Source organism: Sphaeramia orbicularis, chromosome 3 (genome assembly GCF_902148855.1).
Source record: "Sphaeramia orbicularis chromosome 3, fSphaOr1.1, whole genome shotgun sequence".
Taxonomy (NCBI): Eukaryota; Metazoa; Chordata; class Actinopteri; order Kurtiformes; family Apogonidae; genus Sphaeramia; species Sphaeramia orbicularis.
In genome coordinates, this window is record NC_043959.1 from 60,233,078 (window position 1) to 60,305,166 (window position 72,089).

The 72,089-nt window shown below is 35.2% G+C and overlaps 1 protein-coding gene and 1 long non-coding RNA gene across 2 annotated transcripts in view; both read left to right on the forward strand.

Moving 5' to 3' along the window:
• Nucleotides 1-10,539: 10,539 nt before the first annotated feature.
• On the forward strand, nt 10,540-43,505 carry LOC115417161 (excitatory amino acid transporter 2). Its single transcript, XM_075353462.1, is given in 12 exon segments — nt 10,540-10,679; nt 18,742-18,894; nt 23,666-23,728; nt 23,731-23,915; nt 24,008-24,116; nt 26,014-26,140; nt 27,323-27,556; nt 28,184-28,378; nt 30,961-31,095; nt 37,668-37,884; nt 40,682-41,969; nt 42,963-43,505. Coding segments are annotated over 11 exon segments (1,620 nt in total). The 5' UTR covers nt 10,540-10,549; the 3' UTR covers nt 40,754-41,969; nt 42,963-43,505.
• A 26,386-nt stretch (nt 43,506-69,891) lies between these two features.
• LOC115417163 (uncharacterized) overlaps nt 69,892-72,089 on the forward strand; it is a 17,840-nt gene continuing 15,642 nt past the window's right edge. Inside the window, exon 1 of the long non-coding RNA XR_003935092.1 lies at nt 69,892-69,903. This is a non-coding gene — a long non-coding RNA (uncharacterized LOC115417163). The remainder of the gene's footprint in view (nt 69,904-72,089) is intronic.

Sequence of the window (72,089 nt, forward strand, 5' to 3'; positions counted from 1 at the left end):
CCTGGTGTGGTCTGTTTAGACCTGGTGTGTTCTGTTTGGACCTGGTGTGGTCTGTTTGGACCTGGTGTGGTCTGTTTGGACCTGGTGTGGTCTGTTTAGACCTGGTGTGGTCTGTTTAGACCTGGTGTGGTCTGTTTAGAACGTTTCTGCCTCAACTCCATGTTGTCTTCGTTCTGACCAAAACAATGCAGCGTATGTGTGACGTCATCGTGCATCTGCATCGAAGGTGGAATCGTTAAGCAGAATTGTTGAGCAGGCAGGCAAACGATTCCAAGGAATCGAGCTACTGGGATCCGGTTCTCAAAAAGAACCGGTTCTTGATTCCCATCCCTATTCATCACTGTCGTGTTTTGTGCAGTTTTTTCCGTATGTTTCCACACATTTCTTGTTCTTGTTTTGAGGAGAATCAAATGTTATTTCATAAGAAAATGTTTTATTTTCTTCTTCATTTTTCTTCTACAGACTAGTCCACATAATGTACTGGGATGTTTTTGCTCCAGTTCCATCATTTGTCTAATGTCACCTCTCATGTCATGGATTTAACCCACACATTTGAACTAACCATTCTTTTTTACGGTAAGATAATATTTACTGCCGCACCAATTCAACACCTTTAAAATGGAATGTCAATCATCACATGTAGCCTATTTAGTCATTCAAACACTGGTGTTTGAAAAGAATGCAAAAACAGAACAGAGCCAGTCTGTTGAACGACTCCTGATTGAACGACTCCCTTCAAAGACACAACAGTCCCATCACTACTAAATGGAGCGAAGGCAGAAACAGCGACACGGGTTTTTCCTCCTCTGCTAATCTGAGCTGCTGTGACTCCACCCTTCAGGTGTGGGAGGCTCCTGTCAGACCTCCAAGTCCAGTCAGTGTACTTTTATGCACCTCCCTTCAGATGAATGAGCAGCCGTCTGGGATTGTGGATATACTCTGAATACTGAGGAACAAGTCATCTGTTGTTTTTTTCTTGTTTTTTTTTTTTTCTTTAGGATTGATTGAGGAGCGCTTTCCAAAAAAAGAGATTTCCCAAGGTTCAGAATTGGATTTAGTAATGCATGAGCCATGACTTTGTTACATTTTTCACTGATGCCGATGGCTGTGTAGTCGCTCTCTGCTCATATAGTTTCAGTTCCAAGCAACGTTAAAAAAAACAGCTGGTAAGCATTAGAAGTAGAACTACTCAGTAGTCTGTAGCAGTGTGGTATTTAATGGCATAATGTCGAACTAATTCTCTGCAGCTTGTGTTTTGGATGCTGATGATTATGTCGTATCACTGATGCAGAAGTAGACAGAATGAAGGAAATGTTGAATAACTTCATCTGTATTTATCACATAGGAGGTGCTTTTGCAGATAAAATGTGCAGCTCTTTGTAGCTTTTATTATATTACTAATGCGTAAATACAGTCTGAACCCTTTGCATCAGTCTCTTACACATCGTGACGACGTCTTTTGATGCTTTTAACAATAATGTTTGATATTAAGTTTCAGCGCGCAGTCAAAACTATGTATCTTCCACCTTTTTTTTTATTTCTCTTGCTTGAAACTTTCTATCCTGCTAATGTTCTTACAGATTGTTTTTCATTTAACTACTTTCTAAACCTCCTCAGACCCAGCTATGAGTTTTCTGTTTCACAACTTTATACAAAAAAAAAGAAGAAAACTGTCCACCACAAAGGACATTCCATCAAAATTTTAAAAACTGCATCTGAAAAACTGTTGCATCATGATGTTTCCATGATTGAATTTAAAAAAAAAAAAAAAAAGCTGGTACTTTGCTGACATTTCCTGGGTCTGAGGAGGTCATAAAAACTAAAGATGCCTCTGTGTTTTTTTGTTTTGTTCAGTTTGTATTTTAACTTTAACACTGAAATGTTACTTTCAAATGAGTAGTCTCGTGGCTAACGGTGATCAGGCAGGTGGTGACACCTTGACTTTTCCTGGGAAGCCCCTTTTCTGTTACGTAACTCAATCAGTTGTGTTGCTGGGGGTGCTAATTTTATCCTCTTTAAAGGCTTAAGTCTCATTAATGCCACAGCACAGTCCTGCAGACAGACATGGTTGACTTGGCAGGTGTTTTCTTTCACCTTACATGTTCTCTCTTCCCTCTGTCAAGTTTAGGACCATGCAAACAGTGATGTATCAGTTATTGTCTGTTTGGTGAGGGAGGACATGTTTCATTTGTGCAGTGTAACCTCCTCTAGAGTTTCCTTCTGAGCTGGGAAGTGAAACTATTTCTAGAAAAAAATGAAAAAAACAAAACAAAAAACAAACATTCGTCTTCATCCACATCCTGTGAGATAATAGTGCAATTTACTGATCATGCATGTTTGCAAGGATGAATCCTCCAGGTGTTGAAGTCCTGAAGGTTGAGAGGAGTCAAAGGGGCATTGGCTGTTATGTAACTGTGCACGTCTGTACTCTACGGGGGATTTAAAGGCTGCAAACGGGCTGATCTTAAGTCAAAGAGGCTTTACGCCAGACTACAACAACATTACAACATCACTACCTGAAGTGAAGTACAAGGATTGACTGTGAAAGTGAAAGTGATTTTTTTTTTTTTTTTTTAAATTTGAACAATGAACATTGAACAGTATATATACGTAATAGTATACACTTAACAAGCGTAGAAAGTTTCATACTTAACAGAATATTTTACATTACAAATATATAGAAATACATGTAAGTAAAAACATTAGAAAAAAAAATAAAAAATATATAATAAAAATAAAAATTGCTCGAGGTATAACTAGAAATTATACAAATTAAATAAGATTATACACTTGACTTTTTTTTTGTTTTGTTTTATTTGCTTTAGAATTTATGCTGTTCCTCAATTTGTCCACATAATTGGAAAAAGGGCTTTGAAAACAGGCATGTTTGGACGTTGATGTGCAAATTTGGAGCAATGAATGTGAAATATGGCAAAAATAATCCAAAGGTTGATAATATATCTTTTTTCTGGAGTTATTTGATCAGTTTGTGATAGGCCAAATAAAATGTGTTGAAAGTTCAATTTACATGAAGAGTCAATTTTTGTGTTTATAAAACTATTTAAATCAATCCAAACTGTATGTGTGTAGGTGCAATCCCAAAATAAATGACAGATTGTTTCCTCTGCGTTGCTGCAAAAAGAACAAAGAGTATCAATATTCTTTTAATATTTTACCAGATAGGTCTTCACCGGATAACATCTATGGATCAATTTAAAAGTAACTTCTCATACCTTATTAGTAAAAATACGTTTCTTTGACAGGATCCAAGTGTTTTTCCAGTCTATGTCATAGTAAATATTATTCCAATAAAAAACAGCTGCAGGTTTGGAAACAATATCTCTTTGAATAATTTCTCTAATACATTGGTTAGTGACGTTATCATATCAAACCGTATTTGCGCTCTCCTTTTAAACACCTTTTTTATTCAAATTTATGACTGTTTGTTTTACGTATATATGTATGTTTGCTGCTGATAACACTGAATTTCCCCATTGTGGAATCAACAAAGGAATATCTTATCTTATCTTATCTTATCTTATCTTATCTTATCTTATCTTATCTTATCTTATCTTATCTTATCTTATCACTCAATAAAGGAGTGAAAGTGAAAAATACAGCCTCTGAAATGAACCTGTAGATGTATTTCATGTATTTTCAGACCTCATCATTAAGGTCTAAATGTCGTGTGTGGACCCTGGGAGGAATAGTCTGTGAAGGGGATTAAAAAAAAAAAAAAAGAAAGAAAGAAAAAGAAACAAATATGTAGAAATAAAATGCATCTTTTTGAAGTACATTTCTACTTTTTCTGGGTGAAGTTGATGGAATCTCCTGCCTCATTAATGTAATATGAAGGTTATTAAAGTGTATGTATGCATGCTTGTGTGTGCGTACACTGTCAGACCGGAAAAGTTGAGTTTACTTTGAAGAAATCTGAGGTAACTCGTTGCCTTAAAAAATTGAAGCAATGAGTAATGAAAACTTGAGTGTATGAAACTGAAATGCTTGATTTGAATGGAATTGCTATTTTAAGTCCAACACACTAAATGCCAAGTTCATTTAACTTCAGATTTGTTCCAATGTCAGTTGTTTTGTAGAATCATTAGACTTAACCCTTTCATGCACAGTGGTCACTCCAGAGGTCACTCCAGTGGTCACTCCAGTGGACAGTTCTTCTCCAGCTGTTCTCTTGTATATTCATGGGTTTTGTTGTTGTAGTTCCATATCAGCCGACACAGTGGACACTTATGCACCATCCCATAATAATACACTGACATTCAGACCATAAATGTGTGTGACGGACTGCAGTGGGACAAATAAGAGTGAATGGTTGGATGTGAATGAATGTTTTATAGAGATGGAATTATAGAAATGCATTTTTTTTTTTTTTTTTTTTTACTGTTTTTTAATGTTTTAGTTTTAATTAATGTCTGTTTTTTAGTGGGAACATTATGGAAGGAAATCTGTCTAATCAGATTCTGAATTATAAAAGCCATTGAATTTCTTGTGCTTAATTTTTTTGCAATGAAATTAAGCATCTGATTTTTTGTCTCTGAATTCAACTACTTTTTTTATTTTTCTATTGTTTGATTTTTTTTTTATCTGTGTATTGTTTATTATTATTATTATGATTATTTTTATTTTGGTTTCATATGTTTTTTTTATTATGTCTATGTCTGAAATAAACTAACCTAAACCTAAACTATGTTCATAAATTTAGAATAAAAATAAATTCAGATGCAAAAAAAATCAGACAAGGACAAGCAATGGATTCTATTGTAAGTCAAAACGACAGCCGGCCAATCGAGTTACGTTAGGTTGGTCATGTGACGCCAATGCAGGAAGACGGTCAGCGCGGATGTGTGACCTGAATTTTTTGCTTTTGAATATTTTGCATCTGAATTTTTTATATCTGAATTTTTTTTTATTCTAAATTTATGAACATAGTTGAATTCAAAGACAAAAAATTCAGTGCTAGAAATTCAATAGCTTTTATAATTCAAAATATGATGAGACGGTTTTACTTCCACAGAACATCAGCCTGTTCAGGGACTACAAGTGGAAATCAGCACTAGTGTTAGAACCTGGTGCACTACATCTGTCCTGTTTAAATAAATAAGTAAAATGGTAAAAAAAAAAATAGCTTTGCTGTTTGTTGATAAACCTGATCTGCAGTAATATGTTTTAGTGTAAATCAGTTGCTAATTGTTATTAAACTGTAATTAACAGTTTTCTTAATCAAAAAGTTTAATTTTTTTTTGCATATTATCACCATAAATTCAATAACAACTGGTATTAGAGTATGAGAAAATGTGATAAAACAGCATTAGTGGCTTTAAAAATGTTTTTATTTCATGATTTTCACACAGTTCATCACTTTCTGATGACGAGTTTTAAATCCATGTTTCTTTGCTTCAAAAATCAAATGCATGGTGTCCAGCTGAATGGACATTTTTGGAACTCCAAGAAAAATAGGTTCATAAAAAATTCAGTTGCGTTGTTTTTTTCATGCCAAACAAGGAATAAAAACACTCAAGAAACAAATATTGACTAAGGTTGTCATAATTCATACATGAAAGGGTTAATGTCATCAGTTCATTGGACTCATTTCCAAGTAGATCTAAATTAAATCTAATACAATATTAATTTCTTTGTAAAAATTTTTCAACTTCATACATTATGCTACAGTTGGAAGTTTAAACAAAATTAGCTCAATGTCATGGGTCCATGCAGACAGTGCACTTAATTAGATAACGCTTAAAATTTCACATTGTATTAAAGTGAATGTATCTGAACAGTAAAGCCATCGTTGTTCCTGTGGCTGTGACTCCTGGTGCAGCTGTACAAAAATACACAGACAAACACACAAAGGCCAATAAACACCGACACACACATTCAGTCCACATGAACACTAACAGCACAACCCACTGAACCCCTGCACAGAAAAACAACACATTTACAGCAACAGGAACAATACCCACAATGCACTGCACAGATACAAAGGTGTGGTCAGGACTAAAACTGAGGGATTTAAATCCATTCATATGAAACTGTTTCGTACTTTTGACTATTTCTACAAATGAGTAGCATATACTGAACATTTTATAGCAATGTCATAAAACTGAAATCATTTAAGTCCATTGTAATCAAAGCATTTTAGTAAATACAAGGTCCGGGCTTATATTGTATTAATATATATAATACATAACTAAGTATATACATATGATGCATATTTAGTTTCTTTAACTCGACCTAAGGTGGCTCTTTCTTAACCCTTTCATGCATGAATCATGAGAACCTTAATAAGACAATTTTTCCTGAATATTTTTATTCCTCTTTAGGCATGAAAAAAACAACAACGATGTGATTGAATTTTTTTTATCAACCTATTTTTCATGGAGTTACAAAAACGTCCACTCAGCTGGACACCATGTGTTTAATTTTAGAAGCAAAGAAACATGTATTTACTGATCTACTGTGTAAAAACTATTAAATAAAAACATTTTAATGCTGCTATTCTGATGTTTTCTCACAATTTAACATACTCTAATGCTAGTTATTATTTACTTCATGGAAATAATAGGCAAATAAAAAAAAACCTTTTTGTTTAAAAATGCAAAAAAAACAACAACAAATAAATAAAAAAATCCTGTTAATTACAATCTAATAACATTTTGCATTTTTTTTTGCACTCAAACATGTTAGTGCAGATCAGGTTTATCAATAACAGCAAAGTGACAGTACTGGTCTGAATGTCAGTGTATGGGATGGTGCATAAGTGCCCACTGTGTTGGCTGACATGGAACTAAAACAACCAAATCCATGAATAAACAAGAGAACAGCTTTGAACAGCTGTCCACTGGAGCGACCGCTATTTATGAATGAATGAATACATTTTATTTTGGTTTTTCATCAGTCATTGTACTCAGTGCATCAATTGTAATAAACATAAAAACCAAAAAAGGAATATTCTAGAAGCAAAAGCAGATTTTTTTGCCTCTCCTTTTCAACTAATACACCACTTACATCAACTTAAATGTGAACAGCATCGAGCATTCACAGCAGAATAACAACAAATAAAAAAAAAAAGATCAACAACAAAAACACATCTACCATCTCAATTCAATATTTCTGAATAATTTAAACTTAAAGTACTCTTTTTTTTTTTTTTTTTTTTTTTTAAACTTCACCAAAGGAGTGGATAACTTAAATGCATCATAAAGTCCATCCCATAATTTCACACCCACAGTCCCAGTTCATCCAGACTTCACATCTGCCCTCACTTTAATCCACTCACACACATGAAAATCTCTGAAATTCAAATTACTCTCTCTTAATTCCAAGAAGCCACGACTGGTCTTTGCAACAATACTATTTTTTATCCTTCATGTTCCATTTACCAGTTTAGAAACAATTCTTCAGACCTGTTTTTAAATACATTTATGTTTGTACTTTCCTTTGTCTCCTGTTCTAGATTATTCCACAGTCACTCCACAGCTTGTTCTGCGCATACTTTTCATTGTTCATTTATTTATTTATTTATTTTATTGATTTATTTCGAATATGGATATGATACAAGTTTCCTAATTACTACTATTTGACTTCTTTGCACAACACAATATAGAAATGAAAATTCAAGGAAGCATAAAATAATGATACACACAAAAAGAAAAAGAAAGAAAGTCATATTCAAAAACATATGCCACACATACATACACCACTATGCATGAAAGGGTTAGAAATATACAGCATATGCAATAATAGACACTTCATTTTTGTTGAGTTCTATCAGTTTCCAACTATGTGGTTTAAATCGTGTGTCCTTTTTTTTTGTGTCTTAATGTGATTTTTTGGGTCCATTTTTACATCTTTTAAAGTGTTTCCATCCTGATCCATTTGTAATATGTGACGCACGCTGACAGACACACTTAAGGGATGTCTTAATAGTCTTTTTAAGTGTTATTAGTCTGTCAGTTTAGGTTGACATGAGTCTTCATGTTGAAGATGTAAAACTAACCGCGGATTCTTCTCAAATACTGAACTAAATTATAAACTCTGCTGAAATGACAGATATTTGTGTTAAAATGTAGGGAGTAAAACGGTGCAAAGACAAATACAGATGTCTGATTGTGCTGCTTAGTTTGCGCCTTCCCACCTCTGATGATTGGAAAGACTCATTTTAAATAATTTTCTAACATCAAAAGGTAAAAAATAGCAGAATTAGAAATATATAAGCTGTCAGAAAACATAATCACCAACCTCACAACATGACAAACACAGCCTGCAGAAAAGCACACCTCATTTCCCCTCATTGTAAGATCGTACACGCATTACTGACTGATTCAACCCAGAAATCAAGTAGGGATATTATTATAAATTATCATTTAATCATTTAACACAGTCGTCTAACACAAGCAGCAGAAGCAGAGAGGAGGATATGAGCAACAGCTGGTGTTCTGTTTATTCAAATTCACCGAGTAAAACTGGAGTAATTTGTGTAAAATGCAGATCATAAACACGCTCGTTATTGATTCTATGCTAATTGTTTCACTAAATATGGACAGCCATCTGTGAACTTTCTGCAACTTTGCATGCAGTCGGAATGTAAATTCTTAGGATTTAATTGCATTTAATTGTGTGTGCATGTACCTCCATTAATTACCCAATGACACACTGAAAAAACGACTGTAAAGCGTGTAACTGTGAGTTCCTTTGCCTTTGTTCAGTTGGAGTCATGTTGTCAAAACAACTCCTAAAATCAGTTCATTATTTTTTACTTGTCGGATAAGACGGTGGCTTTTGCTGGGTGATAGTGCAGAACCTGTTCCACCCTCACTGCAGTGCTTGGCATCATTAACTCCACTGTTGACCAAGGTTCTAATAGTTTTGGATTTTTCATTATAGTTGAGTTTTATTTAGTTTTGACTTTTTTTTCTCTAATTCAGTTTGTTTAATTTAGTTTTTAGAGCAGGTTTGATAGTTTTTATTAGTTTTCGTTCTCAAATAAATGCTTAGTTTTAGTTTAGCAATACAAGCAAAGGGAAAAAAAGAAAACAAAAAATACAGTTTTGAAAAAAACCTCAAGATTTGAAAACATAAATGAAGGTTTCAACATTTTTAAGCTGAACAAAATCGACTGTGTTCTCGTTTTCTCTCATTTCAGATCTGAAACTTCTGCTTGTGGGCCAAAATGTTTGGTCATATTAAAAGTTTTGGTTGCCAGTCCAAAGGTTTTGCACCTCTAAATCTTTTGCAAATCAAAAAGTTTTGTTTGTAAGTTCAAGTGAACATGATGGGCGGGATCTAGACGAGCAGGGGTGGATTTCTATTGGCAGCTTGCTTTGGATTGACAGTGTAGCTGGTGCCTGTTGGTCCAGCCCACTTTAGACTGACAACCAAAACTTTGAAAATGACCAAACATTTTGTCCTGCAAACAGAAGTTTCAGATCTGAAATGAAAGAAAATGAGAAAACAGTCGATTTTGTTTGGCTTAAAAATTTTGAAACCTTCATTTTTGTTTTCAAATCTTGATTTTTTTTTTTTTTTAACTGTATTTTTTGTTTGCCTTTTTTCCTTTTGCTTGCATAATACAGACACAAAATAATCTTCATAATTTTCCTGTTGTATTTTTTAACCTAGCTTTAATATTTAGTGTTACCTGAATGTCCTGCCTAGTCTGTAGCTCTGCATAACACTGACTATTCTGAATCTGTTATTCACTGTGGACTTCACCACCTACCAAGGTTCTAATAGTTTTGGATTTTCCATTATAGTTTAGTTTTATTTAGTTTTGACTTTTTTTTTCTCTAATTCAGTTCATTTTAATTCATTTTTAGAGCAGGTTTGCTAGTTTTTATTAGTTTTAATTTTTTTCTAAATGCTTAGTTTTAGTTTAGTCGTAGTTCAGTGGTCTCTTTTCTCTTCTTCTCTGTGGTCGTATTCAAATCAATCCCAGACAGGACTCTGCTGCTTTCTCCAAACTTTAGTCTCCATGTTTCCAGGTAGAGTGGGGACCAGAAGACGACTTTAAACAAGTGACGAGAAGTGACAGACCATGAAGTACCGTACGGTGCCGCTAGCTAAAATTGCTCGAGGGAAATAAATCGATTTAGTATCAATCTGACGTTGACAAAGATGAAAACAAAGTGAATTTTATCCATAATTTTTATCCGTTTTAGTGAGTTTTGTAAACACACAATACAGTTTCAGTTAGTTATGTTTTTTTTTTCTTTTAATTATAGTTTTTATTTATTTCAGTTAACGAAAATGTTTTTTGAATTCTAGTTTTCGTCATGTCGTTAGTTTTCGTTAACGATAACACCCTTGCTGTTGACCTGTGGTTGGTGTGGGCCTTCAGCTCCACCTGCTTCATACTCCATTACAGCAGAACACCCATAGGGCACACACAGTCCTCTGCCTTTATTTGGATCACTAATGAAATCTGTGGCTTCAAAAGATTATGATACAGCAATGAATTCCTGTTTCATTTTTGTGCCAGCTGATAGCTGCCTAATAATCATCTTCTGTTTTTACTTTCAGTGCCAACAAGATGCAAAAGCAAGTGGAGGTCAGGATGGACGAGAGTCATCTGGAGCCCATCGTGGACAGCAGCGAGAGCGCATGCGGCTCTCTGTGTGATAAAATCATGAAGAACATGGTCCTCACTCTCACAATCCTCGGTAAACTCTTCCTCCACTCTCACTCCTTTGAAAACGTTCCATCTGTTTTCTGTTTTGGTTCATCTTCTATATGATTAAAAATAAAATCCCATTTAAACTCAAGTTTATTCAGTTATGTCATGGTAACCCTTAAAGACCCAAACAGGTACCGGTGACCAACATGATACTGATCCACCATGTTTATTAACTTATGAACCACTAAACCTGTTAATATGTTGAAATATTTCATGTATTTCATGCATTAACCCTTAAAGACCCAAAAGCATCGACTGTTTAATCCCCACTGACCCACTAATCCTGTCAATACATGTCAGACAATCAGTGTAAAATACAGTTCTTCATCTTTTCATGGTCATCAAATGTGACCCATTTGAACATTAAGAGGCTTCGTAGTTACCGTGGAAACACCGTCATCTTCTACAACATTGATTCACCAGTAAAACCCATGGAGTTGGATCAGTGACAGTGGATGGACACACGGTTTATGTTCAATTATTGATATATTTGTTGTCAAAGTTACTTTTTCTTCAATTTTCTCAGTTTTTGATATTATAAAAATCAACTTTAATAGGAGCTTTAATGAACATCTACCTGATCAGTGAATTAGATATAGGAAAATATCATATTTTCCCAGAAAAAGGCTGAATTACAGACGGTAATATTATAATGAACTAGTGCGCTGACCCATGGGGAACCCTGGTTATAGATGAGGTAGTTTTTATGCTGGGGAGGGCTGACTTTTGGGAAGAGATACAGATAAAAATTGTTTGGTAAATTATTCTTTAAAATGTTGGCAAGGCAAGGCAGCTTTATTTCTATAGCACATTTCATGTACAAGACAATTCAAAGTGCTTTACATTAAACATTAAAAGCATTACAGCAGAAGGCATGAGAAAAACAAACAAACAAACAAACAAACAAACAAAAATCAGATAAATAGGTAAAACAGATAAAAGAGACAAGCAGATTAAACAGATAAAAACTTTTGGCTTAAAAGGAACAGTGCAGATCTGAAGTGATGAATAAAAACTCTATTCAAAGCGACATCTAAGTGACAATTAAATAAGTAAGTAAATGATATTTATAGAGCACTTTTCACAGACAGAGTCACAAAGTGCTTTACATTGCAAAGTACAGATAAACAGTGCAAATAAAATACAATTAAAACACAATAGAATACAATTAAAATACGATTAAAACATGATGAATACATAAAGTGCAGTCAGTTTGAGGTGGCCCTCAGTCAGCTGGGAAATTCCAAAGCCTGTTAGAACAGGAGTGTTTGGAGGTGTTTTTCAAACTCTGTCCAGAGTCCATGGAGCGTAGGTGTAGAGGCAGCTCATTCCACAGACGAGGTGCTCCAGCTTTAACAGACCTGTCAGCCCGTGTGCTCAAACAGGTGTGTGGAACCATCAGCAGGTTCTGCCCTGAAGACCTCAGGCTACGAGTCCGGCTGTAGGGCTGGATCAGGGAAGTAGTGTATGCGGGGGCCTGGCCATGGAGAGCCCAGAAAGTTAGCGGCAGAATTTTAAAATGAAAACGATATAAAACAGGAGCCGGCGGAGTGGTTTAAGAATGGGAGTGATGTGGGTTCTCCTGTGTGTGCGGCTCAGAAACCTTCAGCAGAGTTCTGGACAAACTGTAGACCACTCAGCTCCTTCTGTTTAAATATGTGAACAGGCCGTTCCAGTAGTCTAAGCCAGAAGACACAAATGCGTGGAATTAATATATCAATACCGAAATCTAGGGACTGAAGTTAGTAAATGTGTCATTCCTGTTTTTAACCTCATTTCCCAGCATGCAGTGTGGTACTGCACTTCCCGTCAACAGCCATGGGCAACACAACTTGATTGTACTGCTATTGTATTCCAAAATTACTCATATCTCCCAAACTCTTGGTCCTATCAGCTTGCTGTTTCCTTTAGTCTCTTCCTTGATCATAAATGCATCAGTCTATCGAACTGCAGCAGTCAGCTCTGTACGGGTTTTGTGTGATGCCTGAGACACACACACATACACACAACTAGAGTCCACTTCCCTTTTATAATATAAAATGGTCATAAATTGCTTAAGAAAGGTTAAATACAGATAAATTCATCTGGGAGCTGCCACAGAAGTACCCCCGGGTCTTTATGGGTTAAACATATTCTGAATAAGCTGTTTTCATGGCCAGTGAAAATGAATATTCCTCTACATGTTCAAATTTTTAGTGTTTTTCAATGATTTCCGCATTAGATGTTCCGTGAACTCAGCTTTCCTTTAAGTTCCTTCAAATACCATCTTGAAAAAGTCAGATTTTTTGTATTTTCTCCATGAGTATCTATCTTGACCAGAGCAGATTCCATTTCTGAATGCTCTGTATACATGTTTGAAAAACCTTCATGAAAGTAGAATAATGTCAGTGTATCTCACATGTCTGTAAAATGCAGAATATTGTCAAATTGTGAACATTAGTGGAATCTGAGTGTGGATGTAAACATACTCACTGAGCCACTGTGCAGTCCAACATGACTTTTATAAAGTAAAAAAAATAAATTGAATCTCAGAGGAATCAATAATGTAAGTGTGTGGACCCCAGGGGGAGATCCTGGGATTGTTTCACTCATAACTCATCACATCTTGACACTCAAGATCTTATCATGGTTTAACACAGAGGAAACCCTTAGAATATAATTTGCAGATGTCACATGAAGTCCAGCGTTTTTAATTAAGCCACAGAATAATCTTGCACTGTAAAAAAAAAACAAAAAACAAAAAAACCTGTAAAAAAAAAAACAACAGTATTATTCTGGCAGCAGGGGTGCCGAAAAAATACTGTTAGATAACGGAAAATAACCATCTCATAAAAATACAGTAATTTTCCATAATTAAAATACAGTTTTTTGCCCTAACTTTACATGTGATTTTACATATTTTTTTTGACTTTTTAATGTTTAATAAAGAATATTTACATCTATTAAAACAATCCAATTATCTATCTATCTATCTATCTATCTATCTATCTATCTATCTATCTATCTATCTATCTATCTATCTATCTATCTATCTATCTATCTATCTATCTATCTATCTATCTATCTATCTATCTAATTTTCAATGAGACTCAGTTGTCCAATCCACTGATAAAAACTGTATTTGGACAGTTTATCAGTGCTTATACATGTTATACATTCACAAAAATACATTTATTCAACATTTTTGTTGTGAAACCTCCTGTAATTACACAAGATATTTGTCAATTAACAAACAAGTCTGGTTCAACTGACAGAACAAATACTTCTTTCATGGTTAATTATCAGTAATTTTATTTTATGTCATTTTATTATTATTTTTTTTACAGTATTAAACTTTAAATTAACAGTTTAATCTCATAAATAGAAAATAAATATTTGTGAAAGTATGATACATTTGCAAATGTATTTTGACTGTATTTTCCTGTGAAAAAAAAAAATCTTTTAAAAAATTGAAATTTTATGGTTATTCACAGTTACAGTTTTTTCATGTTATTTTACATTTGACGTGTAAAATCACAGTCTGTTTTTGTCATTTCATTGATATTTTCCTGTATCTTAAAAATACAGGAAAAATCTGTAAAATAAACAGTGAAAATTCTGTTAAATGACAGATTTTTTTTACAGTGTGGTTAGGGGTAGAAAAATCATTGGAGGAGGGGCTTAAATAAGAAAGATAAAGAGAAAAACATACCAGTAAACAAAGCATCAAACAGGACAGGAGCCTAGAAGACCCAGAGCTACTTTTATGTCAGTTCACAAGTATTTTTTTCTCTCTGTTTAACTGTTCTCAAGAGTTATCACAATTTATTATAATATTATCTTCTGTATCTTATATTTTTCAGTGTAAATCATATATTTTCTTAGATTTAATTCATGATTCATATAGATGGTGGTTAAACCTCAGACTAATTTCACAGGTTATTATGTCAGAAAAAGTGACCGTTTTTTAGTCAAATATGTCATTAACTGAACATAAACCTCTGTATTTAGCTTTTTTTTTTGTTGTGAAAATCTGTATTTTCCTGTTTTTAATTCACCGATCATGTGGATGTTTATAAAAACGCAGATTAAAATTGAGGGTTATTACATCAAAAACAAAGAAAAAATATCAAAAACTGAACATAAACCCAGTGTGTCCATCCACTGTCATTGATCCAACTCCATAGGTTTGACTGGAGAATCAGTGTTGGAGAAGATGACGGTGTTTCCATGGTAACTACGGAGCCTCTGAACGTCCACATGGGTCATATCTGATGACCATGAAAAGATGATAAACTGTATTTTAGCTCAATTATTTCAACATATTGACAGGTTTTAGGGTTCAGAAGGTATTAAACATTTTAGATCAGTAGATGATTTGGTTTTAAATGGCTGTTTGGGTCTTTATGGATGTTTATCTGGTCCTTTTTGTGAATGTCTAATGTCTGATAACTGATACAGACTTTAGATAGATAGATAGATAGATAGATAGATAGATAGATAGATAGATAGATAGATAGATAGATAGATAGATAGATAGATAGATAGATAGATAGATAGATAGATAGATAGATAGATAGATAGAGTGAAAGCATAAGATAAAGATAAAAGATACAATCAAATAAAAAGTCAAAGTTTGAAGCAGTATAAAAGTATAAAGATGTATAAAAATTTAAAAAAAACAACAACTATCTCGTACAAATAAATGGTTAAATTGTTCAAACAGTTTAACAATTGTAGTTATTTTCTTAAGTGAATAAATAATTAGATGTTACTATAGCGTGAAAACACACTGTGTCTTATGTGAATAAATTATCATCTTATTGGAAAGTGTCACAAACCAGATAATTATCTTGTGTTGACAAGTTGTTCGTCTAGGGCCAATTTATTTATCATGTGTTAAAATGTTCTTTACTTGCACAAACACTTCCTTAACATGTGGGCAGATTAAAATAACTTGTTAATAACAGGTCAGAATTTGTTCACACTCTGTAAGAAATATGATGTTTCGTGACTTCAGGGAATCCTTTGTGGAAATAAACAGCTAAAAATAACAAACAAAGACAAATGTTAACCCATAAAGACCCAAACAAGCACCAACAACCTAAACCATCTACTGATGAAAACTGTTTAATACCTGTTCAGCCACTAATCCCATCAATACATGTAAATAATTGGTGTAAAATACAGTTCTTCATCTTTTCATGGTCATCAGATATGACCCATTTGGACGTTCAGAGGCTCCGCAGTTACCGTGGAAACACCGTCATCTTCTCCAACACGGATTCACCAGTAAAACCCATGGAGTTGGATCAGTGACAGTAGATGGACCACGTGGGGTCACCTGGAATTCAAATGAGATCACCTGAAATTTCTAGTAATTGATAAAAAAAATTTTAAAAATTAAAATGTACTAATAAAAATTTACATTATATAACCTAAATGTTGTGTAAAATTAACGTTTATTTGCAACAAATTATAGGAAACTATTACATGATCAAAAACAAATTAATTTTAGCCAAAAAAAAAAAAAAGTCTCTGTTTTGAATGTCTGGGGTCGCCAGAAATGTGTGATGTTAAAATGGAGTCAGGAGCCAAAAAAGGCTGAAACCACTGCTGTATGTGCTTGTTGTAGATCACAGGTGTTAGACATGCGTCCCAGGGGCCAAAACTGGCCCGCTGAAGGTTCCAATCCGGCCCGCGCGATGAATTTACCAGTAAAATAATAGCAGAATAATCTAAAAATAATGACTCCAAATATTCTTTTTGGTTTCATGTGAAAAAATAATTTCATATTATGCCTATAAATAATGACATCCTTATTTTTTTCCCTTTGTTTTAGTGCAAAAATAATAAATTATGAAAATATTTCCATTTCCAAACTCTCCTGTACCAATAAAATGTGAATAACCTGAATAAATCTGAACAACCTGAAATGTCTGTATTAAATTCAGTCCAGTTTGAACTCTTTTCTTCCTGTTCCTCAGTGTTTAGTGTCTTTGTAGATCTGATCTGGGATGAACATGGACTAATGAGAAGTGGAGGAAGAAGACTGTTAAAATTGCACTGATTTTTCTGAAAAAATTTCAGTTTTTTTCAGGTTGTTCATGTCTTTTTTGTTCAGGTAGTTTTTACATGTACATATTTTCATAATTTAATGTTATTTTTTGCACTAAAACAAAGACAAAAATTTGCAGTTGTCATTATTTCTAGGTTCTTCTGTTCTTATTTTACTGGTCTGGCCCACTGCAGATCAAATCAGGCTGAATGTGGAACCTGAAAGAACAGGAGTTTGAGAACCCTGTGATAAAACAAACTATCATTTCTCAAAAAAAGAATAACCTGAACAAATAGAAACAACCTGAGATGTCTTAAAAAGTGCAATTTCAGCAATATTCTGCCTGTTATGAAATATTTTGTGTATTTGTAGATTGACTGTGATCTGTGAGTTGTAATGCACATGTGTAAATGATAAACTGACACATAATATTGTTAAAATTCCACTTTGTTCATATTATTCACATTGTTTTACAGGATAATTTGTAGATGTTAACATTTTCATAATGTAATTGTACTTTTTTCACCCTAAAACATAGAGAAAAGTTTGGAGTTGACATTATTTCTATATTCTTACATTATTATTTGACTGGTGCGGCCCACTGCAGATCTAATTTGGCTGAACGTGGCCCCTGAACCAGAATGAGTTTGACAGCCCTGTGGTATATGATACTAAAGGTCAAGAATGTGACCTCGTGAAATCAGGTGTTTTTAACCCTTTAATGCATACTGGTCACTCCGGTGGACAGTTCTTCTGCAGCTGTTCTCTTGTATATTCATGGGTTTGGTTGTTTTAGTTCCATATCAGCCGACACACTGGACACTTATGCACCATCCCATAATACACTGACATTCAGACCAGTACTAGAACTTTGCTTTTCTAGATAAAACCTGATCTGCAGTAACATGTTTTAGTGTAAATCAATTGCTAATTGTTATTAGACTATAATTAACAGTTTTCTTAATCAAAAAGGTTGTTTTTTTGTTTTTTTTTGCATATTATCTCCATGAATTGAGTAACAACTAGTATTAGAGCATGTTCAAATGTGAGAAAACAGCACTGATGGCATTAACCCTTTCATGAACGAATTATGAGAACCTTGAGCAAGACTTTTTTTCCCTGAGTAATTCTTATTCCTCTTTGTGCATTTAAAAAAAAACAAAAAAACAAAAACAATGCAACTGAATTTTTTTATGAACCTATTTTTCATGGAGTTACAAAAATGTCCACTCACCCGGACACCATGCATTTAATTTTAGAAGCAAAAAAACATGCATTTACTGATATACGGTGTGAAAACTCTGAAATAAAAACATGTTTAACCTTAGCTGAGATTTTTTTCTTCGGTGTTTTATTCCTCCTTAGGCATGAAAAAAACAATGCGATCGAATTTTTTTTTTCTAAGGAGTTCCAAAAATATCCATGCATTTAATTTTTGAAGTAAAGAAACATATGTTTAAAACCCAATATCAGAAAGTGATTTGAAAAAAATGAAATAAAAACATGTTTAATGCTGCTAATCTGATGTTTTCTCACATTTTAACGTACTCTAATACTAGTTATTACTCAATTCATGGAGATAATATACAAAAAAACAACAACTTTTGTTAAAAAAAAAAGCAACAAAAAAAAACAACCAAAAACTGTTAATTTCAGTCTAATAACAATTAGCAGTTGTTGGTTTTTGTTTTTTTTTTACACTAAAACATGTTAGTGCAGATCAGATTTATCAAGAACAGGAATGTTACAGTAATGGTCTGAATGTCAGTGTGTGGGATGATGGGTAAGTGTCCACTGTGTCAGCTGATCTGGAACTAAAACAACCAAATCCATGAATATACAAGAGAACAGCTTTGAACAGCTGTCCACTGTGGTGACCACTATGCGTGAAAGGGTTAAGGTGTCACATGATCTGGAATTCACACATTTCAGGTTCACTCAGGTTTCACAGGTGAGGTGAGGACGTTTCATTTGAATCACAGCTTTCACTGTCCTTCTGTTTCCTCCTCAGGTGTATTTCTGGGCTCCATCGCTGGAATGCTGCTCAGGCACATATCCCCCCTCCCTCCCGATGTTATTATGATCATCGCCTTCCCGGGGGAGATCCTAATGAGGATGCTGAAGATGCTTATTCTGCCTCTTGTTGTTTCCAGTCTGGTCACAGGTGGGTGAGGTGCAGGAGCTGCTTCACATGTTCTGCTCCGTTCACTGTCAACTGGCCTGAAATGAGGTTGCACGGTGTTATCGTACCTGTTGCTGCCTGGGAGATGTGGTGCAACAGGAGGAAGGAGTGAGTGGGAGGGAGGGAGGGAGGGAGGGAGGGTGCTGTGAGGGCAAACTGACAAACATCCAGCATGTGTTCGAATATAGACTGGAGGCATACGTTGTCTGCTGTTTGCTGGAGTTTGGACAGGTACACATATGTCACATTTTCCACTGAAAACATCCAAACACAAGTCTGCAACAATACAAGACTGATGTATGCATAATATAAAAAAAAAAAAGAAAAAAGACTGATGTATGCTACATTCCTGACAGAACAGTTCAGTGTTTTTCAACCTTGGGGTCGGGACCCCACATGGGGTCGCCTGGAATTCTAATGGGGTCACCTGAAATTTGTAGTAATTGATAAAAATAAAAAACTTACAAATAAAAAATATATGGTGAGTTGAGAGATACAATCATAAAACTGGTCAACAACAAATGTATTGTTTCAGTTTTTTTGAGCTGATTTAGGATCATTTTGGTGCTGAATCCAAAAATCACATTCATTTTGCTCAATCAGGTCAACTTTCTGAACTATGCTACATATTGGCTTTTGAACATTTTTGCTTACATTTATGGGCATTTTCACATCATATGATACAAAATTCTTTCATATTTCTTGCAATAAACGAGTTCTGAAGATTTTACTTTTGCCAATTTATGATTAATGGTTTTTTTAATATTACAGGTGAATGAAATGGCTTTGACTAGAAGATCTTGCAAAAATAAGCCTGACGTATTCTGCTACATCTGCGCTGAATACACCATTGTACCTAACAGGAATCAAGTGATCAAATGTTTTTTTTTTCTCTTAAAACCTATTTTGGGTGAGAACTATATAAAAAATCAACTGATAAAGTCACAAAAATGTAATCAATTTTTTGAGAAGATCAAATTTTTCAAAATCAAATTTGCAAAAAAAAACCTGACCTGATGGAGAAAAACAGATGTCATTTTTGGATTTAGCGGTGCAAAATGGTCCGAATTCAGTTGAAAAAACCAAGACAACTTGCAAAAACATTTTTTTGTAACCCAGTGTAATCCATAACAGACATGACAAACTGTGGTTGTGAAACTGCAGCACTGTGGTTCTGTTTGTGTCACATGTTCACTGTGGTCAGTTTCAGATGCTGCAGCTCTTTCATAATTCATAGTTTCAGTTCTTGTTTGTTCAGTATTAATTGTCCTCCTTGTAAATCCCAGCTGGACTGACTGGACAGATCCTGACCAGTTATACCTTTAAGACAAATCCTCTTGCTAATTGTACTTATTAATGTTAAACCCTTAGCCCAGTGTTTTTCAACCTTGGGGTCGGGACCCCACATGGGGTCGCCTGAAATTTCAAGTAACTGATAAAAATACAAAACAAAAAACAAAAACGTACTCATAAAATATATGTTGAGTTGACAGAGACAATCATAATCCATAACAGACATGACAAACTCTGAAGCTAAAGCTGAAGCTCTGTGGTTCTGTTTATCTGTCAAATGTTCATTGTGGCCGGTATATATTTATTGATTCAAAATTCCTTAATTGTTCAGTAATTCATTGCAGCCTTGTAAGTCCAAGCTGGACTGACTGGACAGATCCTGACCAAAGAAAATCTAATTCTCCCTTTTCGCAGTAATCTACACCTGGATTTACTGCCTCTGTCCACAATAATATACATTATACAGACTAAATGTCCTCTGAAATTAACATTTATTTGCAACATAAAATAGCAAACTATTACATGATCAAAAACAAATTAGTTTTAGCTAAAAAAAAATGTCTCCATTTGGAATGTCTGGGGTCGCCAGAAATTTGTGACGTTAAAATGGGGTCATGAGCCAAAAAGGTTGGAAACCACTGGAATAGTTTATTTATTTCTTTAGTAATTACTGCTTCCAAATGTTTTTCAAATGCTGAAAATGTCCATGAAAGATAAGTCATGTGACAGAGCTTTGATAGGAAGATAAGATAAGATAAGATAAGATAAGATAAGATATTCCTTTATTAATCCCACAATGGGGAAATTCACAGTGTTATCAGCAGCAAACATACACACAAAATGATGAAAACTAAAATTGTAAAAACATTTACGTTAACTGAAATAAATAAAAACTATAATTAAAAGAAAAAAATGATAACTGAAACTGTATTGTGTGTTTACAAAACTAACTAAAACGGATCAAAATTATGGATAAAATTCCCTTCGTTTTTGTCTTAGTCAATGTCGGATTGATACGAAATAAATTTATTTCTCTTGAGCAATTTTCTCTGCTGTTACCATATGATATTTAAGGGTCCGTCACTTGTGTTCACTTGTGGTTTCCAGTCGTCTTCTGGTCCCCACTCTACCTGGAAACATGGAGACTAAAGCAGCAGAGTCCTGTCTGGGATTGATTTGAATACGACGACAGAGAAGAAGAGAAAAGATATAAAAAATAAAAAAAAAACTTAAAACTAAACTAAAACTAAGTTTTTAGAAAAAAATTAAAACTAATAAAAACTATCAAATCTGCTCTAAAAAATAATTAAAGTGAACTGAATTAGAAAAAAAAAGTCGAAACTAAATAAAACTAAACTGAAAAATCAATAAACTATAAACTATAGTGAAAAATCCAAAACTATTCAAACCTTGGTACCTGTTCTGTCGCAGATGAAACATATTTCTTGTAGGTACTACAGGTAATATATTTAACAAAAGTACATATGTTAATAGTGCATATCCAGATGTATGTAGGTGACAATATATGTTTTATTTGTATTTATATCTTTATGCAATATAAGTTATAACATCACTAGGACTGTGTATGATACTTATGTTTCTATGCAGTCACCGCATTTCAAAAACAGTATGATTTGGTGATTTTTTTTTAAATGAAAAGATGTAAACACATGCTCTGTAGGTCATGAGAAAACTACAGACTAGGTGTCACTTCCTAGTGCTCTATAAATAAAGTTGAAGTTGAAGTAGTAATGAATGAATACTTACTTTTTACCTCATAAGATTAAATTAAATGAAATTACAATAAAATAAAACTAAAATAAGATAAAATTAAATTAAATAAATTAAACTAAAATAATATAAAATAAAAATAAAATAAAATAAAATAAAAAATCAATAAAAATAAAATAAAATTACAATTAAATAAATAAAATAAATACAAATAAAATAAAATAAAATAAAATAAATACAAATTAAATAAAATAAAATAAAAATGCAGTTGTGGCAAAGAGGTGCTCTTATTTTAGCCTGCAGCTGGAAATCTCTGCACTTTACACTTTGTATTTTATCTGAAAAATTCTGAAAAAACGTTCTGATTGTGATTTTAACCATAAGGTCCAGGAAAGAATGATCCATACAAATATACAAATACATCTGACAAAATAAAATAAAACCAGCAAAGAATGATCTGATTTTATCAAAGGTCTTTTGCCTCAAAATATCAGACTATGATTGATTGATTGGTCTGTTGGCTGGTCATTTTCCATCCCGTGTCATCGTGACCGTCTGATTCAGACGTTAGACTGGATGTAACTGTCGTTTCTGCGCCTCAGTCACATTGTACTGGTCAGGGAACGCCATGGAACTGGTGGTGTCACAGAATTATCCAGTGTGAATCAGAGGCTGCAGTGTGTTCTGACTGGAAGAGATCAGAACACCCTGGAGAGTCTGAATTATACAAATAAACTGTTTTAATCAGCCAAGAGCGCAGAATAGAATAGAATAGAATAGAATAGAATAGAATAGAATAGAATAGAATAGAATAGAATAGAATCATTGTGTGTACAATGAAATTAGGAGTGCTACTCCAGTCAGTGCATAATAATAAGACAATATTTCAGAAAATAAGAATAGAGTGGATATTCAATTACAAATGTGAAAAGATAAGAAAATAGAATATGATATTTTACAAAGAGCAAAATAGAATAGAACTAAAAGCAGAATAGACATATAATATGAACAGACACAATATTAACAGTATTTATATTAACAGTATATATATTTTATGAACAATATTAACAGTATTTATATTTCATGAACAATATTAACAGTATTTATATTTTTGAACAATATTAACAGTATTTATATTAACAGTATATATATTTCATGAACACTATTAACAGTATATATATATTTTACGAACAATATTAACAGTATTTATATTAACAGTATATATATTTCATGAACAATATTAACAGTATTTATATTTCATGAACAATATTAACAGTATTTATATTTTTGAACAATATTAACAGTATTTATATTAACAGTATATATATATTTCATGAACAATATTAACAGTATATATATTTTATGAACAATATGAACAGTATTTATATTAACAGTATATATATTTCATGAACAATATTAACAGTATTTATATTTTTGAACAATATTAACAGTATTTATATTAACAGTATATATATTTCATGAACAATATTAACAGTATATATATATTTTATGAAACACTATGACCAGTATTATATTAACAGTATATATATTTCATGAACAATATTAACAGTCTGGTATGAATTTTAACATAGAAATCCAACTGTATGTATGTATAATTCCATTTTGTTCAGTGGCATGAATACAACTGACTGCTACTGCTAACACTGGGTTCCTCCACTAAGGCCTTCGCTTTAATAATTCCATTTCTCTCATTTGTCCATGTGATCAGGCGGCTGGTGGTTAGATGCTAAATCCAGCGGGCGTCTGGGCACCAGAGCCATGGTGTACTACATGCGACCACGGTGATCGCAGCCGTCCTGGGGGTGGTCCTGGTGCTGCTCATCCATCCCGGAAACCCCAAACTGAGGGCCGGTCTGGGACAGGGGAAGAAAAACGATGACGTGTCCAGCGTGGACGCTTTCTTCGATCTCATCCGAAATCTGTTTCCAGAAAACTTGGTGCAGGCGTGTTTCCAGCAGGTAGGAGTCTGACAGAAGCCTTTCCAAACCCACCACAGGCTCTGATTCATGTGACGGCGCTTCCATCTTTTGGTTTGGCTCTTTTTTTGCAGATCCAGACGGTAACCACTAAAGTACCGGTGCCCACTAACAGAACCAAAGCACCTCCACAGTTCACAGTCAAGAGGTCACTTCAGTTCAAAAGTGGGATGAATGTCCTGGGTAGGTGAAATCTGAGAAAACACGCCCACTGCACAAACCAAACCAAAAGACAAAAAAGAGGTTTGAGTACAGCTGCAGTTACATAAACAGAAACAGAAGCAACAGCACTACATAATAGAAAGTACTGGGAACACTTTATGATCAGTCACACTATGAAGCATTAGTTAAGCATTAATTAACCCTTTCATGCATGGAATTATGAGAACCTTAATCATGATTTCCCCCCCCCTCTGTTTTTATTCCTCTTTAGGCATGAAAAAAAAAAATGCAACTGACAGCTTTTTATGAACCTATTTTTCATGGAGCTGCAAAAATGTTCACTCAAATGGATACGATGTGTTTAATTTTTGAAGCAAAGAAACATGTATTTACTGATACAGAGAAAACTATGAAATATAAACACTTTTAATGCTGCTAATCGGATGTTTTCTCTTATTTAAACAACTCTAATATAGTATTACTCACTTCATGGAGATAATATACAAAAACATTTTGTTAAGAAAAAATGATAATTACAGCCTGATAACAATTGATTTACACTCAAACATGTTACTGTAGATCAGGTTTATCAAGAACAGCAAAGTTACATGTGCATCAGTGTCCACGTGTTGGCTGATATGGAACCTAAAACAACAAAACCCATGATATATAAGAGAACAGCTGGAGAAGAACTGTCCACCGTAGTGACCACTGTGCATGAAAGGGTTAATACTGAATTCATCATTTATAAAGCATATTTCTGACATGAATACTCATTAATATATGGTTTATGAGCACAGTTATAAGTGTTTTACTCATCATTCCTAATCGTAATCATTCAGTCATGCAGTTTGTTTGATAATCCCATGTGCTGTGTCTTTCCTTTGTTACAATAAACAGAAACTTTTGTGAGTTTTTAGGCGTTGCCACCCTTTAAATCTCATTTGTAAATGTTTTAAATGTCACAGATAGTGCACACTTTAGATGAGCTCACACCATAGACTGAATTAATGAGTAGTTAGTGCTTTAGAACTACCTGAAAGAATGAATTCCTGTATTAAGAACTGTTTATAGGACATCTACTGGAAAATAAATGTGTGAGTTAGTGTAAAATACACACTAACATATTCACTCACCATTAGTACATGTGTGAATAGTGTATGTGTGAGCAGAAATGCACATCATGACTGGTTTGTAAGTGATGTAATACTACATTTTAAATCCATAATTTATAAAGTATGAAAATACAATCATTAAGCACATTGTAGATTATTAATGATGAGTAAAACCATTATAATTGTGCTTATACACCATATATTAATGAGTATTCATGTCAGAAATATGCTTAATAAATGATGAATTCAGTATTTATTAATGCTTATCTAAATGTTCTTATTAATGATGAGTAAAACATTTATAACTGTGCTTATAAACCATATATTAATGAGCATTCATGTCAGAAATATGCTTTATAAATGATGAATTCAGTATTTATTAGTGCTTAAATAATGCTTCATAGTGTGGACTTATTATAAAGTGTTACCAAATCTTCAATGTTGGCAAGGAGAATGCAGAGCTTCAAAAAAAAAAAAAAAGCTAAAACATACACATTGGCACAAGAAAATAATGCATGTCATGTATTAAAAAGGTTTAATCATCATAGATCCCACTTGTTTTTCACCAGATTTCATTGAAATCAATTGAACGTAGGGTCTGAAACATAATGGCCTTGGCTGACTAATGTTTTTCTCTGGCTTTTCCATATTTTCTGAAACTTATCTGTTCCCACCATGAAATAACTGCCTCCACTGTTTCAAATGAGTGATTAAAGCCCATTTTCTCCATGACAGATTGCTGTTGTATTGGCAGTTTAGTATTCCTGGTGGCTTGAAACCCACTGTACTCTGTGTTTTTACAGGTCTGATTGGATTCTTTGTTGCTTTCGGAGTCATCATGGGCAAAATGGGAGAGAAGGCCAAGCTGATGTTGGAGTTTTTCAATGTTCTGAATGAGATTGTTATGAGGCTTGTTAGTGCAATTATGTGGTAAGTACGGTCCAGTCCATGCACCGCTTCAAATTCAGCCCAAGTGCCAAAGTAGACCAGGTGTTGTTATTCTGCCGAAAAGAAAAGCTCCAGCTCAGCTGCATTGTAGGAAATACTTTTATCCAAATGATCACAAACATGTTCACATCAGACATTCCTGCACATGTAATAATAATAATATGATAATAATAATAATAATAATAATAAAATAATAATAATAATACACATCACAGACATTCCTGTACATGTAATAAAATAATAATAATAATAATAATAATAATAAAAATAATAATAATAATACACATCACAGACATTCCTGTACATGTAATAATAATAATAATAATAATAATAATAATAATAATAATAATAATAATAATAATAATACACATCACAGACATTCCTGTGCATGTAATAATAATAATAATATAATAATAATATAATAATAATAATAATAATAATAATAATACACACACAGACATTCCTGTACATGTAATAATAATAATAATAATAATAATAATAATAATAATAATACACATCACAGACATTCCTGCGCATGTAATAATAATAATAATAATAATAATAATAATAATAATAATAATAACTTCAATTCAAACCATGAAAAGTAGGTTTTAAAAGCTGATTTCAAATATAATAGTTTTCAGTTGTGATCTCCTCTGACAGGTCGTTAGAACGTCTACGCCTGTGCTCTTTAAATGATGTCAGTGAGCAGGAAATTACAGTAATTGAACTGACTGGTCATGGAGCCATCCCAAAAACGTTTCTGAGACGATGAAGGCAGGATTGTACCATTGATCTGACACGTCTGAGCTGAGGATTTAATCAAAGAGACCTTGAACTTTGGCCTACTTGGTCCAAAATGGACTGGGTTGGTCCCAGGGCCTAGGCCTATCTGTGGGGAAGATTTGGGAAAGATGGGTGGAAGAGTTTTACACTAAAGCTGATAACAAACAAACAAACAAACAAACACACAAACAAACACACAAACAAACACACAAAGCAAAGTGATCACAATACCTTCTGGTAGAGATAATAAAGTTATGTTATGTTATGTTATGTTATGTTATGTTATGTTATGTTATGTTATGTTATGTTATGTTATGTTATGTTATGTTATGTTATGTCATGGTAGCACATGTTGTATTTCCATGTGTTTATCTCCAGGTACTCTCCACTTGGTATTGCCTGCCTCATCTGTGGAAAAATCATCTCCATTGCTGACCTGGAGGTGGTTGCACGGCAACTGGGCATGTACATGATCACTGTGATCGTGGGCCTCATTATCCACGGAGGCATCTTTCTCCCGCTGATATACTTTGTAATAGTCAAACAAAACCCGTTCACGTTCTTCATGGGCATATTCCAGGCTTGGGTCACTGCACTCGGAACCGCATCAAGGTAGGACATGTTTCACCTTTTCCTCTCTGGTGTGTCACATGTTTCAGTGAAAGCGGATTCTCCTTTGATGTGGGTCGATATGTGGTGAAGATGACTAGCTTCTGCCTTCGCCTCCTTATGGGATATCTTGTCTTTACTTTAATGTTTTATTAATTAGGTGTGATCCAGTCTTTCTCCTCCTGAGATGTTCTCAGTTCTTTCCTCCATCTATGGGAAACACTGATTAAATTATGAGACAAAACAAACCAAACAACCACTGAGAAACAGCTGCACTTTTTCTCCACTCAGACTCAGTCCAACTCAGTTTTTTTTTAAATTCTCTATTAACTCATGAAAGCGTTAGCTTACATTTGCCCATTTCATGTAACAAATTAACAATGACTGAATTAACTCTGTTCTGGGTGAATTTATTTTAGTATGAAGAGAAGAATAATGTAATTAAGTTTCAAAAGTGCTGCAACATCAAGTGTGACCCAGTCAAATTAGTTCTCAACAGACTATGTCATCTATAATTTCTAAAGTCCTTTATTTCTTCAAGTTTTTAGAAAAGTTTCCAGACTGAACTTCATTGTGAGCTGTGCGTGACTGTCATAATGAAGTCCAACTCCCTGTTTTTCTTTGCCACAGTGCTGGTACTTTGCCAGTCACGTTCCGGTGCTTAGAGGAGAACCTGGGCATTGACAAGAGAGTTACGCGTTTTGTCCTCCCCGTGGGCGCCACCATCAACATGGACGGCACGGCGCTTTACGAGGCCGTGGCTGCCATCTTCATCGCTCAGATGAATGGGATTGAGCTCGACTGGGGCCAGATTGTTACTGTCAGGTGAGAGCGGGACGGCAGAAAGCATCTGTGGAGTAAACTATTGGCAATAAATCCAGAAAATAGTGATTACTACGGTTTACTGGCACTTGTTAAATTTATACGAGCCTGAAACAAGAAATGTGTTTGTTTTTGTCAAACACTGCAGTTAAAGTAAAAGTAAATGCCACCACTGACTGATCACAACAGATATTAACCAAAGCAATGAAACAAAGACAACAGAATACAGAAAAACGATATAGTGTCATAAAGTGTTATCATATTTTCTATGTACTTTTTTTTTTTATTATTAAATCCTTAGGTACAAGGGGTTTTTTTGTTTTGTTTTGTGTTTTTTTTTTCAAAAAAAAATTAAATTTTGATATCAACGTTTCAAATATCTTTGTCTTGGAAGTGGTTAGAGCAGGGATGTCAAACTCATATTAGTTCAGTTCCACATACAGCCCAAAATGACCTGCAGTGGGCCGGATCATTAAAATAATGACATAAGAAGATAAATAATGTCAATTCCAAAATGTGTATGTCTAACTTCTGTGTTTCAGAGTGGAAAAAAGTTAAATTATTTTTATCAAAATGTTTAAATCTACAAACTATCCTTTAAAAAATGTGAAAAACATGAACAACCATGAACAAAATGAAATTTATTAAGAAAAAAAAAAAAGTGCAATTTAACAATTTATGCCATTATTTGGCCTCAGCTTTTCATTTTCACATGTTCGTTACAACTTACAGATGGATCTACAAATACACAAAATGTTTAATAACAGACAGAATATTAGTGCAATTACTCTTAATTCTCTTAAGACATTTCAGGTTGTTCATATTTGTTCAGATTTTTCACATTTTTTGTAAAAGGCTAGTCTGTAAATATACAATTTTTTGTGTAATTTTCCTTTTTTTTTTGCGATAAAAAAAAACAGAAAAATTTGTGGTTTTCATTATTTATAGTTTATTATGGACGTATTGTACTGGTCTGACCCACTTTAGACTGAATTGACCTATAATTATTTTAACATCCTTGATTGTGAATTTCTTCAGTGTAAGTTTTGTATTTCACTAACTCATCCCACGGGCCAGTTTGGACCCTCTGGTGGGCCAGTTTTGGCCCCCAGGCCACATGTTTGACACCCCTGGGTTAGAGATAAAGACATACTTTAAATGACAAAAATACTGGGGGTGATGATGGGTGTAAATTTACTGGTGTAATTTGCATATTGTGACATCACAGGACAGCAGCCATATTGGACTGTGTAACATTTAGTAAAATTGAACTTTGAATATTTACATGTAACTTTTCTTTGTGTTTTTGTTTTTTGTTTGTCTATTTATCCTTAAAATGAATTAACTTAAAAATAAGTAGAAAGAAAATGCAGTAAGTTTTAGTAGAAGAGTCGCCAATTCTGTACTTATCTATCAAAACTAAAACTAAATAAACTTTACTTACGAACTAAACCAGCTCTGGATCACACCTTTCAAACTGGATTTTCTTCATCTTTCTGTCTTTCTTTCTTTCTTCTTGACAGCTCTATCTGAAGCTATGGTCTGTTTCATTTGGTCATGTTGCTTATCGCTACGACTTTGGCGCTTCACCCATAAAGACCCAAACAGCCACCAAAAGCATCTACTGATCTAAACTGTTTAATACCTGTTGATCCATTAATTCTATCAATACATGTGAATAATCGGTGTAAAACACAGTTCGTCATCTGTTCATGGTCATCAGATATGACCCATTTGGACGTTCAGAGGCTCCGTAGTTACCATGGAAACACCATCATCTTCTCCAACATTGATTCTCCAGTCAAACCCATGGAGTTGGATCATTGACAGTGGATGGACACACTGGGTTTATGTTCAGTTCATGATATCTTTGCTGAAAAAGTAACTTTTTCACCAGTTTTCTCTGTTTTTGATATAATATCCTTCAATTTTAATCTGAGTATTTATGAACATCTACATGACCAGCAAATTAAATATAGGAAAAAACTTGACTTTTACTGCAAAATACAGAGGGTAATATTAGAATAAATGGTGATGAATCACTTAAGTAAAGTTAAATATAGGAGAAAACTATTTTGGAACTGCCACGTACGTAGCACTGGGTCTTTATGGGTTAAAGGGTTAAATACACACAGTGACCTAATTTACACAAATCATATGGGTTCTTCATTGTACATTTGTACACATTCATATTTTATTTTTTTGTGCTGGTGTCCTTGAGAAACTTATACAGAAAAAATTACTGAGCACTTTTTCTAGAGTCAAAAGTATTTTCCTCAAAAACAGTAAATTTGGCTCACTTTGAGTACATTTGGCTCTATATTGAGTTTAGAGAGCTCTACCCAAAGAGTAACTTTTACTCTTTTTAGAGAGGGACTAAATGTTATTGGAGTAGAGCAAAAGTTTCTTCAATTTGAGTAAATTTTACCCGGGTAAATTTCCAGTGTACATTGTGTCAGCATCAATTATATGGCACTTAAAACATACAGAGAAATACATCGCAAATACAAGTGAATAAACATGTGTTAAACAGGAGTCTCTTCAGATTTAAGAGTGAAATATTGTGTTGTTGAATTGCGGTTTAGTATGACTGCCACCCTGGCCAGTGTGGGAGCTGCCAGTATTCCCAGTGCAGGACTGGTGACCATGCTTCTGATCCTCACAGCCGTGGGACTCCCCACTCAGGACATCAGTCTGTTGGTCGCTGTCGACTGGCTGCTGTGAGTTCCATCCAACTAACCCCCACATTTACAGGTTTCTGTTATCGGTGTGAATGCTGTGAACCCTCTGGTATCCAGGTGTGCCTTTTAGGCACACTTTGCGCTTCCTGTTAAAAAACTTCATATTATTTTTCACAATTTAAATAAGGTTAGAATTCAAAAGTTGTTCATTTGTGCATGATCTTTAAAATTCTGTCCACCAACTAAAATGTGCACATTGTAAACAAAAGAAAATGACCAGACTAAGCATCTGTCTGCCAAGTGTGCATAAAACGCACTATTTCTAACATTTGATCTGTATGATTAGGACTGAGCTGGATTTACAAAAATAAAATCAAATTAGAGCAGAAAAATAAATCAATATATAATATTTAACAGTTTGATTTATAGGTGTGCATTTTACGCACACTCAAATAATATGTGATTCACTTTTTATATAGTATATTGAAAAAAATTAATTTTGTGTTTTTTGCATCCAAAAAAATGGTTTGTTTACATTACAAACACGGCATTTAAAGGGTTAAAAAACGTGACAATTATTGAGTATTTGGTATTTTTATTTACGGCTCAAGTTGATGAAATAGAAAAAAGTGTAAAAGAATTAAAAACAAACTGTATGAATTTTTTTTTGACATTATTCCACAAGTGTGCAAAAAAGGCACACTAGGTGCTTAGTAAGGGCCTTGGAGGATACCAGAGGGTTAATGAATATGTGTTTTCATTTGGGTAAAGTCTCTGTATTTGTTGTATCGTCACATTTCACCTTTGCTGTGCGCCTTTTTCTAATTATCACAGGCTTCACAATTTTCACTCTCTTACTTTTATTACATAACTTTACAATTTAATGTGAAGTGGGCTTGTGTAAAAAACAAACAAACACACATCTGACTGCGTACATAAAAACAACTTGAACTCTGATTTCTATGCCGAGGACAGTTTTTCCACAAAAAAACCCCAAAACAAAACCTAATACTCGTGTTTTTCTTTATACTTGATTCTTTAAAGCTGTTCTTCTACACCTCTTTAGCAGTAATATTTTGTACCTATAGTTTAGAAATGCTGTTAGCTAATATCAACAAATGGGGTGTCAAACATAAGGCTTGCACACCAAATGGTCTGATAAGGCCTACAGGATGAATGTCAGAAGTGCAAAAATTGCAATGGAAATACTAACAATCAATCAATCAGTCATTCAATCAATCAATCAATCAACTACAAAATTATTACAAAAAGTTGGGATCAGCAGTTCATTTACAAGATACATTTTGTAATAGGACCCCCCAAAAACAGTCCTCAGCTTACAAATGGGAGCCCTTAAACACGTGATAAAAGACACAATTTACACTATTATCTTTAATAAATTAAAAATGTTCTAAATAACTACACAAATATTTTAAAATATTTACCTATCTACTGAACAATGACTCACTTTCTTTTCCTGAGTCCTATTGTAGTCAACATATTCCAATATTCTCAGATAATTTAACAGTCAGACATGGAGCTTTATCCACATAAATAAAGAGTTTACATGATTTATGTATCAGCCATGAAGGGTTTAGGTCAAGGGGGTTGCACTTCAGGGGCCACATACAGCTCAGTGTGACATCAAGTAAAATAACAGCATAACAACCGATAAATAATGACAACTCCAAAATAACCTGATTTAAATATTTACTTTTACAAATCCTGTTACAATAAAATGTGACTAACCTAAACAAATATGAGAAACAAGAAAATTATGTGCAACTTTAACAATATTCTGCCTATTACGAATGTTTTCTGCATTTATAGAACGACTGTGATTTTCAAATCGTATTAATAAAGCTGCGAGTAATATTGGTGAAATTGCACTGATTTATTTTTTTAAAAGATATTTCAGGGTGCACATGGTTGTTCAAGTTATTCACATTTTCATAAAGTAATTTAACTTTCACGCTAAAATAAAGAGGAAAAAATAGGATTATTATTTATAGGTTATTGTGTCGATTATTTTACTGGTCCGGACCATGTGGACCACACACTGGGCTGAATGTGGACCCTGAACTGAAATGAGCTGGACATTATCTGTGGTCCAGTACACACATATCACACTGACCATAATAAGCACAGAGAAACAGGAACCATGGGCTGTTTGTGCTTGACGAGCCACTGTAGTCTGCGTGGCATTGTGGGTAGTTAACAAAACTGGAAGTAGCCAAACTGCATGGGTAGTCAGAGCTGACAGCAGCAGCCATGAGCCGTGGACAGACGTGGAGTGAAGAGGAGATGGAATGTCTGACTGATGTGTGGTCAACAGTCACGCAGGACCTCCATGTTTATTTTCATCAACACCCACCGTCTCTGATTAACCCCGCCCCCGACTTTTCTGTCCAATGCCAGCGCAGGTCATCACATGTGTGCTTCTGTTTACAAATTTTGGTCCACTAGCAAAAAGTACAATGAGAATGTGATCCAAGTCAAATAAGCAAACCTAAGGACTTTAAATATTTGTGTTTTGATCTTATTATTTATTTATTTATTTATTTTCTAAATTTCTGTCATGTTTTAACCTCCTCAGACCCGGCTATGGGTTTTCTATCCACATTTGTGGACAAGAGTTTCACAACTTTATACAAAAATCTAGAAAAGCACTCGGAGAGCGCAGACCTCCGCCAAGGCAGATCTGTCCGTCCGTGAAATTTTCATGAAAATCCGTCCATAACTTTTTGAGTTATCTTGCTAACTAACCAACAAACAAACAAACAAACCCTGGCAAAAACATAACCTCCTTGGCAGAGGTAAAAAAAAAAAAAGAAAAGAAAAGAAAACTGTCCACCACAATGGACATTCCATAAAAAATTTAAAAACTGCATCTGAAAAAACTGTTGCATCAGGATGTTTCCACTATAGGCACTGATTTCATAAAAAAAAACCAAAAAAGCTGGTACTTTGCTGCCATTTCCTGGGTCTGAGGAGGTTAATTCCATGAGCAAACTGACCAAATGTCCCACTTTTATTGAAATATTATTTTAATTTAAATAGTTGAATTCCTACGTTTAATCCCATATTAGTCAGTATTAGTATTAGTCAGTATTAGTTAGGATTCTTTTGTGTCACTAGATGTTCTTTGTTTCGCTGTTCAGTCATAAAATTCTTAGGACAGGTCACATCTTGGTCACATTCTAAACTGACAGATTTATGATCACAGGACTTAAATACACATGCCCACAGACGATGGTAAACAACAAGACATAAGAGGTAAACACGGTCATTATGGGGTTTTACATTGAGTTAAGAAATTACATCTACTTGACTTTAGAGTCACATGACACCGGTCCATTTCTGTGACCCCCCCACCTATAGCACCAGGGGGTCAGCCCAGAGTTTGAGGGTCAGTTTACAAGGATGATAAAAGTGATGTGCATGGCAATGTGCGGGGTCCATTTTCCCCACTTGGAGTGTGGATCCTCAGCTGAGTTATATTTTAATGATCAGATCCAGTCAACAATAAATGTATAAAAATGAGACCTAAAAGAATCTGGACTTATTCTTGGAGCTTCCAAAAAAGGACAGGTTAACATTTTTAACTATGAGGTTTTCATTTGGCTTTCCTGCCTGTATTCTTTCCGTCAAATAACGCAGAAAATCACGTGTTTCTTCCATAAAATCTCAACATATGTGCAGATATAATTACAGCATGTAGTTTTTATATGTGCTCCTACAGCTGTCGCATTTTTTCTGCTCTTCAGAACACATTTAGTATAAGTGAAGAAAGCATATGGTGCTAACCCATTACAAAATCTCAGCAAGCATCAAACAGATGTTTTAGTTTGTCTCATCACATAAGGAGCAGGTGGTCCATACCTGGTGTTTTGGAGGTGTAGAAAAGTCTTTATGTAAGGATGTAATCAAACCTGTGATGATAAATAGTTTTACATTTGCATGCGCCCACTCATTGACGACTCTATTGACCGAGCAAACATGACATCCATAAGGACACGATCTCTTTGAAAACCTACACACTCTGGGAATCATAGTCGCACTGAGACAAATGAACAATCTACGCTGGTTGTTCATATACTGTATGTATACATTAAAATTCATGTCAGCAATATTTGCATGGCTGTTTTTGTGCTTTAAACTGCTGCTTTTTCCGCCACAATAGGGATTTCTGATCTTTCCATGCACATGCTTTAGACTGGTGCCCGTGTCTTTTCTATTAGTTACAGCTGGGGATGGGTGTCGAACAACTGTTGGATCTGCTTTCGGTATTGAATCCATATTTATGTTAATTCATTCTAAGATGGCATTTTAAAATACATAACCATTTGTAAATGTTTACACACAAATTCCATTCACTAATGAGGTGTCAGGCTGGGAATTTAATGTTGCTAACTGCTTGTTTACATTCTGTGCTGTCCTTTCATGACTGGCAGGATAAAATATTCCAAAATGTGGGCTCACTTTACTAAATTTAATGAACATGCGGCTAAATACATTACAAAAAAAGTTGTGTAAACACTTACAAATGCAACGTTCTACTCTTAGGTAATGCTAAATGACTTCTTTAGCATAGTGGCTGATGCTAATGGAATTCAACAAGCTGAGCTGTCAAAGCTGACTGTGTAGTCAAGCCAAAGCAATACTTGTCATCTCAAATGTATGTATAAAAATTAAATCTGGAGATGTTTTAATGGTAACTACGTCTAACTAAAGACATGCTTGATAGCTTTAGCTAGAATAATTGCCATATACACTAAGTGTAAGTAGTTTTGCAGCACTGGTCCACCCCTCACTGCACCAAAAATACATTAATCATCATCAAAATATATCTTTCATGTTTTCCTCATGAATATTTTTGCAGCAAATTATGGAATGTACTATTGGCCAGAATAGTGGTTGTTCCTTAAAATGTAAAAAACAAACAAACTAACACACTTTCCAAATTGCAAGTAACACAAAATAAAGCGGCACGAATTGTTTTGGGTCACCCATACAGAACTAATAGAACCACAATGCACAACAGTTTAACGTGGTTAACTGTAAAATCTAGATCAAAATATTCTTAATTATCATTTATCTGTAATATTATAGCAACACAAAATCCAGAAATTATTCGCAGAAAACAGTAATTATTTGCTGATCAACATAATTATTGTACAAGACAAACCAGTGAACCACAGTGTGCTCTGCCTTTAGACAGAACAAACCAGTTACAGCGCACTGCTTTTTATGGTTTATGCCATGGTTGAATGGAATGGACGCCAGGGTTTGTGTTGTTGGAAAATAATAGAAAATGTTTTCAAAAGAAATTGAAACTTTTTTTGTTTACACAGCAGGTATGAAATGGAATGAGTATTGCTAATATTGAAAGATGTCTTATGATTTGTATCAGATAGATATACAGATAGATAGATAGATAGATAGATAGATAGATAGATAGATAGATAGATAGATAGATAGATAGAGAGATAGAGATCGATAGATAGATAGATAGATAGATAGATAGATAGATAGATAGATAGATAGATAGATAGTAGATAGATAGATAGATAGATAGATAGATAGATAGATAGATAGATTACTTTATTAATCCCCTAGGGCAGGGCTGTCAGACTCATTTCAGTTCAGTTCCACATTCAGTCTAATCTGATCTAAAGTGGGCCGGAACATAAAATAATATAAATAATAGGAGAACTTTAGAGTGAAAAAAGTAAAATTCTGTGATGAAAATGTTTACATCTACGAATTGTACTCAAATGTAACATGAACAAATATGAACAACCTGAAAATTCTTAAGAAAAATAAGTGCAATGTTAACAATATTATGCCTTAGTTTATTATTTATCCATATGCATCACAACTTAGAAATCACAGTGGATCTAAAAAATACACAAAACATTAAATAACAGACAGAATATTATTAAAATTCCACGTACTTCTCTTAAGAGATTTCAGGTTATTCACTTTTTTTTTTAATAAAAGACTACTACTTCTACTACTCTGTAAATGTAAACATTTGTGCAATTTTACTTTTTTTACACTAAAACAAAGAGAAAAATTTACAGTTTCTATTATTTATAGGTTATTATGGTAGTATTTTACAGGTTTTGATCATTTTTAGATTGAACTGACCTAAAATGCTTTTAACATCCTTGATTGTTAATATCTTCAGTGTGATTTTTGCATTTTACGAATTCATTCCAGGGGCCGGATTGGACCCTTTGGTGGGCTGGATTTGGCCCGCGGGCCTCATGTTTGACACCTGTGCCCTAGGAGATTAATAATAGGAGACAGCTATTGGTTGGTTAAGGAGTACAAATGTATAGTACTTATTTTGTTTATTTATTTTAATTGCACTGGGCTGTTGTATATGCCCTGTTTGTGTGTGTGTGGGCGTGAATGGTGTAAGAGTAATGTAAAATAATTAAAATCGTAATGTAATGTAGAGGAGACCCCAGGAAGAATAGCAACGGAATCATCAGTTGCTAATGGGGATCTTAATAAATGAAATGAAATGAAACCCACTTTTCCTTGTTCCTGTGTGATTTTACCAATTCGACTTTTTCACGTTGATGTTTTTCTCCTCGCAGGGACCGATTCCGCACCTCCGTCAACGTGGTCGGAGACTCGTACGGAGCGGGCATCGTATACCACCTCACCAAGGACGAGCTGGACTCCTTCGACGCTCAACAGTCCCGCATGGACGAGTACGAGATGGGAAAGACACAGTCGTACTTTGAAAATAACAGCAACCAGAATGTATATGCTCACCACCACCACAACTCAATCTTGATAGACGACTGCAAGGTACATTTCACATTAACAGATATAGAGACTTGTATGTAGACACTCCTCCCCAGCTGTGATGTGTTTCTGTCCTTTCTTTTTCCGTCTGTTTCTTTTGTATGTGACCTCCTGCCGTATACTGGCGTCCCTGTATCGATGTGAATAGAACACGTCAGATTTTTAATGACGGAATTGTCATGTGGGGAACATGCTATATAAATATTTGAATATTTATTTATTTATTTATTTGTTCATCTGTTAATCACACGAAAAAGCAGTTTTTGTGATACCATTTTTTATGATATCATTATTATTGTTAGTGTTACAATTCAAAAAGGGTTTTTCACTTAAAGATTCAAAGTACAAAATGCTTGTGTGCTTTTGTGAAGTTTGTAGTCTGTGTTGTGCTGGGGTTGGTCATCTGTTGAGTCTACAAATCTGTATTTCTATGCTAACGACCATGCAGGTTGACTAAAAGCCCATTTATGCTCATTTTAAGTACGTAAAACGCTGTCAAGTGTTATATTTCCGATGTGTCAGTCCAGTCAGTCCACCAGAGGGCGCTGCTCTTTTTTAACTAGTATGAACGTACTGGACGAATACTACGAAGAAGAGTAAAGTTTTTGAGAGAAGAAGAAGGAAGTCTATAATAACAACCATGGTGATAACAGAGGAGGTTTTACTAATACTGATATTGAACAGGGTAGTATAAATATGTTGGTAGTTTTTTCGCTAACTCACACAGTTGCGCTTTGAAACGTTCTGCCATTTCTGTAAAGGATTCTTTTGAAGTTTCAACACCGCCTCCATGGTTCTGGGTGGGACTGCTCTGTGTTCTCCATTTGGGTTCACATCCGCAAGCTTCCAGAGGACGGACAGAAATACAAACGCAATGAACAAGGAGGACGGACAGAAGGCTCCGTCCATATGCGTCTTTAACGTAGAGCATAAATGGGCCTTAAGTCTGTGATAACAACCTGTCATTTCTATGTGGAGGATTCAGGCCAAAATACCTAACTATCACCTACGTAGTTCACTACGGCAACAACTAAGCACCAAACAAAACACAGACGTCACATGAGCACACAAGCATGTTCCCATCTTCAACACTGAACCTGGTTTACTTTACAAAAATGATAAAATTATATTATTATTACAATTATATAATAGGGTGGGCCAAAATTTTTTTTTCAGATTCTCTGGATTTGAACCCTGCATTTGGTTCCATATCTGGCCAAATTACTTTGGTCCAAATTTTATGCAAATTAATTAATATTCATAGGTTGCACAGACAGGTGCAGATGTCTCTATATACTCTGACAGAACTATCCAAATGAATAAAGCAGATTAGAATAATTTGTAATTTTATTCTCAAAATCAAACTGTAACTGGCATAAAAATGTTCCTTAGAAAGTCCAACAACCACTGTTGGTTTATTGAAATGACCAAAAATGTTCCTGTGTTCTTTGACAACTTGTTGCCAGTACTGTTTGTGATCTGCATTTGTTGTTGGCTACAGTTGAAGTCTGGAATAAGCTCCGCCCCTCTGTCAGTGACATCACTGACAACTTTAGTGGAATGCACAGTTTTCTCCTCCTTCTGAAAGTCTTGTCTTGAAAGGCTTGTGTTTGACTACAGCTGCAGGCCACAAGTATTTATCTGTTAACAGTCAAAAATAAGCATTAGTACAAATCCCAGTAAATTCACCTGGTATATGACTTACTTCATCCATATATTTACTCCAGTTCCACAGATGTGGGCGCTCTTACTTCATCCGTATATTTCTAGCTGAATCCCTCAAACCTTGGTTTTGATAGTTCTGCTCTTCTCTTACAGGTCAGTTTGTCTTTGTTGAAAATGAACAATTAGTCCATTTCCAGGAAACTTCCAGCAACTTGTGCAACCTCTAAAACATCTGCTTTTTCTTCCAAATTTTTTCCTAAATCATCTTTTGAATGAGGATAAAGCGGGTTCAGAAAATGAATGAATGAATGAATCTTGTGAATGACAAAACCTAATGCAGGGTTCTATCTGAGGTGATCTGAAACTGTATTTTTCACCAGGATTATTGGACCACCTTATTATATAATTATTGTACTTTTTTATAAATAAATATATATAATTATTAGTTTATTAAAAAAAATCAAAGTAAACATCTCCACTGTCTTGTAAAAGATTATACTGTATTTTATTGTGGTGTGTCTTCACTTTATTTGAGACGCTGTTCATTTTGTTCTTCTGTCTTCTTAATTGGACATGTATTTGTGGCAGCCCTGACCAAATTACAATTTATGCCATCGGCTAAGAATTTGAAAGCCAGTGGTACACATAAAGACTGCTGTTTCACCATGTTTCTTCTCAGATCCTTTGTTATCCACATTGTAGCTAGCTCCCAAAACAAAGAACAACTCTGTTATTTTTAGACAGTTCCTCTTAGATTTTTTTGTTGATATCACATTGCCTGCATGATGAAATTTTTTGCAACTTTTGAAATTGTTTTGGATCATTTTAATAACTGATGAGGATTGTAATTCGGTTGGGCAGAGAATCCATAAAATACATGGCCAATAGTGAAAAAAAAAAAAACTTGTTTTCTTATCATTCTGTCATTGAAAATTCCCTGTATACACTGTGTACCACTGTATCAGTGTACGAGATGACATGTGTTTCCATGTTGGGGATTCAGTCGGTAAACTTCACCCCTTCGTTAATGGCCTGAATGTACAGAAGCATTGGCTTCTCTGCTCCCAACCACTCATGGTGTATAACTGACGGTGCCTTGGCCCCATAGTTAGATGTGCTTGATAACTGCTTGCAGGTCACCATGGGCAAAAATGGCAAGACAGCAGACTTCTCTCTTGTTGAAGAGGGACCATGGAAATGCGAGTAAAGCAGATCCAGACGCTGCTGCGCCTTACCCTGAGTTCCACCAGCTTTCACTTTCTGCTCATGAAACTACAAAAACACACAAAAACATGTAAAAGAAGAGAAAAAAAAGCAGAGTTGACCAGTGTTTCTTTGTTTTGTCTCATCTTTCCTCTGTTATTTCTGCACCAAAATCTTAGTTGACTCACCTGCTCATTACGCCAGTTGCACGGAATAGAAACCAACTGTACTGAACAGGTGCATTTCATCTGATTGACAACACTCAGGGCCTTACTTGGTGCTGCTGCAAGCTTCATGTCCCGTCAACATAGAGTTCTTCTACCTGTGCAACATCGTATTCCTTTTGTGTTCAGTTATTTTCTTTGTAGTTTAAAGGGCAGAGAGATGATGTGTGGATGAAGGGATCATAGAACGTAGTTGTAAATATTAAAGCACAATACCATCTCAACACCTGAACAGATATCAGACACAGACTGCTCAGTAGTTTGTCTCTATGCATTACTGAATCATCAGCTCTGGGTTTGTGTATTTGTAGACTGACGAACCTTGAAACATCCTCCTTTTCATGGAACTCGACTCGAAGCGTATAACTGCTTAGTGTTCGGCTCATAACAGAAGAGCTCTGGAGCTAAACATGCATTAGGCTTTATTTCAAAGATCATTTCTACTTGTTTCCGTGTTTAACGTACGGCTAAAACACAACCTAAGCTACATTAGTTTAACTTAACTACATTAACTGGTCATCTGGGGATGTTCAAAGGTTAACTGTAGAGCCTGTAAATAACCAGGCTTTAAAACATCTGAAACAGTGCACCTTGTGCCAGTCTAATGTAAATGCAGGCCGCTTAAAACACTGAATCACATTCGACTGTTTGACTTTAAGGATTAAACCTTGATGTCACACACATGGTCAAGCCTAAGAAGCAAAGATTAGGACTTAGGGCCATAAGAGGAGAGGTGGTATCCTCTAAATATGGCAACACAGAGTACAAGATGTTTTGGCGACTGAGCTGTAAAAGCAAAGCCAGAGCACGTGAAGGGTGCCCTGGCGCTTCTTTATTTACTTTTGTATCAATGTTGTTTATGAGTGAAACCCTGAGTCTTTGTAGAACTAAAGTATGCCTGTGGACTGAAATGCGTGTATACGTCTATGTGCGTTCATGTTCTCATGTGTGTCTCTGAGAGCAGGAGAAGACGATTAGGAGGAAAAGAAGCTGGAGGTTAGGGCGTCTCAAAAATCACTTTTCTCTTCAGATCACAGTGTTATTTAAACTAGTTAATCCCCAACATGATAACAGCCCCTAAAAAATTTCAGCAAAATCTGTCAACATTTGACCCCCCCCCCACTGCAAAGTATGAAGGGCCCATCAAAAATCGCCAAAAACGCTCATTTTAACCCAGAAAATCACATATAATCAGGTCTGAAGTGTCCACAGATTGTTTTTTCTGGTATTTTCCAGCGTTCCTGTAATATCAACTTCATAGGTTATTGTATCAGGTGATTTATAAGTGAAAATAAGGTGATTTTAAGATAAAATAACTCACTTATAGGCTAAGAACTTGAAATAGAAAGAAGTTCAGAACAGTAAATCTAGTTGAACACAATGTCTGTCTTCTAAACCCCCTGAGTTCAAGACAAATAGAGCTGAACACTTCAATAATAAGGTAAATAATAAGGCTAAATACAAGATTTAAGGCTGCATAAAATCACAGACTTTAATGATGACAGGGTTCTGATAACCTGGACATACTTTTATACAAGTGCATTTCACACTTTATTCACATATTATTGGCTCTACAGTTTCTCTTCCATTTCATTCTTTTAAACTCGGGTAGTTAGATTCTGTGGGACCATGTTCCCTCTGTGGGCTCCATCCATGGCTGCTTTGGGTTCTGTTGGTACTTCTTTATCAAACAGACTTAGTACCATAAGAGACTCAGTCAGGTACCACATGTGATGTGGGATGGATGTCTGTACTTCAGGTGCTTTAGAATCCATTAAGCATGAGAATGCATTTAAAAACTGCATTTTTTGGCGTTTTTTGACATTTTTTTGATGGACCCTTTATACTTTTTGGTGGTGGTAGTGGGGTCAAACGTTGACGGATTTTGCTGAAATTTTTGGGGGGGGCTATTGTCATGTTGGAGATTAACTGGTTTAAATAACACTATGATCTGAAGAGAAAAGTGATTTTTGAGACGCCCTGCTGGAGGTTCAACAGACCAGCAGATAAGGGGGACGTCTCTCCAGCTCTCAGCAGGCCAGTGCTTTGTTCCGTATTTTGTTCCAAACTGTTTATTATTCTTTTGCTTTATGACAACCTTGCCTTGAAGATGTCAACTGCAGAGTGCTGTCAGTATGATGACTCACACATTGCTGGTTCAGAATGAAGTCTACTCCTTTCAGTATATTGTTGAGACTCATATATGAGCAAATGTGCATCCAGCCTCCACCTTCACTGCACTCCAAAGTGAGGACAGCTGGGCCTTCCTCACTTGGTCTCACTTAGATTAATTTATTTTTTCCACAATAGATTTAATTATAAATATCAGTAGCTTGTAATTGCGTGTAGGGTTAATTGGCTATGGTCGCATCTGATTAGCAAGTGCACAATACGTTCTGCCTCCAGCGCTCGCATAAATTCTGAAGCTGTAAAAACAAGGTCATTGAATGTTGGCTGGATCTGTATGTGATTTTCAGTTTAACTCTGCATAGCTCAAAACTAGGTTGTATATATAAATATATATAAATATATCTTTTTTAAATATAAGCGACTGCTTATATATTCACATTTAAAGTGCCTCCTTGCACTTTGTGTATATATATTTACTTTAGATAAAATATATCAATCAAATGTATAGGATCTGACATTTTTTTGTCATTTTTCAGAATTGTTTTGCTATGCTAAAAGGTTCTAAAAATCTATCTTTACAACAGTGGGGGTGTTTATATGGATTTGAGTATCCCAGTTGTGATTGGCTTTTCCTGTCTAGTCCAAGGGCTGGGGCTGTAATATGAAATATGAAATATTAAACATTAAATATCAAATATTTCATCCTGATTTCAGGAAGTTGGACAGGCCCTGTTGGTTTTGAGAAACCCAGTTGCAGTAGCTTGCAGGTGTCAAACATGCGGCCCATGGGCCAAAATCGGCCCGCTAAAGGGTCCAGTCTGGCCCCTGGGATAAATGTGTGAAATGCAAAAATGACACTGAAGATATTAACAATTTTAGTTCAGGTTCCACATTCAGCCCAGTTCAGTCTGAAGTGGCTCAGACCAGTACGATACTATCATAATAACCTAGAAATAATGACAACTCCAAATTACTCTCTTTGTTGTAGTGTTTAAAAAATAACAATACATGAAAATGCTTACACTTACAAACTATCATTTCACAAAAAAAAAAAAAAAAAAATCTGACTATCCGACTGAGGCTTTTTTTGGGGGGGGGGTAATGAAAGACTTAATTATTGCACACATTTTGTCCTATACAAGTATGTTGTAAAGAAGCTGCAAAACACATGCAGCATGTTTTTAATATTTCCTTCATTTTTTTCCCTTACATTGCTGAGACTAACGCTGGTAAATCAAATCCACCATGGAAACAAAGTCAATTAATCCTCAACAGCCCCAGTCAAACTGGTCAAAAGTTAACAAGATAAACCTTATTTGTGACTCTATTGCTCATACAAAGGTAAAAAAAAAATAAAAAATAGACTGACTTGAATGAAGTCCAATTCAAACTTGTTTTTGGAGCCGACTTCTAGTGGTCATCAGTGGTACTACACTTAATAATAATGTATGTGTAAGAATGTCACTTGAAACCATTATTACCCCTTGATTTTATTCCACTATCTGACTGAGATTTTTTATTTTTATTTTTTAAATTTGTATTTTTTTTTTTTTTTTTTGGGAAGGGGGGGGGGGTAATGAAAGACTTAATTATTGCACACATTTTGTCCTGTACAAATATGTTGTAAAGAAGCTGGAAAACACATGCAGCATGTTTTTAATATTTCCTTCATTTTTTCCCCTTACATTGCTGAGACTAATGCTGATAAATCAAATCCACCATGGAAACTAAAGTCAATTAATCCTCAACAGCCCCAAGTCAAACTGGTCAAAAGTTAACAGGATAAACCTTATAACTGGGATACTGGTAACCATGGAAACACAATCAATGTTAGAACAAAGTTGATTTACCTCTTATGGGCGACTAGTTTTCTGAATAGCTTGTGAACGTAGGTATATGTATTTGAAACATTTCTTTCACTGTATTTGTTTTTCCAAATTATTGTGAGGGAAGAGAGCCCGTTCTTTTTTGGATCGTTCAGTGCTACACAACCTGAACTGCGCACGCTCTGCTGTTTTGTGTGCATGAGAATATTGGCGTTGGCAGCTACAGTATGTCTACATGTGAGAGACGTCAGCAGGCCATCCAGTGTTCACGTCTAAGCACCGCCTTCCTCCAAAACGGAAGCGAGTCTTCCTCTGTGATATACTGATTCACGTCAGAAAACCCATTCATCCATCACATCACTTTTTCATCTATTTCATTTGTTATTGATCTTTGATTTAATTAAAATGTGTCATAGTCAACTGACCTAATGTAGCACATATTAGTTTTCTATGACCATGTGTAATTGTACAATCTGTAGATGGCTAAATGTATATTTTATATCTCTCTTTTTGATTGTATGCACATATTTGTCTAAGAATGTATTCAGTATTTTCCTTGTGTCTGACATTTATTGTGTTGCAAAATTTGACTTTGGCTAAATGCAAACGGAGTAGAATGCACTCTTTACTGAACAAACTGTAACCGAGCACAAATTATTTTCAGGCAAATGGACTGAAAGTGTGTAAATGTTTTAATACTTGTGTGTACATATTAATGGAAACAAATAAATGTTTATTGATGAGCCGCTTGTTGTGTTTATTTCTCAGATGAGCAAGGATGAAGTTCAATGAAAAGACATTAACCCTCCAGTATCCGGGTGTGCCTTTTAGGCACACTTTGCACTTTATTTTAAAAAACTTCACATTATTTTTCACAATTTAAATCAAGTTAGAATTCAAAAGTTGTTCATTTTTGCATGATCTTTAAAATTCTGTCCACCAACTCAAATGTGCACATTGTAAATAAAAGAAAATGACCAGACTAGCATCTGTCTGCCAAGTGTGCCTAAAACGCACTATTTCTTCCATTTGATCTGTATGATTGGGACTGACCTGGATTTACAAAATAAAATCAAATTACAGCAGAAAAATAAATCAAATATAATATTTAATCGTTGATTTATAGGTGTGCATTTTACGCACACTTGGTGACAGATGCTAGTATTTTTGAACATTTGACCTTGTGCCAAAAATAATAATAATGCAAATTAACCAATGTTGGAGTTAATCATGACATATGCCAGGATGAAAAATCTAATAATATGTGATCCACTTTTTATGGAGTATATTGGAAAAAAAAAAAAAGTGTTTTTTGCATCCAAAAAATGGTTTGTTTGCATTACAAACACGGCATTTGAAGGGTTAAAAAAAAATGTGAGAATTATTGATGTGGCACATCTGAAATAATGTGACCCAATTTTGTGTTTTTTAAGGTCTATATTTATTTTATTGCTTTTATTTTATTAATGTTGACATTTTACTGTGAAGTGGAATGCTTAACCTTGTCCAGTAATTGTGTTTTAAATTGTCGTGCCACTGACAGTGTTGATAAAAAGGGTTTACAGTAGGACCTATGAGGTAGGAACTGTTCTTCTAGCTTAGTTTCCTCTGGGGTACTATAAGCGGAGCACCGCCCCCCCGTCCTCAGATGCGTTCTGGATAGAAGAACAGCGAGTCACGTTTCCGCATTTCTCTGCTTGTTTTATTCCATTCAGGTTAGTAAAAGTGTTAACATCTGTAATAATCCACGTCTTAAGAGTGGGCTTCAATAATATGTTGTTTTCTGCTGTGTTTAAAGATCCTTTCTGTCATATTTAACCACTTAATGTGAATGCATGGAGTGAACGTGTGGAATTAGTGCGCGGTAGCCGCCATTTTGTGTGCCTAGCATAGCCGCTAACGTTGATTAGAACATGTGTGAAAGGGCTCCTGTACACAGAATGTGTGTGGGTGTTGTTGTGTATGTGCATGTTGTTACATGCACATACATGTTACATGTTATGTTGAAACATGCACTTTATCTGAAGTTTATGGTTAACCCTTTCATGCGTGAATTATGAGAACCTTAATCAAGATTTTTCTTTTCCTGAGTGTTTTTATTCGTCTTTAGGCATGAAAAAAAACCAATGATTGATTTTTTTTTTTTTTTTAATCAACCTGTTTTTCATGGAGTTACAAAAATGTCCACTCAGCTACAACATGAATTTTATTCTTGAAGCAAGAAACATGTATTTAAAACCCAATATCATAAAGTGATATGAAAACAGTGAAATGAAACCGTGTTTAATGCAGCTAATCTGATGTTTTCTCACATTATAAAATATTCCAATACTAGTTATTACTCACTTCATGGAGATAATATGCAAAAAATAAATATTAACAATTGATTTCCACTCAAGAACCAATCAGGAACAGCAAAGTTACAGTAATGGTATGAATTGCACTTTATGAGATGGTGCATAAGTGTCCACTGTGTTGGTTGATATGGAACTAAAACAACAAAACCCATGAATATACAAGAGTAAAGCTGTAGAGTAACTGTCCACTGTGGTGACCACTGTGCATGAAAGGGTTAAAGACACACATTTTATATATGGGTTGTGTTGTGACCAAGGTATTTTGTTTCTGATAGTTAATGTAGCACAAGCATTTCATTTCTACATTCCAGTAACCTGTGACTGAAACCGAAGGTTGAAGTAATTAATTTTAGTTCAGTAATTAAAGAGTAATTTCGTTTAAAGGGACAGTGCACCTTAAAAATAGCACATTAATATTACACTTGACATAGTGGTGCTCCAAACAGTGTTACACTGTTAAAATATGCTTTAGTGTTAAAGGTTATTTTGAATATATGTCAACTAAATGAAGAAAATGATAAGGGTAAAAGTGTATGTGGTAAATAAGATGAAGCTGTGATAAGATGTTGTTGAAAGCTACTTGACCAAAGAAAACAGCTGGGATAAAAACAAAAGAAATGTTTTATAAGTATGATTTTGATTATTCTGTGATGAATAAATCCACAGATGAAGATGCATTCTGGAAAGAAGAACAGTGAGTCACGTTTCCTCATTTCTCTGCTGTTTTATTCCATTCAGATCCGGTCCACATCAGGACCAAACAGTAACTGTTAGTGTGGCCCTCAGCCCTCTGGGACCCGTAACATTGAGTATTTGGTATTTTTATTTACGGCTCAAGTTGATGAAATAGAAAAAAGTGTAAAAGAATTAAAAACAAACTGTATGAAAATTTTTTTGACATTATTCCACAGTTGTGCCAAAAAGGCACACTTGGTGTTTAGTAAGGGCCTTATTGGACAGGATACCAGAGGGTTAAATAAGTGCATGTTCCAGCAGCTGCAGTTGGACTGTGTAGGCTGACAGCGTTATCAGGATAGTGGGCTGAACAGAGATTTAATGAACATGAAGAAATTAAATGCTTAATATAAGTTACAATAATATTAACATTAATAAAGGAATTCAAAAATAATATTAGAGCAACACTCAAACATTTGAACCCAAATGAACCTGTGTATTTGTAAAAAATACATATTTAAAATTAAAAACACCGAAAATGAAACACTGGAGAGTTCATTGAAATATACGACATTTGAGCATGTCTATGTGGAGCTAGTTTGCTGCCAAAATTTAACAAAAAAATAATACAAATGTTTTACGAATATGCTGCATTTCACTAACACATCAAATGAATATACCATGATGGAAAATTTACCGAAGAGATTTTTCATGCTTGTTCCTGAAATTTGATATTTGTTTGATAGATACATGTTGTATTTGTAAAAGAAAGTGCATTCTTTGGCCAATCATTTTATTAGTTTATTAGTGAACTGTGGAGTATTTGTAAAACATAGGTTTGGTCGTAATTAGCTCCATAAGTTCCTGACACTTATTGTTAATAATAGAAATATTTGGACAATATATACACCATTGAAACCATTGTAAGAACTTTTTTTGTTGTTTTTAAAGTCAGCAGGAAAACCAGCCCACGGGCCACTCAGCCCAGGCTCAGAGGTACCAGAGTCCCCAGAAACATTCGCTCCACAGCTCTGCAAGTGTTGCTCCTCTAACAGTCTGTTGGTTCTATGATGAGTCTCAAGGCTCCACAGGGTCTGTTTTTGTTTTTTTGGTTTTTTTTCTGTCCCTGAGCCTCAGTGTGATGAATAATTGTCTGGAAGCTCTTCCAGGGGGATCACTGTGTATTCTTCTGCCTTTCCATTCTCTTTGGGCATTTCTTTGTTGATGAACATCTCCATCTCTTGCGCCCTCTGCTGGTTTGTAGCGTTACTGTTGCTTGTTCGCTCAGTTGCATATTTTGGCGCGTTCCACCTAAACAATAAAACACAGAAGTCCATTTAAAGGTTACAGAGTTAACCCTCCGGTATCCAGGTGCGCTTTTTAGGCACACTTTGCACTTCGTGTTAAAAAACTTCATATTATTTTTCACAATTTAAATAAGGTTAGAATTCAAAAGTTGTTCATTTGTGCACGATCTTTAACATTCTGTCCACCAACTAAAGTGTGCACATTATAAACAAAAGAAAATGACCAGACTAGCATCTGTCTGCCAAGTGTGCCTAAAACGCACTATTTCTAACATTAGAACCACTGTTTTGATCCAAAGCCTTTAAGGCATAACTCCTGCTTTTACTGAGATCTGGGCTTCATTTGAGAGGGGAGGGGCTAAATTAATTTATTAACGTTGTTAATGTTGCTGTTCATCATTGACATATGCCAGGCTGCAAAAATCAGATAATATGTAATCCCATTTTTATGTAGTATTTTGAAAAAAACAAACAAACATGTTTTGTGTTTTTTGCATCAAAAAATGTAGTGACATCATAATGAAAAGAGATTATTTAAAGGGTTAAAAAAATCTAAAATGAATGATTTGATCTGTTTGATTAGGGCTGACCTGGATTTACAAAAATCAAATCAAATCAGAGCAGAAAAATAAATCAAAATATAATATTTAATAGTTTGATTTATAGGTGTGTATTTTACGCACACTTGGTGACAGATGCTAGTATTTTTGAACATTTGACCTAGCGCCAAAAATAATAATGCAAATTAACCAATGTTGGAGTTAATCATTGACATATGCCAGGATGAAAAAATCTAATATGTGATCCACTTTTTATGTAGTATATTGAAAACAAATTTTTTTTTTTTTTTTTTTTTTCATCCAAAAAAATGGTTTGTTTCCATTACAAACACGGCATTTAAAGGGTTAAAAAATGTGACAGTTATTGAGTATTTGGTATTTTTATTTACGGCTCAAGTTGATGAAATAGAAAAAAGTGTAAAAGAATTAAAAACAAACTATGAAAAATTTTTTGACATTATTCCACAAGTGTGCCAAAAAGGCACACTGGGTCCTTAGTAAGGGCCTTGGTGGACGGGGTACCAGAGGGAAAAAGATGTTTCTTTGTTACTGATGTTTCAATCTTACTTGTCTCTGGTGGCAATGGCAACGCAGAGTAACACCAGTGCTGCTACTCCAACAATGAAGCCAAGGATGATGATCCAGTCTGGTGAGGAGAGACACATGGAGTCAGTGAACGTTTCAAACCTAATGTGTCAGCGCTGACACACTCTATGCATATGCATTTCAGATGGCTGTAACTCTTCCACTGTTTGTGCAGTTGGAAAAATCCCAACGGTTTCTGAAACCTGAGACGTTGGGCTTTATAGGTTTTATTGGGTCATTAAGGTAATTTCACTCATGCCTGTACCAGAACCTGGAGAAGAAGCCATTGTAGCAGTATTATAACATGCAGGTGAATGGGAAATGACTGCTAGATTGGAAAGTTCTAAGTCAGGGGTGGCCACACCCTGGTCCTGGAGAGCCACAGTCCTGCATGTTTTAGATGTTTCCCTCTCCAGCACATCTGACAGACGTTACAGGCTTCTGCAGAGCTGGATGATAGGATTATCATTGAATCAGCTGTGTTGGAAGAGGGATCCATCTAAATCAGGGGCTCTCAGACATGCGTCCCACCAAATGGTTCCAATCAGCCCCTGGATGAATTGCAAAGTGTAAAAATTCCACAGTCCAGGCTGTGGAACTCAATTTAGTTCAGGTTCTACATCCAGACCAATCTGATCTACAGTCAAATAATAACAGCAGATAGAACCCACACAAAAGAATGACTGCAGATTTACTACTGGGTTTGATGTGAAAATAATATTACATGATGCCTATAAATAATGACCACTTCAGTTTTTTTGTCCTTTGTTTTAGTGCAAAAATAAATTATGAAAATATTGACATTTACAGACTCTCCTGTAACAATAAAATGTGAATAACCTGAACAATATGAACAACCTGAAATGTCTAAAGAAAATTAAGTCCAGTCTGAACTCTTTCTTCCTGTTCCTCAGTGTTAGTGTCTGTAGATCTGATCCAGAATGCACATGGACTAATGAGAAGCTGCGGCAGAACATTGTTAAAATTGCACTGATTTTTCAGTTTTTTCAGGTTATCCACATCTTTTTTGTTTTAAGAGTTTATAAAAGTAAGTATTTCATAATTTATTGTTGTTGTTTTTTTTTGCACTTAACAAAGACAACAATGTGAAGTTGTCATTATTTATAGATTATTATGTTATTATTGGAGATCAGATTGGGCTGAATGTGGCCCTGAAAGAACATGAGTTCACAGTCCATGATCTAAAACCTGCAGGATTGTGGCTCTCCCATGTTTTAAGTCACAGGGTCAAACATGCGGCCCAGGGCCAAAACCAGCCCTTTACAATGTGCAAGTTAGGGCATCAAACTCAAAAGTATTATCATAATAGCCTATAAATAATGACAGCATCATTTTTTTTCTCTTTGTTTTAGTGCAAAAAACATTAAATTATGAAAATGTTTACATTTACAAACTATCCTTTAACAATAAAATGTGAATAACCTGAACAAATATGAACAACCTGAAATGTCTAAAGAGAATTATATGCAATTTTTAACAATATTCTGCCTGTTACTACATGTTTTGTGCCTTTGTAGATGGGATCTGTAATGCATATGTAGAAATGATAGTCGAGGCAGAATATTGTTAAAATGTACTTATATTTCTTAACAAATTGCATTTTTTTCAGGTTATTCACATCCTTTTTGTTTGGATTGTTGGTAAATGTAAATATTGGCCTACCTGAATGTTATTTTTTGCACTAAAACTATTTGGAGTTGTCATTATTTATAGGCTATATGCTATTATTTTACTGGTCCAGCCCACTGCAGATCAAACTGAGCTGAATGTGGAACTGAACTAAAATGACTTTGACAGCCCTGATCTAAGTGGTTTAATTACTGTGTTTGTTAAAGGAGTTTCAGCTTCTGTTTTAATAATGGACATATTGTAGACTGAGGAAGACAAATACCTGTTTGTATTTTTTTTTACTGCTTCATCAGGATATAGCATGTTAATGTAAGGTGCTAATTGCTAATAAATCAACAAATCCCAAAGGAATAAGACATCACTTAATTTACGTAATCTACTGTCAAATGCTGATGTATTATTTTAAAGTCCATAGAAAATGGCTGAGTGCTATTTGCTGGTGTGTGTAAACACCTCCATAATAACAGATCTAAGGTCTCCACCCAGTCGTCTGGTTGTCGACTCATCCTGTTGGAGTCATGACTCAGAACAGCCCAGTGACAGCGTCTGTCTGCTGCAGTAATGAACTGCTGACAAAGGCTTTTATTGATCACCAAATTAATAAATGCCTTGGAGTGTAGGATTATTTATCAAATATCAATTTATCAAATTATTTGTAACACTTTGTAATAAGTCCACACTATGAGGCATTAGTTAAGCATGAACAAATACTGAATTCATCATTTATTAAGCATATTTCTGACAGGAATACTCATTAATATATGTTTTATAAGCACAGTTCTAAATGTTTTACTCATCATTCCTAATCCTTCATCATTCAGTCATGCAGTTTGTTTTAATAATACCATGTGCTGTGTCTTTCCTTTGTTAGAATAGCTCAGACTTTTGTTAGTCTTTATTCATTTCCACCCTTTAAATCTCATTTGTAAATGCTTTAAATGTCACAGATAGTGCACACTTTAGATGAGCTCACACCACAGACTGAATTCATGAGTAGTTAGTGCTTTAGAACTACCTGAAAGAATGAATTCCTGTGTTAATAACTGTTTATAGGACATCTATTGGAAAAGAAATGTGTGAGTTAGTATAAAATACACACTAACATACTCACTCACCATTAGTACATGTGTGAATAGTGTATGTGTGAGCAGAAATGCACATCACAACTGTTTTGGAAGTGATGCAATACTAAATGTTTAAATGCTGAATCCATAATTCATAAAGTATGAAAATACAATCATTAAGCACAATGTAGATGAACTTATTAATGATGAGTTAAAACCATTATAACTGTGTTTATAACATATATTAATGAGTATTCATGTCAGAAATATGCTTTATAAATGAGTATTTATTAATGCTTAACTAATGCTTCATAGTGTGGACTTATTGTAAAGTGTTACCAAATTATTTTACATTAAATAATAGATGTGAAAATACCACTGAAGTATCTACCAAGTACTGCTGTGCCATACAGTGGTGTAGAGTTGGCATGTGCTCCAGGACATGTTGGATAAAACTTTGAACACAGAGTTTAATTGAATCCATTCAACCCAAACAGGAGCAGTATTTTTCATGTTGGACTGAGGAAGACCAGATCCTACGCAGACTCACTGAACCTATGGTGGTAAAACCACATAAACTGGTCTAGGATCAGCAGTTAGCTCGCTACCAGCTGCAGATGCAAATCTTTAACAAAATGTCAAATGTTTGTCATTTCTTCAAATTGATGATTGTTTTGTTAGTTTTGAATATTGTGATGTAAATACTGGCAAATTATGCTGTTATATTATTATTATTATTTTTAATTATTATTATTACCTCCACCACGGAGGTTATGTTTTTGCCAGGGTTTGTTTGTTTGTTTGTTAGCAAGATAACTCCAACAGGTATGGACGGATTTTCATGAAATTTTCAGGAAATGTTGATACTGGCACAAGGAAGAAATGATTACATTTTGGTGGTGATCGGGGGGGGGGGATCTGCCTTGGCGGAGGTCTGCACTGTCAGAGTGCTTTTCTAGTTTTGTTTGTTTGTTTTGACTCACCTGGTGTTGTGTGCCCTGCATGTATAGGTGCTTCAGTCGGCTCAGCTATGGGAGCTGAAAGGAACAAAGAATCAATATCATCAATGTAATCCATGTAAAGACCTGACATTATGAAGTCAAACTTGAACCAGATCCCAGCTTACCCTGTACCCTGTCTACTACAAGAGTTTGTTGAGGTATGATAACCTCTTCAACTCCTGATCCGGATCCAGATCCTGAATATGATTCTTGTGTTGGTTCTGTGTTTTCCTTGAACATTCGTGGAGCAGTGTCTCTGACAAGAGGAGCCATGGAGGTGGTGGATGCAGGCCTGGTTTCTGAGGGTGTGCTGGAGGTTGTAGTAGAGAACTCGTCCAGAAACGGTCCATCTCCAGATCCTGAATCACTCAGAGTGCCTCAGGATGTTAAGGTGGTGGAAGTGGAGACAGTGCTTTGAGAGACGACGCTGTGATCAGATGCTGAGGTCGAGCTGGGAGCTGATGAAATGCTCCGAGTCGTTGTTGCCGTGGTGAACCAGTCGCTGATCTCCCCTGTGGCGCTGCCCTCAACAAAGTCCAGACCGTGTGGGGATGCTGGGGTGGTACTTCCAGGCCGCTGGGAAGGCCGGACAGACGCGTTTGTTTTCGGTGCCTCGGTGGTGACTGAAGGGAGAGTCGAGTAATTGATGAGGAAGCCGTCGGTCACAGCCTCTCGCAGAACGTCGTCCTCTGCTTTCGGGACGATCTGGGTCACAGCTTGAACAAAAGAAAGCACAAGTGTTTACCTACCGGCCAAGGGTATTATCGTTAACGAAAACTAACGAGATGATGAAAACTAGAAGTGTAAAAACACAATAATACTAGCAAATTAGGCTACTGGTATTATTATTATGCATTTTTGTAGTATTTTCCCCCTCCTCCCTCTCTCTCTCTTTCTTTCTTTCATTCACACCCCCTTCTTCCCCTTTTCCCGATCGTACCTAACCAAGCTATAGTGTTTAGTTGCTATTTACATTTATGATCTTTTTCATTGCAATATGATGTTGTTGTTTGTTCTGTCGTTGTTGTTTTTGGTTTGTTTGTTTATTTGTTTGCGTTTCTCTGTTTGTGTTGTTTTTCTGTCCACATTGTCTTGTTAACTATCACTAATATAAAATTTTTTAAAAAAGAATTGTAAAAACATTTTCGTTAACTGAAATAAATGAAAACTATAATTAAAAGAAAAAAAACATAACTAACTGAAACTGTATTGTGTGTTTATAAAACTAACTAAAACGCATAAAAATTATGGATAAAATCCCCTTCGTTTTTGTCTTTGTCAGTGTCAGATTGATATAAAATCGATTTATTTCCCTCAAGCAATTTTCTCTGCTGGCACCATATGATATTTAAGGGTCCGTCACTTGTGGTTTCCAGTCATCGTCTGGTCATCAGATTCTATAGACACCTTCAAGCGACTCTTAAAAACTCACTTTTATAAACAAGCATTTCATTAAATCTCCTCTGTTTATGCTCCAGTGAATTCATGTTACTGACTTGACTTCTTCCCTGGAGTCTCTGTGCTTTATCATCTCAGGTTTTCCCTGGATCATCTCTGACCTGCTGCTGTGCTCCTGCCTCTCTCCACCTTTATCGTCATCACTCACTTATCCATATAGTGTATATTATACTGTTCTGTACATGTTCTAGTTCAGTTATCTGTGCATGCGTCCCCCCCCAGTCTATCTCTATCTCTCTATCTCTTTTCTCCTCCTTTACTCTCTCTCTTTAACCCCAACTGGTCCAGGCAGATGTCCATCCTTCAGGAGTCGGAGTCTGTCTATAAATTCTATAAATTCTAAAAGTCTATAAATTTTTTTTAAAAAAGAGAGACGACTAAACTAAAACTAAGGATCTAGAAAATAACAAAAAATAATAAAAACTTGCAAACCTGCTCTAAAAAATAAATAAAAACTAACTGAATTAGAGAAAAAAAAGTCAAAACTAAACTATAATGAAAAATCCCAAACAATTCGAACCCTTCTACGGGCCCAGGCATGAGCAGAAAGGAAAGTTACCAAGTTCTTAACAAACACAAAGTGACCACAAAAGGTTTGCTTGTTTTGGTCCAAGTGCTTGTATAAACTTGTGTTGTGGCGCTTTGATGAGGTGTGGTGAGAGCAGCGGCGTGAGTAATCATTAGCCAGCGTCAGTGACTAATGGACTGTGAGTGGGTTCACAAAGACATGCAGGCTCATCAAAGAAGGTTTAATGCCACGCTATTGGCACACCCAGTTTCTACAAACTATGACTATGTTCTTTTCTGTTTTAGTTGGAAGGGAATCACTGTCAGGGCTTGTGTCATCAGTAAACTCTGACATTATTAGTCATAGCAGTCAGTTTTTTTCCATATTTAATCCATACAGACCTGGTGCTGCTTTTGGGGCACTTCCCAAATGAATTTTTCTCTCTATTTAACCTTAAGTGATTTACCACCGTTTATTACAACATTATCCTCTGAATTTAGCATTTTTCAGCAAAAATGAGGTGTTTTCTTATATTTAATTCACTGATCATGTAGATTAGGACCGTCAAACTCATGTTAGTTCAGTTCCACGTTCAGCCTGATATGATCTGAAGTGGACCAGTAAAATAACAGTGAAAAAAGTCAAATTCTGATAATGTTAACATCTACAGAAAATCTGAATAACACGAACAACTTGAAACGTCTTAAGAAAAACAACTGCAGTTTTAACAATATTCTGCCTCAGATTTTCAGTTTATCATTTACACATGTGCATTATAACTTACATTACAATTACAAATATGCAAAACATTTAATAACAGGCAGAATATTGGTAAAATTGTATTTACTTATCTTAAGACATTTCAGGTTTTTCACATTTTTTGTAAAATAAGTTTTTTATTATAAACATTTTCATGTAATTTTACTTTTTTACACTAAACAAAGACAAATTGGCTGTTTTCATTATTTCTAGGTTAATATGATCGTATTTTACTGGTTCTGACCCACTTTAGATCTAACTGGTCTGTATGTGGAATCTGAATTAAAATTATTTTGACATCCTCGATCGTTAATATCTTCAGTGTAATTTTTGTATTTCACAAATCCATCCTACGGGCCAGACTGGATCCTTTGGCGGGTCAGATTTGGCCCCCGGGACGCATGTTTGACACCTGTGATGTAGATGTTCATAAAAGCTCCGATTAAAGTTGAGGGTTATTATATTCAAAACAAAGAAAACTGAATAAAAAATGACTGTTTCAGCAAAGTATATCAATAACTAAACACAAAAACAAGCGTCTCCAAACACTGTCATTTATCAAACTTCATGATGAATCAATGTTGTAGAAGATGACGGTGTTTCCATGGTAACTACAGAGCCTCTGAACGTCCAAATGGGTCATATCTGATGACCATGAAAAGATGAAGAACTGTATTTTACACCAATTATTTACATGTAACAGTAGGATTAATGGATCAGAAGCAGTTATCGTTAATGAAAACAAACGAAATGACAAAAAACTAAAATTGTAAAAACATTTTCGTTAACTGAAATTAATCAAAACTAGAATTAAAAGAAAAAAACGGCAACTAACTGAAACTGTGTTGTGTGCTTACAAAACTAACAAAAACATATAAATTATGGGTAAAATTCCCTTCGTTTTCGTCTTCGTCAGTGTTGATATAGAATAGAACGTGGACATTTCCTCTCAGATCAGCGGTAGAACAGGTGTAGAAGTCAGGAGGCCAACAGTGACAGTATGGAAACGTTTCAGTTTATTTCTCATGTTAGTGACGTTGTGTATGGATCGCACCCCCACCTGCATGACCCCCTCCAACCTGCTGTAGGGAATGTAACCATGGTAATGTCCATATGTGTGTGTGTGCTCAGTCAGAGCCGCCTTAACCCCACCCCCAAATAAAGGCTCCAGGGGAACCTCACCTATTTCTTTGAATAGTAAGTATGTAAGTAAAGCTTTATTTATATAGCACTTTTTAAAACAACATGTTACAAAGTGCTTCACCTAAAGGGGAGATGGATCAAATCAAATTTTAAGCCAAATTACAGAAACCCAACAGAATCCTCCAGGAGCAAACACTTATGACCTATGACTTATGAATAGGATGGAAGAAAAAAATGTGAAAAAACTGAAACTAAACTAAAACTAAGTATTCAGAAAAAACGACAACTAATAAAAACTATCAAACCTGCTCTAAAAACAAATTAAAACGAACTGAACTAGAGGAAAAAAAAAAGTCAAAACTAAATAAAACTAAACTAGAATGAAAAATCCAAAACTATTCGAACCTTGATCAGAAGGTGTTCAACATTTTCGATCAGTAGATGCTTTTGGTCGTCGGTGGATGTTTGGGTCTTTATGGGTTAACCTTTTAACATCCATTGGTTTCACAGATGTGTTGAAGTTTCAGTTAGTGTCACAGTTTACCAAAACATAGTATACTTCATCTGAGAGGGAACATCTTCTACTTGGAGGATGTGGCTAAAACATAAACTCATTCCAAGGAAAAGTTAGACTAATTTTATCCAGGCTCTGATCCGCTCTGCAGTCCTTATAAAGCAGATACTGGTTCACTTCTCCACACTTTTTGGACATGTCCTAATTTTCAGAACTAGTGGACATCTATATTTACTACATTTTCAAAAATATATGACATTAACTCTCCACCTTCAGCCCTGACAGCACTTTTTGGACTGATTCCACCAAACATTCATATTTCTAAATATTATTTAAATGCTATAGTATTTGCTTCTCTACTTGCATGACGTCTCATACTTTTGAGGTGGAAACAGGAAACCCCTCCCACACAGGAAACCCCTCCCACACATGATCAGTGGATCGCAGACATGAGGTTTTTACATATGGAGAAGATGAGATGTACATTAGCAGGATCAAATGCAAAATTCTATAAAGCATGGCAGCCTTTTGTAAAATTCACACAAACTTATAGAATGAGCAGTTTATCATGACTTGAACACCAAATCACCACTCATCACCTGGAGAACTGTAGATATGGGATTTATTTTATTTGTCTTTTTTTGTCTTTTTTTTTTTTTTTTTTTAATATACGTATAATTGCTATCTATTCAATTTTATTTTATGTATTTATTTTTGCTTTTACTATGTTTTTACATCCAGACTTTGCATGAATGCTGAATGCCTCCTGTTCATAATCCTGGTGTCTTCTGGTTGATATATTTACATGTTTATGCTTATATTTAAGTTGGGGGTGGGGACTTGTGTTCCAAAAGTCAGCAGAAATGTACAGATTGTATGATGCATCCATGTTATGCTGTTGAAAATCCACAAATAAAATTCTAAAAAAAAAAACTAAAAAAAAACAAAACACAAACTGAGTCACACCTCAAACCTGACCCTAAACCAGGTGTGTTTAATTCACCTAAATGCAGAATCTTAGGTTCATTTGTAGAATACTTGAACAAAAAAAAAAAGAGGAAACAATCAAACAGGCCTCAGAATCAAATGCCTCCGGTCTCTGTTCTCCATTTCTGTCCAGTCATGTTCAGCTCCACTGAAGTTACCGCTCGCCCAGACTTGTGCAACAAGCTCTTTGCTGATCTTTGGTTTCACCTTATCGAAAACATATGCATTAATGCGCCTCCTGGAGACGCTCAGCACATTTTTACAAAGACCTCTGTGTGTAATCAGGAGAGCCTGTGAAACCTGTGCACCGACAGTGAAATACTACTCTGCAATTCTTCCAGAAGGAGCTCGACAGACCTTCAGCGGCAGCGGGGGGAAGCGCTGACTCATGGAGTAAGAAAAGGACAGCGTGGAAATTCCATCCGTTCTAAAGGAATTCTGATTCCGATTGTAAACTTCAGGTAAACAGCATCCTCAAAGTCATTAATATCATTTGTACACTCTTTGTAGAAATTACTCTATACTTCTAAATGATTTAACCCAGGGGGGGTCAAACATGCGTCCCGGGGGCCAAATGCGTCCCACCAAAGGGTCCAGTTCGGCCCCTGGGATGCTTTTGCCAAGTGCAAAAATTCCACAGTCTTGAATTGAATTAAGCAAAAAAAAAAATGTAGCTTGAAGTAAGTAAAAAATATTGAATTAAGCCAAAAAAAAATCTTCAATTAAGTAAAAAAAATCTTCAATTAAGCCAAAAAAAAAAAATCTCAAATTTAGCAAAAAAAATCTTGAATTAAGCCAAAAAAATCTTCAATTAAGTAAAAAAAAAAAACTTCAATTAAGCCCAAAAAAAAATCTTCAATTGAGTTAAAAAAAAACTTCTTTAATTAAGCCAAAACAAATCTTCAGTTAAGTAAAAAAAAAAAAAAATCTACAATTAAGCCAAAAAAATCTTCAATTATTGAAAAAAATATCTTGAATTAAGCCAAAAAAATCTAGAATTAACAGCTTTTTTTTTTTCTTTGTTTTAGTGCAAAAAATAACATTAAATTATGAAAATATTTACATTTCCAAACTTTCCTGTAACACTAAAATGTGAATAACCTGAACAAATATGAACAACCTGAAATGTCTAAAGAAAATTAAGCACAATTTTAATAATTTTCTTCCTGTTCCTCAGTGTTTAGTGTCTTTGTAGATCTGATCCAGAATGCACATGTAGAAATGATAAATTGAGGAATAATATTGTTAAAACTGCACTAAATTTTCTTACGTTTTTAATTTAAATTTCAGTTTTTTCAGGTTTTTTTTTTTTTGTTTGTTTTTTGTTTTTTTGGAAAGTTTATAAAAGTAAGTATTTTCATAATTTAATGGTTTTATTTTTACACTAAAACAAAGACAAAAATTTGCAGTTGTCATAATTTATCAGTTATTCTGTTCTTATTTTTCTGGTCCGGCCCACTGCAGATCAAACTGAGCTGAATATGGAACTGAACTAACATGAGTCTGACAGCCCTGCTAAGATTATAAAAGTGATTGGAGGGTTTGTATGTTCATTTAAACCCAGCTGTCAAAAAAAGAAAGGGGGGGGGGGGTTGGCAGTAATTTAATAAATCATACAGAATATAAACCTAGGAAATAGGAAATAATATGTTTAAGAAAAAGTGATTAATAAAACAAAAAGTCAAAAACTTACTATCAACAGGTGTTGAGTGAACAACAGCAAGAAGTCCAAGAACAACCCCAAGTAGAAAATTCCTCATCTTGGTTTCACAAAGTGCTGATTCTGCCGTGAAGGGTTTCCTCCCAGGGAGCTGAAATATTTGGACCACTGAACTGATTATCTGACGCAGATGAATCATGCCTTTGCTTTTATACAGCAGCAGGTAGTAGGTGTTACGTCAGTTCAACAATGACTGCTCACACACACACACACACACACACACACACACGGCAGAGGGCTGGCACGCCTATGAACACACCTTCCTCACACATTTTCTCACGCGTTCAACTTCTCCTTCTATACCGTAAGAAAATAAGACAAGGAAATAAACAGTGGTTAGGGAAGTAAACCTGTTTTTTAGTTTACGGGAAGAGGAAAAAAAAAAAAGAGAAAGGATCATAACGAATTTTGGCAGAGCCGACATGATCAAACTAGTAAATACACGTGACGTTATTGATCACAGGTGTCAAACATGGGGTCCGTGGGCCAAAACCAGCCCCCCAGAGGGTCCACTTCAGCCTGTGGAAGGAATGTGTGAAAAGGAAAAAGAACACTTAAAGGTGCGGGAGACTTTGGAGACCAAGTTTTCATCAGATCTGTCAAACGTCAGTCATATCCTCAGTTTTATGAATCTGTAAGTCCTTCTGTGATTACTCACCTGAATCAAAAATACATCCCAAAAAAAATACAACAAAACTACCGACACAATACCAAAACCACTGAAAAATGAATTTATCAATCGGTTACACCCTTCATTAAGAATATCCAGACATATAAAAACTTCTAAACACACCTATTGTGTTTTGATAGGTGGTTAACAACAAAAAAAGATGATAATAATAATAATAATAATAATAATAAAAACTGTAAGCAGTGTTGAAGCCCTCGCCCTCCTGTGTGACCGCCGAGGACACCGACAGTGAGAGGACACTGTATCGTGGGCTCAATCTGACATTCTGCGAGATATACGCTGTGTTATACTTCTGAAAACGCCCGCTTAATTGCGAGCTCGTCACAGCCACGCCCAACATTTGATCAAAAATGTAGGTGATCACTTTTGATCACACATGTGTGTAGGTGATTTTCACCCAGTTTGGTCCACATTGGATGTAAACTCTAGGAGGAGATGATGAAAGGATGAGGGGTGGGATTTTCAGGTCCACACTTCCATCCAATATGGCCGACTTCCTGTTGGGTTTAGGGCGGGGCCATAATGTAATTTTTTACGTGTCCTACCATGGGCTATGTCTGGACCAAGTTTCATGTTTGTACGATGAAAAAATTTGGGGAGGGCTCCCACCCGCATAATGTATTTAGATTTTTTAGGGGGCGCTACCGAGTCATTTTGCGATATTTTTTCTTGGCGACTTCAAATTAAAAAAAATGTCACGGGGCTTGAATTTTTGGTCAAATAAAATTGACTTTTCGTTAACATTCAGGGGGTCAAATTTGCATTCAAAGTGGCGAGAGAAAAAAAAAAATAACGGAACCATGCGATTTTAATAGGCCCTCGCCGACATGTACGTCTGGGGTCGGACCTAAACAGGTGTTATATCTGTAAGATGATCTACAACAGAGGTGTCAATCTGAAGTGGGCTGGACCAGAAAAATAATGGCATGATAACCTATAAACAATGTCAACTCCACACTTTTGTCTACGTTTAAGAATGGAAAAAGTCAAATTACATTATGAGAACGTTTACATCTAAAAACTAGCCTTTAAAAAATGTGAATAACATGAACAATCATGAAAAAATATACATTTTTTAAAGAAAAATAAGTACAGTTTTAACCAAATTATGCCGATTTTGTGCATTCTAATTTACAGTTTACAGTGGATTTACAAACACACAAAATGTTTAGTAACAGGCAGAATATTGGTCAAACTGCACTTACTTCTCTGAAGACATTTCAGGTTGGTCATTATTTCTTCAGGTTATTCACTGTTTTGTGAAAGAACAGTAGTAGGGTCAAGTCACACTGTTCTGTAGGGAGTGCCCGACTACATTTTATACTCTAATTCAAAAAGTATCTAAGCTAGAGACATGAATAATACATCATTTTAAAGGTACTAACTAGTACTTGAAGCTCATGAAAAGAAACAAAAGCTATCGTGCCATCTTTTGCCATAAAAATTTGAAAAACTCCATGGTTATGTAGGGAACAAAAATTAACATCTAAATTTTCCTTTTTTTTTTTTTTTTTAAACGTTTTAAAAGCTTGGTTGCAAGTGTCTCTTAACTATGAAAATTTGCTGAGATGTTCTTTAAGGTGTCTATTTTGATAAACTATTAATGCGTTTTTTATTTTTTAAATATAACTATGACTTTTGGCAAGAGTTTTAAAGAATGGAATGGTTATGTAGGGAATTAGGAATTTCAGTTATGTAGGGAAAGAACAGACAGGTAACAAATTTATACATTTTTATACATATTTATGTCTAGATATACAAAGGGCACACATTAGCTGTAGAAAGTGATTCATTAAGCAAATTTGCTACTTAGCAAACATTGTCATAATATAATTTTAGTGTTTAACTTATCTGACCCACTTCACATCAGAGTGGGTTGAATGTGGAACCTTCAATACATCTGAATTTCATCCCATGTTTTCAAGCTAATGTTGTTGTCATGACCACCTAAACCAGGGCTGTCAAACATGCGTCCCGGGGGCCAAATGCGTCCCACCAAAGGTTCCATGGGATGAATTTACAAAAATCCCACAGTCCAGGCTGTGGAACTCATTTTAGTTGTGGTTCCACATCCAGACCAATCGGATCTACAGTCCAATAATAACAGCAGAAGAACCAGCAAAAAATAACAACTCCATATTTGCTTCTCGGTTTGATGTGAAAAAAATATTACATTATGCCTAAAAATCGTGACAACTTCAAATTTTTGTCTTTGTTTTAGTGCAAAAAATAACATGAAATTATGAAAATATTTACATTTACAAACTATCCTGTAACAATAAAATGTGAATAACCGAAAACATTTGTACAACCTGAAATGTCTGTAGAAAATTCAGCACAATTTTAAAAACTTCCTGCCTGTTCCTCAGTGTTTAGGTCTTTGTAGATCTGATCAGTAATGCACATGGACAAATGAGAAGTTGAAGCATAATATTGTTAAAATTGAACTTACTTTTCAAATTTCATTTTTTTTTCAGGTTATTCACATCATTTTTGTTTGTAGTAGTAGCAGTTTATTTCGAGCACAGAGTCATCAGATAAAGAATCACACAACATGGTCAAAAACAAATAAATACAATTTTTTTTGCACTCGAAAAGGAGTGGGAAGAAGGATAACTTATTGACTCCACCCCCTTTTTACAAACTAATAATCAAACTAGATCCACCTCCTTTCTTTGTTAACACACATTTTCCTCTGCGTATTTTTTACAATAACACAAAACATCCATAAAAACCATTCATATACACTTTTTTTTAGTCACCTCATACACAATTAGATTTACAATAATCAACTTTTTTCAATATAAACTATAATATACATATCCACCTCAAATATTTACTCCAAATACAATGATCAATAAATATGATAGTATCTTCCTATCATGATAGCCAATTAAATATAATATCTTATTTTATGCGTACTTCTAATGTCTGTATTTTGTTATTATAGTGGATTTACACATCCTTTTAAATGCACAGATTGAAGAAGACATTTTTAAGTTTTGCTCCAGATTATTCCATAGATGTTTGGATAGTTTATAAAAGTAAGTATTTTCAAAATGTAATGGGCTTTTTTTTTGCACTGAAACAAAAAAATAGCAGTTGTCATTATTCATAGGTTATTATTTGACTGGTCCGGCCCACTGCAGGTCGAACTGGGCTGACTGTGGCCCCTGAAAAAAAAGAGTTTGACAGTCCTGACCTAAACTGAGCCTCAGTCAGACCAGAGCACAGCCAGACTGAGCAGAGCCTAAACTGAGGTTTAGTTGAACCAAGTCTAGACCAGTTCAGATCCACTGTAAGAGTTTTATGTCCTGCACGTTTGGTCATTGTTTCACAAACACAAACAGTCTGTCACCGCATGTCCTGTCCTGTCCATCATCTGTCCCAAAGAAACACTGCCTTGGCTTAATAATATATACAAAGGATAACTACTGAAGCCAGAAATGTAAGCAAACAGGTTCAGACATTGGGTTCTTGTGTAGTCGTGCATAATGGCCTTTATTAACCCTTTCATGCGTGAATTATGAGAACCTTAATCAAGATTTTTTTTTCCTGAGTTTTTTTTATTCCTCTTTCAGGCGACTCTATTTGAATTCCAGGCGTCCCCACGTGGGGTCCGACCCCAGGGTTGAAAACACTGCTGTACAGTATGATTAACGTGGTTAAATTCTGTTGTGGAAGAAACACACAGCTGTTTAAAATGTGTTGGCTGGCACACACAAAAATGTCTGGGAAAAAGCTCCAGATTTCTGTCACTGATAGGATGAATTATGAGCAGTTCTGGAGAGAAATGAAACAACACCCCCTTTCGTAATAATTTCATGTTTTATGCTTTTTCATGGAGTTGACGCAGGGGAAAAAAAAAAAAAAACACCCCGAGTTTTGTTTGTGTTCCGATTGTAGACTTTTTCAGGAGGAAGTCGGTCCGAACAGCGGTCAGTTGCAGCTCCCCCTCCAGCATTGTTTACTGTATGTGTACAGCAGCTGCTGCGATACACTGGTATTGACGGAAACTAGTGCGTCACAGCTGAGCCTCGGGCTAACTGGCACATGCGTGAATTTGCGACGTTTGTCACGAGTTAGTCAGCATGATGTGTGGGTGAGATCTTGTCCAGTCTTGTACTCCACACCCAGAGAGTTCCTATCCGATACTGTTAAAGGAATTCTATATTATATTAGCTGTGATAAATAGCATGAATTACCTGCAGGCTCATACGCCAAAATCCTGCGTTCACAAGCATGCAGCAAGCTTCAGTGGTGAGATGCTTTTAGCCAGTGAGTCAGGATTCAGATGGTGTTCACAGTGTGAGGAAAGAGGAGGAGGTGTGGAGAAAGACAACATGGAGGATGCTATTTCATGCCATAAACCGTCTTTTATTTAACTAATTTAACTAATAGATTTTGTTGTGAAATTAACCGTACATTTACATAAAATTGATTTCATGTTTTGTTTGTTGTGTGCTTTGTTTTTTGTTTTTTTTTGTTTGTTCCCTCCACCAGGAGGTATTGTGATCGCTTTGCTTTGTGTGTTTGCATGCATGTGTGTTGTTTGTTTGTTTGTTAGCAGGATAACTCAAAAAGTTATGGACAGATTTCATGAAATTTTCAGGAAATGTTGATACTGGCACAAGGAAGAAATGATAAATTTTGGTGGTGATGGGGGGGCACAGAGGCCCACTGATCTGCCTTGGCGGAGGTCTGCGCTCTGAGTGCTTTTCTTGTTTTTTCTGTCTTAAATGTTATCTTGCAGTATTGTTATTATTGTTAATGTTGTTTTGTTTTGACTGTTGAGTGTTCTTAAGAAGGAAATATAAGGGTGAATCACACTGTTGTTATGCTTGTAAGTGGATACTGTACAGGGGTTGGACAAAATAATGGAAACACCTTAAAAAAATCAACAAAATATAATTTAATATGGTGTAGGTCCGCCTTTTGCGGCAATTACAGCCTCAATTCTCCGAGGTATTGATTCATACAACTTGTGAATTGCTTCCAAAGGAATTTTCAGCCATTCTTCAGTTAGAATACCCTCCAACTCTTTTAGAGACGATGGCGGTGGAAATCGACGTCTTACTTGAATCTCTAAAACTGACCATAAATGCTCAATAATGTTGAGGTCTGGGGGACTGTGCCGGCCATACGAGATGCTCAACTTCATTAGAATGTCCTCATGCCATTCTTAACAATTCTAGCTGTATGGATTGGGGCATATCATCTTGAGGTGAAGGTGTTTCCATTATTTTGTCCAACCCCTGTATGTGTGTTTGGAATGGGAGGAGCCCAGGAAGAGGAGCTGATGACCGGCATCAGCTGATGGAGATCCTAATGATAGATAGATAGATAGATAGATAGATAGATAGATAGATAGATAGATAGATAGATAGATAGATAGATAGATAGATAGATAGATAGATAGATAGATAGATAGATAGATAGATAGATAGATACTTTATTCATCCCATAGGGAAATGTACAGGTTTCCGGCTATATCCATAAGTTAAAAACAAACAGTGGTAAAAACACAATAGTAAAAAGACTTTAAACTTTCCACAAGGAGTCAGTGCAAAGGAGGACTGGTGTGCTTAGAGTTATATAAATAAATAATAAATAAATGAATGAATAAATAAATAAATAAATACATTTATGTTCTGGATTCAGGCGATGTTTACCTCCTAGATTTTGTGACATCAGCTAAAAAAGCCATAACAAATGTTGACTGCAGAAAGAAAACACCCACAATGGAACTTCTCATTTCAGCTGTAGAAAACATGAGACTCATGGAACACTGACTGTCACCCTGCGGCTCCAGGAGGAGGAGCTGGGAAAAAGGAGAAAATGGACCAACTTTACAAACTGTGACAGTACTAATTAAAAAAAGGCTGAAGTTGTATGCATGTTTATATTATAACTGTCATCCCAGACCTCACTGTCTTGTTCTTTTTCTGTAAAAAACTAAATGCTTATAAATAAAAAGTGTCAAAAACAAAACAAAAAAAATGATTTGGTGTTGTTTGTTTTAGTTTGTGAAGATTCTCGTCAAGGTCTGGGGAAACCTGTATAAAAGCAGTCTACAGCCCATATGCACACTACAGAAAAGAGCAATAAGGACAATAAACAAAGCAGGACACAGAGAACACACAAACCAAATCACACACATTGAAATTCATGGATTTGATAAATTTAAAACAGCGCAGATAATGTACCAAGCAAGAAATAATCTACTGCTAAAAATATCCGGGGAATGTTCACTGAAAGAGAAGGAGGCTCCAGTCTAAGGCACAGGTGTCAAACATGCGGCCCGGGGGCCAAAACCGGCCCGCCAAAGGTTCTAATCCGGCCCTGCAGGATGAATTTACAACGTGCAAAATGCAAAAATTACCCTGAAGATGTAAACAGTCAAGGGCATCAAACTAAAAAATAACAGCATAATAACCTAGAAATAATGACTCCAAATGTTCTTCTTGGTTTAATAATAAAAATAAAATAAAAATAATATGACATCATGCCTGTAAATAATGGCAACACCAATTTTTTCTCTTTGATTCACTGCAAAGAACATTAAATTCTGATATCCTTTAACAATAAAATGTCAATAACCTGAACAAATATGAACAACATGGAATGTCTAAAGAAAAATAAGTGTAATTTTACCAATATTCTGCCTGTTTTGTGTCTTTGGTAGATCTGATCTGTAATGCACATGTAGAAATCATAAGTTGAGGCAGAGTATTGATAAAATTATACTTGTTTTCTTCAGAAATTTCAGTTTTTTCCAGTTATTCTCATCTTTTTTGTTTTGGATAGAAATAGTTCCATCATCTAATGCTATTTTTTGCACTAAAAAATTTGGAGTTGTCATCATTTATAGGCTATTATGCTATTATTTGACTGGTCTGGCCCACTGCAGATCAAATTGGGCTGAATGTGGAACCTGAAAGAACATGAGTTTGACAGCCCTGATCTAAGGGGAGAGCTAAATTAAAAAAACAAAAACAAAGTAAGACCAACAATGAAAAGTATGTGCAGAACAAGCTGTGGAGTGACTGTGGAATAATCTAGAACAGGAGATAAAGGAAAGGACAAACATAAATGTATTTAAAAAGAGGTCTAAAGAATTGTTTCTAAAAAAAGTATATGGAACATGAAGGATTAAAATAGTATTGTCTCAAATACCAGTCGTGGTTTGTGGAATTAAGAGAGTAATTTGAATTTCAGAGATTTTCATGTGTGTGAGTGGATTAAAGTGAGGGCAGATGTGAAGTCTGGATGAATTAGGATTGTGGGTGTGAAATTATGGGATGGCCCTTATGATGCATTTAAGTTATCCATTCCTTTGTCGAAGTTAAAACAAACAAAAAAAAAAGTAGCTTAAGTTTAAAATTATTCAGAAATATTGAATTGAGATGGTAGATATGTTTACGTGTTTTTATTTTTTAAATTTTGTAAACACGCAGCAAGCAGTAAATCTCAAAAACCACAATTAATTTCAGTTAATGAACCACTGCCCCAGTTTCTTTCAACTTTAAACCACCTTGGTACCAAAAATCTCCAGTTATCTTGGACAAAAGGCTGCGTGTTCTAGAGATTCTTTGGACCAACGGTGGCTCTGGACTACTCCATTTAGGCTGCTTACCGGGGGGGGGGGGGGGGGGGGGGGGCACGTAATTTAAATAAACTCACCAGTTATGTGTGGGATGGACGGACCAAACCAGGAGAAAGGAAGAACTCACCAAAAAAGAAGGTTTGAGGTTTTAAAAAGTTAAAACAATAGCTTGATTTATTGCTTCAGGTAAAAATAAAAAAAAATTACAAAAAGGAAAAGTCAGTTAAACACACATTTCGTCACAGAGAGAAAAAGAAAAAGCAAAGCCAAAAAAAGAGTTTCCTTTATTATTTTTTATAGTCTTTAGTGACTCTGCAGACTCCCATTATTCAATGACCTCATCGGTCATAGGCTTATTATTGGTTAATGGTCATTACTGGGCAGAACATGTCACGCCACTTGAGCTAATTCTAAGAACAGCTCATGCTTTTGCATGTGCACAGCTCTTGCTTAACACCTGCACTGTTAGGCTAGCATGTCTGGACCACAAAAATCCCCTTAGTTGATAATCTGTTTTTTCTGCTCGACTCTCTTCACCACAACTACTTTCTAAAGCTGTAAAATTAGATCTTTCTCGTTGCAATTGACCTTTTCTCCAAGTTCAGCACAGGCAGATCTGAGTTCATCTAAACCACACACACATGAATCAAACCTGACACTGACCGTTCAGTACAAATAAGGATACAAAATAAAATACAGTTAAAAATTAAATCAGAATGTGACAGCTTGGATCTGCAAAAATAAAGATTCTTCAAGCAAAAGAACTCGTAACATTACATTTTTTCTTCTCCATTTTGGTTCATGATGTATGACCTATGATGTCCATCCGACATTTTAGAACTAGTCAAAGTGACACATTCAACTTCCATTTAATACGATCCGTACAACAATTTTTTTTAATTGTTATGGTGTGAATGCTCGATGCTGTACACATGTAAGTTGATGTAAGCGGTGTGTAAGTTGAAAAGGATAGGCAAAAAAATCAGCTTTTGCTTCTAGCCTGTTTTTTTCTTGGTTTTTATGTTTGTTACGATTGATGTACTGAGTACAATGACTGATGAAAAACTAAAAAAAAATTCATTCAGTCATTCATTCATTCATTCATTCAATATTTTAGCGGGAAAATAATAATGTCAGTTGTTTGGGTAAAAGGCTGAGATGTAACTTCAAAGCCCGGCCGTGTGTTTCATCATCTGCAAACATCAGTGGGTTTCCAGCTCGGATGATGCTAAATCAATAATGACTGGATATTTGCATTGGGTTCAGCCGCTCCTTTACATTTTCAGATATTTCACTTTGGTTGAATATTTTTCATTTTTTAAAAAGCCAGCTCTGGTGTGAAGCTGTGAACATTTGGCCTCCGGTGTTAAGAAGTTTTTCTTCCAAACTACAAGTGCATTTAAATGTTGAGGAGCGACTTGCCTTGCATTTTAAAATAACGGCCTGAGTGAAAGCGCAGTTTAACTCCACTGTCGGCCGCACACACGGGGGCTCATTTAAGACTGTTAATATTTCCAAGTCTAAAAGCAGGAAGGCTTTTCTCCATTAACATGTACAATAACATTTAGAAATGGGTAAACACTCAGGAAACAGATGAACACAGGATCTTTCAAGGGCAGGTCCTCTGGGTGTCTGCAGGCAGATTAGCAGTCATTGTGTTGTGACAGACTCCCTCCTTCTGTTCGCTCATGTTTCATGGCAGCCGCCGTCGCTCCCATCTCCAAAAATCCCAAAGCACCGAGCCTGGCGACCTGCGCTCTGCAACTCTCATTTCTATTACCACACTGACTTATGACCAGAAACTAGCCACGGAAGTTGATGCATAATTATTCTCCTTTTTTTTTTTTTTCTTCTTATCATCCTATTCTCTCACATTCTTTACTTCTGTATATGTGTTACATTAGGGTGGTCCAACAATCCTGGTAAAAAATACAGTTTCAGATAACCTCGATTAGAACCCTGCATTAGGTTTTGTCATTCAAAAGATGATTTAGGAAAAATTTGGAAGAAAAAAGAGATGTTTTAGAGGTTGCACAAGTTGTTGGAAGTTTCCTGGAAATGGACTAATGCCCCGTTTCCACTACGTAGTATCGGCTCAACTTGACTCGATTCGGCTCAGCCTTTTTGCGTTTCCATTACGAAGAAGGACCTGGAATCTGGTACCCGGTACTACTTTTTGGTATCACCTCTGCCGAGGTTCCAGGACTGGAGACCAGATACCAAAACGTGACGTGTACACACTGCAGACCACTCATTGGTCAGACAGTTTTCTCTGTGATCCGCCGTTTTACAAAAAACAGATGTGGAAGTTGACAGTAAATATGTTGGTACATTAATCCACATGAGAACAGCCCAAAATTACACCATGGTCGGTCCAGGAGATTCAGTCTTTGGTGGCCAACGTAAAAATTCAGACGAGACAACACGCAATGAGCGAGTTTTCAGCAACTCTCTGAGCAGACAACACGGAAGTAACGCGCTGCATCCAGGTACTGTAAAGTCAGTAGTATCTTGTAATGGAAACGCTCTCCAGGAATACTGAGCCGAGTCGAGCTGGTTCCACATAGTGGAAACG